Source organism: Sesamum indicum, linkage group LG12, assembly GCF_026168435.1.
Source record: "Sesamum indicum cultivar Baizhima isolate 11 linkage group LG12, ASM2616843v1, whole genome shotgun sequence".
NCBI lineage: Eukaryota > Viridiplantae > Streptophyta > Magnoliopsida > Lamiales > Pedaliaceae > Sesamum > Sesamum indicum.
In genome coordinates this window covers 6,991,672-7,063,760 of record NC_142668.1, presented here as the reverse complement: position 1 = coordinate 7,063,760, position 72,089 = coordinate 6,991,672, and the positions used below count along the sequence as shown (strand labels likewise).

General features: G+C 35.1%; 4 protein-coding genes, 1 non-coding gene and 2 pseudogenes across 5 annotated transcripts; 2 read left to right on the top strand and 5 right to left on the bottom strand.

The window, feature by feature from the left end:
* Window positions 1–11,271: 11,271 nt before the first annotated feature.
* On the top strand, window positions 11,272–11,706 carry LOC105178690 (uncharacterized). Its single transcript, XM_011102221.2, has one exon. The coding sequence runs from the start codon at window positions 11,272–11,274 to the stop codon at window positions 11,704–11,706; it is 435 nt and encodes a 144-aa protein (XP_011100523.2).
* Window positions 11,707–18,706: 7,000 nt separating this feature from the next.
* LOC105178639 (UDP-glycosyltransferase 71E1-like) lies at window positions 18,707–20,350 on the bottom strand. Its single transcript, XM_011102150.3, has one exon. The coding sequence runs from the start codon at window positions 20,191–20,193 to the stop codon at window positions 18,745–18,747; it is 1,449 nt and encodes a 482-aa protein (XP_011100452.2). The 5' UTR covers window positions 20,194–20,350; the 3' UTR covers window positions 18,707–18,744.
* Window positions 20,351–26,300: 5,950 nt separating this feature from the next.
* On the bottom strand, window positions 26,301–27,950 carry LOC105178640 (anthocyanidin 3-O-glucosyltransferase 2). Its single transcript, XM_011102151.3, has one exon. The coding sequence runs from the start codon at window positions 27,829–27,831 to the stop codon at window positions 26,401–26,403; it is 1,431 nt and encodes a 476-aa protein (XP_011100453.2). The 5' UTR covers window positions 27,832–27,950; the 3' UTR covers window positions 26,301–26,400.
* A 13,883-nt stretch (window positions 27,951–41,833) lies between these two features.
* Window positions 41,834–43,641, bottom strand: LOC105178642 (putative UDP-glucose flavonoid 3-O-glucosyltransferase 3). Its single transcript, XM_011102152.3, has one exon. The coding sequence runs from the start codon at window positions 43,438–43,440 to the stop codon at window positions 42,013–42,015; it is 1,428 nt and encodes a 475-aa protein (XP_011100454.2). The 5' UTR covers window positions 43,441–43,641; the 3' UTR covers window positions 41,834–42,012.
* A 6,759-nt stretch (window positions 43,642–50,400) lies between these two features.
* Window positions 50,401–51,881, bottom strand: LOC148784815 (uncharacterized; annotated as a pseudogene).
* LOC148784814 (small nucleolar RNA R71) lies at window positions 51,853–51,957 on the top strand. The gene has a single exon (XR_016063491.1). It is a non-coding gene; the product is annotated as a small nucleolar RNA R71 (small nucleolar RNA).
* An 8,697-nt stretch (window positions 51,958–60,654) lies between these two features.
* On the bottom strand, window positions 60,655–62,516 carry LOC105178643 (berberine bridge enzyme-like 8 pseudogene; annotated as a pseudogene).
* Window positions 62,517–72,089: the final 9,573 nt, after the last annotated feature.

The window sequence follows — 72,089 nt, the reverse complement described above, 5'->3', positions numbered from 1 at the left end:
TTGGTTTGGAAAAGTTAGATTTTGGTATTGATTGAATATATTTGATGGTATAATGACCAAAATATTAATTTTGGTATAGAAATTAAAAAAATCTGCCAAAAAAAAAATTAGAGCTGGGTTACAGACGGAAAATTTGGGGAGTTTAGAGACCGAATCAGAGACGAGAATTTGTAAAGTTTTACAGACGGATTAGAGACAGAACATTTTGTGCGTTTCAGAGACGAAATTAGAGACAGAATTACCAAACAAAACTTTAGCTTCAGAGACGGATTAAAGACGGAAATTAGTTTTTTGATCAACGGAATCAGAGTTGCCGACAGAAATCAGAGACGGATTACTCTAAAACTTTGTTCTTGTTTGTCGACAGAATCAGCGACGAAAATGTTCGGTCTCAGAATTAGAGATGGAATTATTTCCATCGCTAATATTTAGCCACTGGGCTTTTAGCCACAGAGTGCAGAGATGGATTTTTTTTATTGCTGATTCATTTTAGAGACTGAAATCATAGTTTCAGAGGCGAAAATTTCCTTCTCTGATACCCTGTTTTCTTGCAATAAAATTTTTTCAGTTAAACACTAGAACGAATAATATTAATTTCATTTAGTAAAAATACTACTTAAATAATATTTATATCTTAATTAATCAATAATTTTAAATTAACAACTTCGTACCTGTGATGGAACCCGGAGTAAATTAACGATCTCTAAATTAAAATGTGTGCGCGTGAGTCGAAGGATGATCCATTTTCTATGAAACGTCTAACGAAGTCGAAGGATGATCCATTTTCCAGTTTCTTATATGTATTGTAGATATTATTATTATATATATATGCATGTATTGTAATATTCAAATGGTAATGCCATCCATCAAATTAGTGGCAGACAACGTGGTGCTGCCACTTTATAAATATATTTATTTTTCTGTTTTTTCTTCAATAATTTTTAATCAATTTTGTTAATTTATAATTCGACCCCTAAATTGATTTAATTTATATAATTTATCCCAAAATATTTTATAAAACTCTAATTTACTCCTTTCAAGTTTTAATATATTCAAAATTCCAACACATAATTTATTTACTAATTAACTAAATTTCATAAATATTTTATCAATTAATCTCACAATTATATATTATAATCTTTGGGCTGTCACATTGGGTCCCACTGGATGCACTTCCACTTGAACTGGCAGTCTGACTAGGACAATTCTTGGAGATATGTCCTCTACCTCTGCAGTTATAACAGAACTTGGGTATAGTAATTGGTCCCCAATATTGCCCTAAATGTCGTCTCCTGGGTATAGTACATGGTCCCCAATATTGTCCTAAATGTCATCTCCCACAAGTAGAACAACTCGATATGCAGGCTACCCCTCTACTATAACCCTGTCCGGCTGCCTTAGTCCAACAAAAGGCATTGTAGATGAATTGTGCTCAATCGTACCTCTATTGAAGCCCATTGGTCCACTAAACCTTTGTTGGCTACTTCCTCAGAAAGCAAGACCACCACATAAGAGGTTTACACTTCTGGCTTAAGACGAACGACCGGTACCCCTCTTGGTCTACCTACTTAACTCCCCTACTGTATACATTGACTTTCTCTTCTCTTCCCCTTTCTTCTTATCTTCAGCTACTGTCTCTTCCATCCATACAGCTGACTCAACAAGAGTTTCTAAAATTCGTAATTCTAACCGCAAGGTCATCTATAATCTGTGGCCGTAGTCCCTACTTAAAATGATAACATCGATCTTCCAGTGTCGCTACCGCATCTGGTGCATACTTGGCTAATGCAGCAAAACAAATTCTGGAAATACAAAGAAGGGAATTTCTCATGAAAATTCATGACAAATGTTGCAATGACCCCAAGAGGATTGACCCAAAACTTCTCACTCCATAAGAAGAATAAGATTCACTGAGGAATTTTGAAGTTCGACAAATACTACTAGAAAACGCAGTGAAGTGTTTACACTCCACTAAAGTCCATTGTAGAATTTCAGCCAAGAGGAGCGGAACGGGTAAATTCCTACATAATTATAGTTCTAAAAAATAACGATTAAAGGAACTGACTGGAAGAAACTCGAGCCGGATACATCGAAGATTTCCCAAGATCTGAGGGAGTTAGAAAAGATAGTTCAAAGCTATGGACATAGGTTCATTTTTTATATAACTATAAAAATAAAAACCTTGAGTCAGAAGGTGGACAAAGTCCTTAAGATCCTTTTCGATCTACACAAGGTCCTTACAGTTCTGAAGGCAGAAGTTGCAGATCTAATGAGAAACCAAAGGGAGAGTCCTGAGACATCTAAATCCAGACAAGAGCAAATCAGGGACGCTATTGGGACAGTACCTCTTCTACATCAGAAGGGGAAGGCCATGGAGATTCCATAGCCAAACACCAGAGAAGATCTGACCATCGGATCTATTAGATCTATAAAGTGATGGTGGTGACAAAAACAAATCTATCAGATTTACAAGAATTGGCAGAAACCTTTTCCTAACTCGGGATTGTGGATTTAGTCAATATTCAAACCAACAAGATCACTCCAGCACTACCACCAGCGGAGGGAAATAAATGTTCTAATGATCCTCCACAGGATCATCCAATCAGATAGAGTGCGGATTTCCATACCAACGCCACCCCAAAGTTCGTGGGAACCAGGCGAAAAGAAAATCCAGGAAGGAATCTAAGAAGGTGGCTTGAAAATACACCTTAGAAGAGAATCATGCTCTAGCCCTTGCATCCATACGGCGTTATACTTAACCTAGATGTTATCGATTTTCGGAGTACCGAGAAATTGATAGATGATGGGTTGCAGCCATCAAGATAGCTACAAGTACCTTAGAACTCGATGAGAAAAACTTCATAAAACTAGTGGAGTTGAGCTTGGAGGGATCTGTGAAATTGGATGGGATAATACCCCAAAGACACCAAATCCAGCATCCTTATCAAAGACTCAAAGTGCGCGATAGCAGATCCGTTAGGAAGGCTTATTAAAATACAATTCATCGGAGATGGTTATTTCGAAAGAAGTAGAGCAAAAAATGCTAGAGAATACGTACAAGCTCTCTTCGGCCTTGAACTAAGAAATATTTGCACAGACGAATATATCTATTAGTTTCACAAGTATTTCTTCCAGAGTGGAGTAGCAACAGAAGAAGCAGCTCCAATGTTCTTCGCAAAGATATACAGTCCATGGAGGGAAATGGTGATCCAGTCATACAAAGTATCTTAAGGACAACTACATTCAATGGCGAGAAGGATATCTTTCCTAAAAGACAAACTGAAGGATTGGTGTTATCATGCATTCATCCAGAAAAACATGAAAATACTAAGAGGTAAAATCAAACGAACTCCTCTCTGTTGTGATAACAATAATTTTCCATACTCTTGGAGTTCCAAAAGAACCTTTTCTTGACGGAGATCATACAAATCTGGATAGAAAACAGGACCAACAAGGGCTCATCTTAAGGATCTAGACGAACAGATGTAAGATCCGCAGGAAGAACCCTACAAGGAGAACATTCAGACAGGCCCATACTTGTGCCAATGAAAGCTTCAAAGGCTGCAATTGCTGGACTTGCGAAGCAAGAGGACATATCTCTCCCGACTTGCCATAGAAACGTGGTGAATTGAGAAAATTTCAAGCCACGAATAACATTCTAGACGCAGTCTACTATCACGATTTGGTACCTATTTACCAATTCGAAGATCTTCCGTTAGACGAAAGTGTTTATAAGGAGGAAATAGAGACTGATTCGGATGGATTTTCAACCGAGTCAGAATAATTACAACAAGGGAAGAAAGGCTTGAAACCTCTGAAAGCTTGTCAAGATTCTTTTCAAGGATGATAGTCCCAACAAAAACTATGGAAAGGATCATGCGATAAGACTCCAACCTCAGCCCGTACGATGATTTAGGATTGGAGGAATAGGGAAAGTCTTGAACCAAATAAGACTGAATCAAAGGAAGCATCACATAATCTATAATGTAAGTTGAAGTGAGCTTGCTATACCTATGGAACTTACTGCTAATGTGATGGAAATGCAACTGATTCGTAAAGAAGAAATTCTTGAAAAATTAAGTAAGCTAGAGAAGTAGCTGTTACTATGAAATGGATCCACATAGGAACTATTGAAGTAGTAACAAAAAGCAACTTTTAAGGAAGGAATTGATTCAAAAATACATTTATCTATAATGGATAGAAGAATAAAAAACATAAGAGATGGCTATCTGTGAACAATGATAGGTAATTTGTTTGCAGAAAAATTGATGTTTGACGTTCATCCTCGAATTGTATACGACCTAGCATACCAAGATTTCAGTGAGTCTTAACCCTTCACCAAGATTTTAAAAGAAAAGATCTAACGAAAGAAGGAAATAAACCATATTCTATAACTTATAGAATTGCATATGCCTTTTCCAATACGCATCATTCAGATTTGTTTCATAGGAAGGAGTATATTGAGATTCCTAAAATTTTCAAGAAATTTTCCAAGGTAAGACACCGGCTCCAATAAGGATACCTAAAATAGGTGGTGTTGATATCAATATAAAAGATCACCCAATGTTAGATAGAACACTTAGCTTTAGAATTGAGCTAAATAGCAGGATGTCATTTTCGGAGGATAGGATTACAAGCTACAATGGAAAAGAGAAAGAATTATTAAAAATTTTAACTCCTCAAGAGATTAGGATAGATAACCTAAAACATAGATGCCCTGAACGATGGAAAGAAATATAAATTATATTTGACATCACTAAGAAAGAAATTTTTTTCCCTTGTGATGACTTATATCATTTGCAACAACCTGTTGTTGGTAGATATGAAGACATGTCAGAAATAACAGGCCATGAAATTCTAGTTGTAGGTGTTGCATGATGAGAAAATGGGAGTATGACTTTGGTGATAAGTTTCCTTGAAGAAAAGTTAATGGAATGGAATTTAGTCTTTATGGTGTTACCATAAGGATTTTATGACAAGTCCCTTTACTATATACATATCCGTTGGTATGTTGTATGATGAGTATAAGACAAAGTATTTTGCATGTTATATTGATTTAGGATCAGGGATTTACACGGTAAAACTTGGAGTTTTCCCTAAAAAAGCAAGAAAAACCTTACCCATTATTGCAGGAAGGGATTTTTCACTGAAAATCCTAATACTCAACAATGGAATACTTGAAGTCAAGATCATGATTGGAGAAGCATTTGGATCACCATTGTTTACGATAAAAACAACTTCTATTTACTTTCATGATACATGTGCTGATATATTACTTGGTAACAATTTCATTCAAATATTTATAAGATATATGCAAGATAATCAAAGGAATCTGTTAATCTTTACTACTAATTGTGGTAGTGAAATACAGGTTTGGTGAAGAGAAAAATAATGCCTATAAATTTTTGCAGCAAACGTGGTGATTTCGATGCTAGATTAACTCATCCAAAACTACAAGATGAGAGGAAATTTGGTAAGATTCTTTTGTCTTTCAGGCAACAGGGACTCATTAATAGCAATAGCTTCTAAAAGGAATCCTAGTAAGAAATTCGGAACCTTATGGAAGTACTGCAGGAAATGAAATAGCTAGAAATTAGCGAGGAAAGCAAGCTTTTTCTTGAAAACATCAAGAGACTTATCCAGAGGAATTTTAATGAAAACCCTCTGGCCTGGTAGGATAGGAACAAGATCGAGATTACTCTAAAAGTTAAAGAAGAATGCAAGTACGAGTACGTTCAATAAAAACCTATCCAGATGAACATGGAGGATAAGTAGGATATGCAGATGATTATTAAAAAGCATATCAATCTTGGACTCATCAAACCTGGAGTCTCTACATACAGTAGTCCTAGATTTCTGGTAAGAAACCATGGTGACAGATAAAGAGAGATAGACCCAGGTTGATAATTACATTCCTTGTAGAGAACACTTAATTAATTGCATTAAAGGAGTAAAATTATTTTCTAAATTCGATTGCAGATTTGGTTTTTATCATATTAAGATGGAGAGTGAATCAAATAAATTCACTGCATTCTCCACACCACAGGGTCAATATACCTGGAATGTGATTTCAATGGGTCTAGCTAATGCACCCCAGATATTTCAAAGAAAAATGGATAATCTTTTTAAAGAATATTTGGAATTCATGTTTGTCTACATTGACGACAAACTGATTGCATTTAAAAATATGAAAGATCATATTAAACATCTTGAAATATTTTCCGATGCATGCTATAAAGAACGTTTAGTACTTTTTGAGAAGAAGCTGCTATTGTTGTCAATAAAATTGAATTTTTAGGGGTTCTTATTGACAAAATATTAATTGAGTTACAGGATCATGTTATGGAGAAAATTCGCAATTTTCCGAACGTACTCGAAGACAAGAAGCATTTGCAGAACTTTTTAAGAGTTGTTAATTTTGCAGGCATCTTCATTAAGGATCTTGCATGATACAAGAAGGATCTTTGACTACTTTTAAAGGAAACGGAAATTTCAAAGTAGAAATGGGAAGAAATCCACACGAAAAGGGTTCGTGAGCTGAACAGGTTTGCTGTAACCTGCTAAACCTTGCTATACCACAAGACGATGATGAATTGGTAGTCTACACAAATGCCAATGACTATAGATGGACAACAACGCTCATGAAAAAGACAACTAAAGAACCTTGTAGATATACAGGAGGGTTGTTCTCAGAACAACAAGCCAAAGCTTGGCATATTAACGAAAAATAATTCTTTGTTGTTTGGAAGGCTTCTAAGAAATGGCTTTTATTTTTACTTGCTAAAGAATTCACTTTAAAGGTTGATAATACTAATGTCAAGGCTTTTTTAAAAAATAAATTAGAATCAAGGATAGAGAAAGCTCGTATATCGAATGGCAAGTTGAATGCCAATATTATTGTTATAATAATGTCGTTATAAAATCTAATGAAAATGTTCTTGCAGATTTCTTGACGAGAGATGGAGGCATCTGAAGCAAACTCGATCATGTTGAGACTTAGGTACCTTCGGAAAAATCTCAAGGATAATGACAAGAAGTTTGGGCAGCTAGCAGTGAATGCCCAAGTTGCCGGACAAATCAAACGAGCTGATTTAGACACAATGCATGTGGCCATAAGGAGTTCCTTATAAGCATAGACCGCACTACAAAACGATTTACGAGAACCAATTCGAAAGGCATCACCTTTGTCTTAGAATAGGTGACCAAAAAGCCAATTGGATTGGCCTTTATGTAATCTGTTCCGACAATTTCGGTATAATTGTAACATTATTTATGAATAAAGTGAGTATTCATTATCTGACAATTGTATTTGTTGTGCTCACTGATTATGTTTTATAAGCTTAACATCACAACAAAGCCCACAAGCCAATTTGTACAACCTATGTAGTTGGGTTGCACATTGGATGGTGGCCATGAAACCAACTTCTGAAAGTTAGGTTTGAAACGTTCCAAGTCAAGGATCTTGAGACTGGGCATCGAGAGTCCTATTGAAACTTGCACTAAAATAGCATTTATTGGATGAGTGTCGTGTTTCATCGGCGACAAACATTGGACGTCTATGCAATGTTAGTGGGTGGTTGACAAGGTTGTCAAGCCAACTAAACTGACTCGCGGGAAGTCGTCATATGGAAGCCTTGGATGCTTAGTCTGTATGACTAGATCTTCCTATGCGCTTTGAGATGGTTTGTGCTCTTAGAGTCTATGGCCACAACAATTCGTTGAGTAGGGAGTGGTTTCCTACGTCAATCAATAGAGCAAACGCATCTCCAGTTATCGAACATAGTATCTAGTCTAGGATGGGAACCAACGGCCAATTCCATGCCCTGGACTTAGATCGGGAGACGAATGATGGAAGGACCGCACCCGTATGGTACTCGGGAGCCTAAATATTCACGCCAACATTCACCTAGTCTCTAGTGCCATGGTTGTTGGTAGACGGCCACCCATGGTGACGAAAATTTTCGATTAATGGTTAATTGGAAATAAATTAATTAAATTGGATTTAATTAACCATTGTGTTGGACACAAGCCCAAGTCTAGTTGAGAGTGAACCTAAAAAGTCACACACAAATCACTATGGAATTGTTGGAATTAATTTAGAATTCATTGAAGAAGAAATGAATTAATTTAATTGGATAAAATTAATTCAAGGAGAATATATATAAATGATTCAATCATTTATTTAGCAATCCATTTGATGGATGGCTTGATAATTAATTAAGTGGATTAATTAATTTTTAGGGCTTAACATCTTTAAATTAACTGGATTAATTTATTAGGTTCGGCTTAATTAATTGATTGGATCAATTAATTAGTATTTGGGCTTATATTTATTTAATTGGATTAAATGAATCAATGGACTTTGGTTGGACTTGATTTAATTTGATTAAATCGAGCCCGGTGCATATTTGAAGTTCAAGCCCATTTGATGGTGGTTGGACCAAGTTAAGAAGGAGTTGAAACTCCTCACTATGATGAATATGATGTAGGAGTTATTTCATCATGGTTGGAGGTTGTATGAATATGGTTGTATAGGTTGTCTTGCAGGCAAACTTAGTAGTTATTGATTTTTTAATTAAGTTGTATGTTATATACAAAAACTAAACACATATCCATTATAACCAACACAAAAGCCACGAAATTTCTCTCCATTTTCTCTCAAAAATATTCTCCATTTGGTTCTATTTTGAATTGGATTCAAATTAGAACACAAAACAATCCAAAAGCACTAAACAATAGTGTTGTGTTTGGAATTATTTTTTCTTCTTGGTTCTTTGTTCTATCTAGCAACAGAACAAGAACTTTACCTTTTCATTTTGTGGTGTGGACAACTTAGAGGAATTCTAGTTTGAATTCTCAAGTGAACGGAATGGGAGAACATAAAGGGAACAACGCACGTTGCAGGTTCTAAAGAAACAAAAGGTAAAGTTTCATATTATGTTTCTGTACTTCTTGTTTCATCCTCTAGCCACATGTCTAGCATGTTTACTTTGTTATTATTATGATTTTGACAAACACCAAACGCCCGGGAATTTCAAAGGGAACACCCCTTTGAACTGATTTCTAAAATTTTTATTTCACATTTCCGTCGCGTTCCCAGGCCATACCAATTCTTTCAGTGGTATCAGAGCCCGGTTCAGTGTTGTGGCGTTAGGATTAACATGTTATTATGTGTTGAGCATAAACAACGTGTTTAATTCGCTTTCGGAAAGCATGTTTTATGGTTTTAAAGCATGATTATATGTTTAGAAAATATGTTTAATTTTGCTTTTAAATTATGGATATCTATGCATTTTCGAAAATTGGATCTTCTGTAAATGCATGATTTTATTTCAGTTTTGAATTGCACAAATTGAAAAAAAAATTGAAAAATGGAGCACTACAGTCGTTGCTACCCTGCTGGCCGGTCACTCGTCAGTAGGGCGCGCGTGCCCGATGGCGTACGTGCCAGCAAGGCGGCAACGCATGCCCGCAGAGTGCAGTAGGGGCGCGCACCCGTGTGGCCGGCAGCAGACGGTCGTCTGCTGTTTCGAACGGCTAGGCCGTTTTGTGCCCTTTTTTTCGAAAAATTGGATTTTTCTATTTTCTACAATTTTTCTAAAATCATTAATTTTTCCAAATTTTAATTTTAGTTAAATTGAATTTTTCTAAAATTAAATTTTGCCTTAAATTAATTTGGAAATGGTTTCCAAACAAATAAAAGAAAATTTGTACATTGGATGTATGGATGATATTCATTTTTAATTGCATTATTAGTATGTTATTTTTTGAATTTAATTATATTTTATTTGGTATTTGATATTTTATATCAATTGTTAAATATATGGATTGTATTTATTTGTTTAACAAGTTTATATTTGATACAAATGTGTTTATTATTATTTATTGGATAAACAATGGGAATGATCACAAAGCCCATTAGCCGAATGTATGGTTTATTTTATGTTCGGTGAGGCTTGTGTGCCTCTTTGTTTTAATTCCTTCTTTTGTTTTTTAGCCTTGGAATAATAAGGCTTGCTTTCTCCCTCCTTTTGTACTCCCCCAAACTTCTGATTGGGGTTTTCATTTTCAGTTGTAATGAGTATAGTTAGGAATTAATGTGAGGTTTTATTTATTTTGAATAAATGTAAGCTTCCAAGGAGATGAAGGCCTAGGTCCGTTGGACAGAGCTCACGACGGAAGAAGAACAAAGAGGAAGGCCCATTAGAATGATAATGGGTTACTAATTTGTAATAGTTAGGCCACACCCTAATTGACCATAGACTCACTGGGGCTCAGTGGGTTACTTAGGATTGGGCTTGTGATCATCCAACAGGGGCGTGCTAAGCTTATTTTTTGCATGTGTAAATGTTTTGATTTTATACGTATGATGTGTTTGGAATGTATTTATACTCAATCATTAGAACTTTGTCATGCAAAATGTTATAATGATGAGGTCTCGGTCACAACTAACTTGAACTCTCACTTGGATGGTCCAAGTAAATATTAGGCCCAAAATAGAATTAAATCAAATGGTTTGATAATTCCAAGCCTTTCATCCATGATAATGTAGTAAGGATGCTACTTCTACCCTTTTGTACCTTCACGAGTCGTGGCACATTCGGAATAGAAGAAAGCTACACTATTATGGTGAACAAATGGAGTATGCTCCTGTTTTCCTGTCTCACGAGTCGTGGGGTGCGACAGTTGAGATATTCGTTTGGTTGATGGGTTGGGCCTAACACTGAGTAATGTGATTCGCTTGGAGTCTTCGAGATCACATGAAGAGGCGAGGCAAAATATCTTGAGAATCTCATTAGATGAGAATAGTAATGGTTACCTCCCATAAAAATTTTTTCTTGTGAATTTTAAAAACGGGACATGGAGAATTGTGTTTGTGGATCCCAAGCCCATTAAGAATTGATTTCCCGAAACTCCACTTGAGAGTGGTGGGATTTTGAAGAAATAGTGAGAGCAGTTAACGACTAAATACCAAGTCATAACTTGTATTTAATGTTATAATCAATTTGCTAATTCTTGCTTTACATTTTGAATGTAGATGTCTAAGAATCCATTAATCATTATTTTGGAGACAAACAAATTTAATGGAACAAACTACAATGATTGGCTTAGAAATCTGAGGATTGTCCTCGATTTCGAGAACCAGACTTACATTCTGGATAAGTCTTCTTCCTGGGACCTTGCCGGAGGGGTCCACATCTGAAGAACGTGTGACGTTTGAAAGGTGACACGAGGACAACCAGAAGGGTCCGCAGCATCGGACTAGCATCGATGACAAATGATATCCAGAAACAGTACGATAGGCACGATGATGCCGCGTCGATAATACTCCGCATGAAAGAGGTTTATGCGGTTTCGGATAGGCATATTAGATATGCCGCCACAAAAGCATTTTTCGGAATCAAGATGACTAAGGAATCCTCTGTGCAAGAGCATGGGATCAAGATGCTTTCCCTCGTGGAAAAGTTTGAGGATCTTCAAGCTGGGCTTGATAATGACACGTACATTAACGTGATCCTCGAGTCACTTCCTCCCTCTTACGACCCGTTTGTCATAAATTACAATATGAATGGGCTTGAGAAGACCATAAGCGAGTTCATAAACATGTTGGTCCAATACGAGGCAACGACTAAAAAGTCTGCGCCATCGGTGTTGGTCGGGGAGGCTTCGACTTCTAAAGCGAAAGGCAAGGGGTCCAGACACTGAAAAGGGAAGAAGGGTAAGGCGAATGCCGCTGCAAGAGCTTTGAGCGCTCCTGCTGCCCCGATGGGGATGGGCAAAGGTAAAAGAAAGGTGGGTTCCAGGTCAATAAGGGCAAATGATGTCTGTATGCATTATCAGGAAAAGGGCCATTGGAAGAGGGAGTGCCCCAAGCTCCTCTCCAATGCAGGCACATTAGTTATTAAGGTTAACATAATAACTAACTCTGCTTCTTGGGTATTGGATACCGGCTGTGGTTATAACATCCGCAATAATTTGCAGGTGATGGAAAAAAGCAGAAAGCTAAGTAAAGACGAGGTTGCCCTGAAGCTTGGCGATAGCAATGCTATTGCTGCTGAAGCTGTAGGGATAGTCCGCTTAGTTGTTAGTGATTAAGTTAGAATAGAAGTGAAAGATTGGTATTATATACCTAGCATGATCAAGAATATCATTTCTATTTCATTGTTGGACAATGTTGGTTTTGAGTTTATGATCAATAAAAATTATTTTAATTTGATGACGAATGGTTCTTCACATCTGCTAGGCAAACTTCATAATGGTCTTTATATTCTCCAATAGCATGATTTTTTCATGACTGCTCAAAAAAACATAAAATGAAAAATCAAGAAAACGCACAGATCTGGCATGCCAGGCTAGGTCACATCTCTCAAGATAGGATTAAAAGGTTGGTAGACTCAAAAATTCTAGAGATAGATCATTTGGATCACCTATCAGCATGAGATTCTTATCTGAAAAGGAAGATGACCAAGAAGCCTTTTGTAGGACAAAGTACGCTTGTCAGTGGTCTGTTGGATTTGATCCATTCAGACGTCTGTGGGCCACTAAATACACAAGCCAGAGGTGGATTTTCCTACTTCATAACCTTTACTAATGATCACTCACGGAATGGTTATGTTTACCTAATGAGGTACAAGTCTGAGGTCTTTGGAAGGTTTAAAGAGTTTAGACTTGAAGTTGAAAACCAACCTGGTAGCCAAATTAAAACCCTTCGATCGGACCGAGGTGGTGAGTATTTAAGTGGAGAATTCTTAGATTACCTAAAAGAGAATGGAATTCTCTCTCAGTGGACTCCTTCTAGAAAACACAACTCAATGGGGCCTTTGAAAGGAGGAACCGAACCTTGTTGGATATGTTTCGGTCCATGATGAGTTTTACCGAACTGCCCTTATCCTTCTGGTGATATACTCTTGATACGGCAGCCAAGTTGTTGAACATGATACCTATTAAGGCCATGGCCCAGATGCCATATCAAATATGGCACAGCAAGCCTGCATCTTACAAGTACTTGAGAGTGTTGAAGTAGCCCTGCATACGTCAAGAGACTAGTGGTTGACAAACTCGACTTAAGGTCTAGTTTGTGCAGGTTCATGGCTTATCCTAAGGAAACTGCGGGGTATTATTTCTATGATCCGAACAAAAGGTTTATGTCTCGCGAAACGCAGTGTTCTTGGAAAAAGGTTTTCCAGCGGATACCCAATGTGAGAAATTGCTCCTTGAGGAATCCAGTGAGGTAACACCTCAAATGGATGTAGTGACATCATCTGCGCCTATAGTTCCCACTGACGATATTCCTATCCTCCGAAGGTCAACCAGACTGTTCCAACAGCCTGAGAGGTATGGATTTCTGGGTTTGATTGGTCAATTGGATAATAATCCAAAGACCTATGGAGAAGCGATGTCGGACATTGATTTGGGAAAATAGGTTGAGGCCATGAAATTCGAGATGGATTCTATGAGTTCAAATAAGGTTTGAATGTTAGTTTACCCACCCAAGGGTGTTAAACCTGTTGGGTGTAAATGGGTCTACAAACGTAAGCTTCGAGCTGATGGAAAGGTTACTACCTTTAAGGCCAGGCTTGTAGCTAAAGGATATACTCAACGACCTGGGGTCGATTTTGAGAAAACCTATTCGCCTGTAGCCATGTCCAAGTCCATTCAAATTATGCTCGCGAATAGCTGCATGGTATGACTATGAAATATGACAGATGGACGTAAAAATGGCTTTTCTTAATGGGTTCGTTGAGGAAGACATCTATATGGATCAGCCGGAGGGTTTCACATCTGTTGAGAGCAAAAGGTCTGCCACCTTCAGAAGTCCATCTATGGTCTCAAACAAGTTTCCTGAAGCTGGAATATCCATTTTGATGAGGTCATACAGGGTTATAATTTCATCAAGAACGACTTTGACCCTTGTGTATACAAGAAGGTCAATGGGAGCTCAGTTGCGTTCCTAGTGCTCTATGTGGACGACATCTTGCTCATTGGTAATGATGTCAAGATGTTAGGTGACTTTAAAGCATGGTTGTCCACACAATTCTCCATGAAGGATTTGGGTGAGGCTTCTTACATCCTAGGCATCAAGATTATCCGGGACAGATCTAAAAGGATGTTAGGAATGACCCAAACCATGTATGTTGAGAAAGTCTTGAAGAGATTCAAGATGAAAAACTCCAAACGAGGATTTCTTCCTATGAGGCATGGGGTTAAACTGTCCAAGAAGCAGTATTCCAAGACTGATGAGGAGCTTAAAAATGTTTGACATACCCTATGCTCAACCGTAGGCAGCATATAGTATGTTGTGTAGTGCACAAGGCTAGATGTCGCTTTTACTTTGAGCGTATCAAACAGATATCAGGCATGTGCCGGTGAGGCTCACTGGACTGCAGTCAAGACCATACTTAAGTACCTGATAAGGACTAAAGATATGTTCTTAGTTTACGGTGGTGGATAGTTAATTCTGGAAGGCTACAGCGACACTAGCTTCCAGTCTGATGTGGATGATGCCAAGTCTCAATCAGGGTTTGTATTCAGGTTGAATGGTGGTGTAGTGGCTTGAAAAAGTTCCAAGAAGGATACTATAGTGGATTCCATCACTGAAGCTGAGTACATAGCAGCTTCGGAATCAGCTAAGGAAGCAGTTTGGATGAAAAACTATATCTAAGACTTGGGTGTAGTACCTAGCATTATCGAGCCAGTGGTTATCTTCTATGATAACGACGGGGCTTAGCGCAAGCGAAGGAACCGAGATCTCAACTCAGATCTAAGCACATTTTTAGAAGCTACCATCTGTTTAGAGAGATGGTGGGAAGAGGTGACGTTCGGATGGAGCGAGTCACATCAGAAGAATAATGAGTGATTGGCTTCAAGGTCAAGTGGGAGTTTGTTAGAATAGGTGACAAAAAAGCGAATTAGATAGGCCTTTATGTAATCTGTTCCGACAATTTCGGTATATAATTGTAACATTATTTATGAATAAAGTCAGTATTCATTATCTGACAATTGTATTGTTGTTCTCACTGATTATGTTTATAAGCTTAACATCACAACAAAGCCCACAAACCAAATTGTACAACCTATGTAGTTGGGCTGCGCATTGGATGGTGGTCACAAAACCAACTTCTGAAGGTTAGGTTTGAAAAGTTCCAAGTCGAGGATCTCGTGACTGGGCATGGAGAGTCCTACTAAGACTTGCACTAAAATTGCATGCATTGGATGAGTGTCGTCTTTCATCGGCGATAGACGTTGGATGTCTATGCAATGTTAGTGGGTGGTTGACAAGGTTGTCAAGCTAACTGAACTAACTCACGGGAAGTCGACATATGGAAACCTTGGAGGCTTGGTCGATATGACTAGATCTTCCTGTCTCCAATAGTACGGAATTAGTCCTTAGACTTGAGGAACCATGACAGTTGCATGTATGTGATGGTTGTATCTTGGATTTGACGAAAGATGACCATATCTTGGATGTGGTCATTACAAATCATATTCAGTACAATCAGAGTATGTAGTGAGGGTGATTGGTTCCAAGATAGAATCCGTTACCTGTCAGTATGTGACAGTCGAGTCTCCTATGCGCTTTGAGATGGTTGATGCTCTTAGAGTCTGTGGCCACAGCGATTGGTTGGGTAGGGAATGGTTTCCTACGTCAATCAATAGAGCAAATGCATCTCGAGTTATCGACCAGAGTATCTAGTCCAGGATGGGAATCAACACCCAATTTCATGTCCTAGACTTAGATCGAGAGACAGATGATGGAAGGACCGTACCTGTATGGTACTCGAGAGCTTAAATGTTCACGCCAATATTCACCTAGTCTCTAGTGCCATGGACCGTTTTTAGATGGCCACTCATCGTGACAGGCCCATGTTTAATTGAAAATAAATTAATTAAATTGGATTTAATTAATTATTGTGTTGGACACAAGCCCAAGTCTTGCTGAGAGTGAACCTAAAGAGTCACACACAAATCACTATGGAATTGGTGGAATTAATTTGGAATTCATTCAAGAAGAAATGAATTAATTTAATTGGATTAAATTAATTCAAGGAGAATATATATAAATGATTTGATCATTTATTTAGCAATCCATTTGATGAATGACTTAAGAATTAATTAATTGAATTAATAAAAAATTTTGGGCTTAACACCTTTAAATTAATTAGATTAATTTATTGAGTTTGGCTTAATTAATTGATTGGATCAATTAATTAGTATTTGGGCTTAGATTTATTTAATTGGATTAAATGAATCAATGGACTTTGGTTGGGCTTGCTTTCATTTGATTAAATCGAGTCCGATGCATATTTGAAGTCCAAGCCCATTTGAGGATGGTTGGAACAAGTTAAGAAGGAGTTGAAACTTCTCACTACGATTAACATGATGGAGGAGTTCTTTGATCATGGTTGGAGGTTATATGAATATGGTTGTATAGGTTGTCTTGGAGGCAAACTTAGTAGTTATTGAATTTTGAATTCAGTTGTATGTTATATACGAAAACTACACACATATTCAGGATAACCAACACAAAAGCCACGAAATTTCTCTCCATTTTCTCTCAAAAATATTCTCCTTTTGGTTCTATTTTGAATTGGATTCAAATTAGAACACAAAACAATCCAAAAGCACTAAACAATAATGTTGTGTTTGGAATTATTTTTTCTTCTTGGTTCTTTGTTCTATCTAGCAATAAAACAGGAACTTTACCTTTTCCTTTTGTGGTATGCACAACTTAGAGGATTCTAGTTTGAATTCTCAAGTGAACAGAACGGGAGAATATAATGGGAACAACGCACGTTGCAGTTTTCTAAAGAAACAAAAGGTAAAGTTTCATATTATGTTTCTGTACTTTTTGTTTCATCCTCTAACCACATGTCTAGCATGTTTACTTTGTTATTATTATGGTTTTGACAAAGACCAAATGCCCGGGAATTTCAAAAGGAACACCCTTTTGAACTGGTTTTTAAAATTTTTATTTCACGCTTCTGTCGCATTCTCAGGCCATACCGATTTTTTTAGTGGTATCAGAGCCCGGTTCGGTGTTGTGACTTTAGGATTAACATGTTATTATGTGTTGAGCATGAACAACGTGTTTAATTCGCTTTTGTAAAGCATGTTTTATAGCTTTAAACCATGATTATATGTTTAGAAAATGTGTATTAATTTTACTTTTAAATGATAGATATCTATGCATTTTTTAAAATTAGATTTTCTATAAATGCATGATTTTATTTCAGTTTTTAATTGAAAAAATTAAAAAAAAATTGAAAAATGGAGCACTACAGTCGTTGCTGCCCTACCGGCCGATCACTGGCTAACAGGGGGCATGCGTGCTGGCAGGGAGGCAGCGCACAGGCATACGCCCAGCGCACACGCGCGCAGATTGTGGCAGGGGCGCGCGGGCGTGTGGCCGGCAGCAGATGGTCGTCTGCTGTTTCGAACGGTTACGCCGTTTTGTTCTGTTATTTTCAGAAAATTAGATATCTTCTTCATCTTGGCTGGACTATCAACCCATGTGGGAAAAATTAATTTGTCGCAAAGGAGTAAATCCACGCAAGAACATTATCGAAACATTCAAAAAATATAACAGGGTTTGGATGTTAGAAGGGTCCAAAGCGGAGATATCAAAGAATGGTATGACTTTAGAGCTCTTGCTTCAATTTATACTATGTCACTGAATTTCCTAGAAATTTTAAAACTTCTGGACTGTATTAATGGGGCGGTCTTTGATTCGTGGCGATAAAATTCTTATCAGTTGCTCCAGAAAATGCAGGAAAAATGTCTCATCCAGCATTTCATTTTATGAAGTTGCAGAGGCCATACATGGTGGCTTTCAATAAAATTAAAACTACCTGAGGAGAAGCTCTATCAGCTATTAGTTAAGATGATATCTCTACCAGAAAAGCTTGGGGATTATGGATCTGTCTCACTGAGATGTACAAAGTCAAGTATCCATTGAAGATCTTCTCCAACAAAGTGAATGGATCATTCTTGTTAAATTTCATGACGGAAAAAGACATTGAGCTAACAGAGAGCTTATTTGAGAAGAAAAGGATTTTAATCTGAAAAAATAAGCTACCAGCAATCGAAGCTACACGGATGAAAAAACGTGCAACATGTTGCATGTTGGGCAATGGCATAACCATTTATGCCCTTGCTGTGAGAAACAAGAGAAGCCCCTATTCGAAACAAAAGTTCGGGTCGCACAAAATAAATCCAAACCAAACTAGGACAAGAGAAAAAGAAAGAATTTTTACAAAAAGAAGTAAAAATTAAAAAATATAAAAAATTAAGAATAAGACTGTCGGCAGAAAACAACAAAAATCAACAGCCAGCAAAGCATGAAAGATATTATGACCAACAACTGGAAAAAACGAGATAATGACAAATGTAGTGATGTCGTCCGAAAGAGACAAGATGATGACGAACGCAATGATGTCATTAAAAATAAGTTTGGAGCCCGGATTTGAAATCCGCGGACGCCTATAAATAAGGGTGCAATGAAACAAATAGAAATTATCAGAAAATCTTTTCTAACTCTTCAAAGCATAATATTTCTAATGCTAAACCTTTTTATTTTTAATTTTCTTAGTTTATAGGGGTTTTCTTAACAAGTTAAATCCTCGAGAGGTAAACTATCTATTTATGGTGCAAGACACAAATGATTGTGTGACACGCCTGCTCAAAACTAAGGAGTCAACGAAAAAGGTAAGTAACGCACACAAGAAATTAATTGTTATCACGTCGTCATGCCACATTGTTCATTACATTTTCTATGAAACGTCCAACGAAGTCGAAGGATGATCCATTTTCCACCAACGCCATCCTACTTTTCAACTTCATTGCTTCAACATTGACCCAAGTCTCACTCTGGGGCTGCATCAGGCGCCAGATTCCATTCTCTATCTCCTCAGCTGTTACATTCATATTGCTACCACCCATCAAGTTCCTCTTATAGTCCATCTTTATCTCCACTGCCACTCCCAAATCCTTCACCAACTGGAAAGCATTCATTTGCTGCTCAGCCGACAACGGCCACACCGCCATCGGCACTCCGCACCACATGCTTTCCAGGATCGAGTTCCATCCGCAATGTGATACGAAACCTCCGACAGCACGGTGGGACAAAATGGCAATTTGAGGCGCCCACCCGATCACCTTCCCGATGCCCGCATTACGTTCCAGGAACCCTTCTGGTAATACTTCTTCAAGGTTATCGTACTCGCCTGGAGTCCGGAATTTGTGTTCATTGGCAGGCTTTCTCAGGGACCATAAAAATCGGTGTCCACTATTTTCGAGTGCCACCGCAATTTCCTTCACCTGGTTTTTGTCATCGAAACATCCCCTGCTCCCGAAGCAGAGAAAGACCACTGACGAATCAGGCTGCTCATCAAGCCACTTCATGATCTCTTCATACTTGGGGTTGCGATCATTTTCATCGTGTGAATGAAGTATTGGTCCGACCGAGTAGACTGGTGGGATGTTGTCATCCTCCGAAAGGGACTTCATCGCGTGGGATTCTAACTCCAGGAAAGTGTTTAGAACGATTCCCTTAGTTTCTCTGAATCTCTTGGCGTGATCGAGAAACTTCGTGCTGCCACCATCCTTATCAAACATTAAAGCAGGCAATAACTTGGCAGGGACAGGGAGTTTGTACGAGGGAATGCACAGCTCCTCGCTTGAGTTTTCGTACAGAGTCACGTCTTGATTTTGATAATCTCTCAGGCCCTGGAAATGGAACATAAGCCCCAGCGCTGAAGCCCCCGACGTGAAAAACATGTAGGTCGGAACGTCAAACTCATTGGCCACATCAATCATGGCAGTGCAAAACATGTCGATCACAAATCCGGCTAGCCCACAGTTTGGACCAAAATCATGGACTATTTGAGTCACCGAGTTTCTGACGGGATCCTTATGATTCTCGATGAATTGTTCAAGAAAGGTCAAGGGGGAGCTCATCGACATCGACAGGGAGTTGACATTTGTAATGTCTATGAAACGAATCCTGGAATTTGATTCCGGGGAATAGGAATGAGCGCTGCTATTAGGATCGAAAGAGGGCTTGATAACGAGCACAGTTATGGAGAGGCGTTCGTCTCTGTCGATTAGCAGTTTTGCCATCTCCACTGTTGCTAGTAGGTGGCCTCTTCCGGGAGAGGGAATGAACACCAGCTCTGCTTTGGTTTTCCCACTCATTTTCGCTCACTTTGTGAAACGGACGTTTTCTCTACGGGGGTCAATACCAGGACAAGTTGAGGGCCAGTGGTGTGTTGGAAAAGCTAGAAAGGGCAATATAAAATAGTCCCTCATATTTAGAATGGGGGAGTGATGTCATGGATTTGCTGTCATTTTAAATATTTTTTGCGGGATGCCCAATAAAGTGTCTTTCTTGGAGAAGAAGATATTAGAAAAATTCTAATATTTAATTATTATGATTAAAAAATAATTATAATAAATAATTATTAATTACATGGAGTTACATAATCTATATTTAGTAGGAATTTATACGAGAGTGAATAAAACATTTATCATAACTAAAAATTAAAAAATAACTCAATTCTAGTCTTTGCGATAAAAATTCACGAGAAATCCATAGGGGAATTTAAGAATTTATAAAATAAATATTTATAATAAATTTGTTATGTAATGAACGTACATTAGTTGAATTGTTGAGAAAAGATATACTTTTATGTATTTGCTAAATGTAATTATAAATATATATCAGTCATCATCAAACAGATCTTAGTGGTATTAGTTAGGATAGAGATGAATTATTTGCGATCTAAGTCATAAAGCTAAAGCATAATTACACTCTCCAAATAAGTCCTCTTGAGTTGATAAATTCTTACCACTTGGACGTGACAGTGGAATTTGTAATTATTTTGTATCGAGGGAACACGAATCTCAACTTGTTCACGTGTTCATTTAATTAAACACTAGTACGTATTACAAAGCATTTGGTCAATAAATTCGATGAAATTAAATAAATTAGTTATAGTAATGATTAAATTTAATAAATTTAATAATTTAATTAACTAACTGTAATATTCTTACGTCAAATATAATATCTAATTATTCACTAATTTAAATAGTAAAACTCATAAAAAATTCCGATTAAACATTACATTTGAACAATATAAATTACATTTAGTTAAGATACTAATTAAATAATATTAATATATTAATTAATCAATAATTTTAAATTAACAACTTCATAGTTGTTTCAAAAGCCACGGCTAAAAGAATTAAGGATCTCTAAGAGAAAATGTGTGCATGAGTAGATAAAGTTTCTTATATCTATAGTGGATATCATTACTATATATATATATGCACGCGCGCGCGCGTGCACGAGCATTGTACTATTCAAATGGTAATGCCATCCATCAAATTAGTGGCAGCCCACGTAGTGCTGCCACTTTATAAATATATTTATTTATTTTATTTTAAATATCATTGGGCATTGAATTTATTTTAGATAAAATCGGCCACTCATGAGGCTCACTAGCAAAATTGATGGAGAGAAAGTTGACCAAAAAATTGTATTTTTTAAAAGTGTTAGCTTGGTGATAATTAGACTCTTCTCCATTTGGAATGGATTGAAGAGTTGTCTTATAGATAATAGAATGCATCTAGACACATTTTTATTTATCTATTTAAGGTATATAAATATATATTGTGTATAATTATTAAGGTAATAATTCATTACACAATAAACCAAGGGTGAGATTTTTGTCTTGATTCTTTCTAGCAAAGGGATCAAGACCTCGTTTATTCTAGTGTGGTGTGGATTATCTTTGGGGGATTCCTACGTTGGAATTTCGAGTAGACAAATTCGATTATTACTTTATTATTGTTTTTATTTTCATACTACATCGGATGCCCGAAAACTCCAAGGATACACCCCTTAGATTCGTTGCTTATTACGCTTTAATTTTATTAACTTGTTATTTTACGTCTCTCACTTCCACTAGTATGTTCCCGAGCCATACCACGCGATCCTTCAGAAGCAAGTTTAAAGGTATCTAGAATACATTGAACATGCTACACCGTAGTCAAATTTTTCGAACAAAACACCATGGTATCATCTGCAAATAATAAGTGACATATGCGAGGGGCACCTCTACAAACATCCACACCTGGGACAGTCTCCCTCTCCACCGCCACATGAAACAACGAACTAAGAGACTCTATGCAAAGAAGAATAAGGGAATAGGGGGTCGCCTTGATGGGGAGCACCCTTTGGTGGATTATAAAACCAAATTGTGAACAACCTAATACAAATGAGTAAGAGAATTATGTCACACAAAGCATAACAAGGTCAATAAAGGACAAGGAAAACCAAGCTTACCTATCATTCTTTGGGGGTATGGCAATTCCACTCGATCATGTGCTTTGTTGATGTCAAGTTTAAAATTCATGAAGTGTTTCCTCCATGGGAGTTAAGAAAATGATTAGTCTCGAAAGCAAGCAAGACATTATCAATAATATGATGACCTGGAATAAACATCGACTGAAAGGGAGAAATGATACTATCAAGCCAAGGTTTCAGTCCTTTAGCAATGATTTTAGAGACAATCTTAAACACAGCATTTTACAAACTTATGGGGCGGTATTAAGTTAGAGAGTGCAGTTGTTTACACTTAGGGATGAGCATGAAATTCATGTCATTGAATCCAATAGGAACAAAATGATTATTAAGAAATTTAGCACAAAAGAGACGACATCAGCCTTGAGAACATGCTAAAACCTTCAGAAGAAAATGGGAGGCATGTCATCCGGGTTTGGGGATTTCAACGGGAATATATTAAAGAGAGCTTTTATTACCTCAACCTCCATAAACAGTTGTTGCAAGTCCTCTGCCATCGATGAGTCCACCACGACTAGGATATGCTCGTTTCTACATTGAATATCATCGGGAAGAGACCTACTTGAGTTGAACACCATCCCAAAGTAGTTGATTACACATTACTGCACCTCTTTCACTATTTCTGCCCACGAGTCATCCAATTTCTGCAATTTGCAGATTGAGTTGGTTTGATGTCTATATCTTGCTCTAGCATGAAAAAAATTGGAATTCCAATACCCCTCCTTCACCCACAAGTCCTTACTCCCTTGTTCCCAAAAGATCTATTCTTGAGTCATCAACTTAGTAAGTCTAGCTCTGTCCCTTAATTCCCTTTCCTTTGAGTCTTCAGTTGCTATAAATAGCTTCAGTGTCATCAAAAACTCTTTCAATTCCTTAATTCTATCCCTTATTTCCCAACCAACCAAACACCCCCAACAAGACAGCTACCTCCAACTGCTACGATCTTTTCTTTAATCTATTAGCACCCAAAATCGCCCTTAGGGATTCCCAACACTATGCAATAATGTCCCCACAACCAGTTCTTGGAGCATGCCGCTTCAAAGCGAAAACACTCTGATATCCTGATAGCTTCCACTGTACCGGCAGCCGAAACTCAATATGCAATGTGTTATAATCCGAGTATGGGGACACCACATGCTGAACTCACTCCTAGGGAAAAACTTGTGACCATATCTCGTTTGAGCAGGCTCGATTAATCCGCTCACGAATTGTGTAGCTCCTGTTGATTATCACACCATGTCAATGCAAAACCTCGAGATCCCAAATCATGCAACTCAAAATTCCAAAATTCCAAAATTCCACCCTTTTATTCGCATCCGGTTCACCATAAACACCTGAAAACGACCACCAATCCCCAGCCTCTTCCATCGTCAATATGCCGATGAGAAAACATCTGAAATTATACTTTCACACTTTTCTGCCATAACAGAAACAAACCACCAGTTTTTTATTCTAAGTTTACACAAATAGCAAATAGATTCAGCCGTCCTTTTACAACCTCAATCTGGCTAGCTGAACATTTGATCTCCGCCAGAAAAGACCAAAAGGGGGTTATGGACTTTAAAAGTTCCTGGAGCCCTTTGACAGTCCAAGGGTTCCCCAACCTTTGGCAATTCCACATTTGGAGGCTCATAACGCTAGGTGGGGCTGTGAGGAAGCCTCCAACAAAACGTTGGATATATTTGATAGCACACCACCAGTTATGCCAGGTTGTTCAGAGGGAGGTCCGTAGCTTCCACAATCTCATCCACCAGCTTTCTTTTGGAAGCGAAGTTTGGGGTGTGGTTGGGGGTTGACACAAAATTGGGATGTGAACTTTTTATACATTTACGCTTTTGGGTAAGTGCTGACGCATGGCAGTGGATAAGGGGAGGGATATTAGTTAATGGACAAGAACGCACAGGGTTTAGGGTAGGGAGTTGCAAGAGTTCATATGGAGTATCTAGGACGACAAGGGAAATAATGGATGGAATGGGGGTAACGACATCAATTAGAGTATCTCCAGACACAGAGGCAGGGGTGACGCTAGATGAGTTGGGGTTTTGGGCAGGGGCAGGAGAGGAAGGGTAGAGGAGGAAGGGTTCTGGTGAGTGAATATGATTGAGGAAAGTTGGGCAGGGGCGAGGCTGTGATTGTTAAGGTCAAGAACACGGGAGAGCATCTTATGTGTAGGCTCACGAAGGTTCCGAAGATCATCTCCCATAGTAGAGAAGTTGCCAAAGCTGGTTCCACCTCGCTTAACTTCAGCAGCGGGGGTGGACATTGGATCATTTCGGGAGCTGGAAGAGGTCAAGACATCTGGACTTGGGATTAAGTGTTTCTGTTGGGGGAAGCGAGTTCTCATAGCCACTGGGTGCACCGCTCACAAGCAAAGACCAAAGAGTGCATTCTCTCCTGGATTAACAATATCCGCCTGAAATCGAGCTTCACACCACTTCGAAATATGTTTGATTCTGCCTCACAAATAGCAAAAATTGGAAAATCTTTCATATGTGAAGGTTACAAGTTGTTCATCTCCCAACATCGTATGGATTTTCAAGGCTCGAGGTAAGGGCTTCGGAACATCAATGGCAACCCTAATCCTCATGAACCAACCCCACGATTCCGGATCCTTTTGCTGATCAATGTCTTTAAGGCGTACAATCTTATCACCGATGTAGCTAGCGATGTCCTTGGTCATCTTTCTGAGAGGTAGACCATGAATTCAAATGTGAAAGTCACACCAAGTAAGATCCATATTGGCGAGTTTTCATTCTCCGCCACCTTATCTAGCACAATCAAATTCTTCTCGAAATCCTATGGCCTAGTCGCTAATACCCGTTCACGATCAAAGGTGTGAAAGAATTTCATTACGAACCTGTCATTCTCAATGAATGTGATTTCCATGCCCTTTGCTGGATTCAGTTATGATTGAAAAATGGATTTCAAAGCTTCTACATGGTAGGGTTTGTGAGAAAGGATATGCCCAACCACATGAAACCGCGAGTGCCTGGATTAGAGTGCCATACCCCGAACGGCATCACAACTCCCAACTCCTCTTTTTCTGTAAGAACCAATGCTTTACCCAATCGATCAGCGCAACCTGCATAAGATGATATACGACACCAAACGAGAAAACCTAAGTTGTGAGAGACAAGAACAGAGGCTTGCACCAACCACCACAGAAAGATCAAGGTAAACTAGGACACACTTTAATAAAGCAGTAAACAACTGCAGTAATGTAACAGGAAAAGTAAAGTAGGAGAGAAAAGGGCAACAACGCAGATAGAGAACAAAACAAAATGAGCCTAAAAGCAATAAAGGAGTGCTAAAAAATATGAAGAAAACAAAATCAATAAAGAAGGAAAGCAGTAAAGGGGATTATGGAGGGAGCACACAGGAATCGAAAGTCGACACGCAACAAAACTAGTGATAAAATCGTCCAGCCGCCTGAAGAGTGCATGGGCGGCCCTAGGAAAATCCTAATTGAGAAAAAGGGAAGGGAGACCACTCATGTAAGGGAAAAAACTCTCATGCAATAGAAAACTATCTTTCTCCTTGTTATTTGTATGTATACTTATTTTTATGTGTGTAACTATTGTATTAAAGAGAAAAGGTGAGGCAGTGGGTGACTGTCCACCCACCAATTCTCATCTTTCTTTTCTGTTTTATTTAAATTCTTCTAAAAAATTCTCATTACATACTACCTAATTTTATAATTAATATAGTTTACCTTCAAATATTTTATAAAACTCCAATTTACTTCAATATAATTTATCTATAATTAAATTTAAATTTCTTTGATAAACTCATTAATCTTTTAATTATGTATAAAATTTTATGAGCATCGAGATAGAAAGAAAATTCATTCGTGCAAAACAATTCATTTCCTTTTGCCATCATTTCTAATATTCTCAACACGCTCGATGAGTGATAAAGCCAAAATTTAGAATTTAAATTGGTGTAAAATAATTATTCTTATTGGAGGAAAATAAACATGATGGTAAAAGATAGATGTATTGCCCTAGACCTCACCTAAAGCTGACACAAGTACTATTTCAAGAAATGTTATTCACAACATTCTCAACGAAACGTTTCAAGTAATTGTACGAAGACCCTCCTTCCATTAGGGCCATTCTGCTCTTTTCTTTCAATGCTCTCACCTTAACCCGAATTTCATTCTCCGGGTCCATTAGCTGTCTGATTGCTTTCTCTATCGTCTCTGTGCCCACAATGACGTTAGCATTTTTCTTATAATCCATCTTAATCTCAACTGCCATTTCAAACTCCTTCACCAGCAAGAACGCATTGGCCTGCTGCTCTGCAGACAACGGCCATACGGCCATCGGCACCCCACACCACACACTTTCCAACACAGAGTTCCACCCACAGTGCGACACAAATCCTCCCACCGCAGGGTGAGATAACACTGCCATTTGAGGCGCCCATCCGATAACTTTACCCATGTCAGTAGTTCGTCCCAGGAACCCTTCTGGTAATACTTCTTCGGAATTCTCGTACTCACCTGGAAACTCAACCTTTTCTTTCGGAGGCGGCTTCCTCAGGGACCACAAAAACGGATGTCCACTGTTTTCCAGGGCCACAGCAATCTCCTTCACCTGATCCCCTTCCAAACATCCATGCGTACCAAAGCAAAGAAACACGACAGAAGAATCAGGTTGCTTGTCGAGCCACCTCATGATTTCCGCGTGCTTTTCCTTTTCCTGCTCAATTTTGTTCTCATCAGCTTGAAGTATTGGCCCCACAGGATAAACTGGTGGGATTTTCTTGTCATCAGACAATGACCTAATCTGGTGGGTTTCGAATTCGAGGAATGTGTTCACAATAATCCCTTTGGTTTCTCTAAACCTTTTGGCAAAGTCAAGGAAACCACTGTCCTCCTCAAACACCGGGGAAGGCCATACCGCAACAGGAACGGGGTTAACGTAGGTGGGTATTGATATCGCAGCATCTGAATTCTTGTACTCCATCACGTCCACATTATTGTCATCTCTGAGACTCTGGAGATGGAACATGAGCCCGAGCGTTGCTGAACCCGAACTGAAGAACATGTAAGTCGGGACTCCAAGCTCGTTGGCGACATCAATCATGGTTGTGCAGAACATGTCGATTACAAATCCTGCAAGCCTACACGACCTCGAACTCTTCATAATCTCAGCCACAGCGTCCCTGACAGTGCCTTTCTGGCTCTCGATGTATCGAAAGAAGAAGTTCTTGGAAGATTTCATCAGCTTTGTAAAGGTGGGCTCGTCTTCGGGCAGTTGGACTACCTTTACTCGGGCGTCAGGCGAGTTCTTAGTGTAAGAACTGATCAGCGTATCAATTGGTAGCTTCATCACGAGGACTGTGATTGAGAGGCGTTCGTCTCTGTCGGCCAGGAGCTTCGCCGTCTTCACTGCTGTTGCCAGGTGACTCATTATAGGGAAAGGAACGAAGACTAGGCTGGTTAATTTTTGGTCCGCCGACATGTTTTCTGGTGCTGAATTCAGGGAATTGGAAGGGAAAGAGGATATGACACAAGAGTCTTTACTGATTCTTGAGATTATAACGAGGGGACAAACACATACTCAGGCGTGCAATGCTATACATTTGAGATGGTTTAATTGCAATTTGATCCTTTACAAATAAGGAAATGACATTTCTGATCTTGTAAAAGTTGAATGGATAATATTAAAAACAGTAATTAAAAACAATTGAAATGCGAGCTGACGACAAATTTCACCGAAAGCTGGGCCAAAATCAATCTTTGATTGGGAAACTTTAAATTTTCCGACAAAACATGTTGATCAGACCTACGTGCAATCCAATTAAGCAAAACATGAATGATGAAATGCTCACTTTTTATTTTTTAAATCCCAAATCCCAAATCAAAAATCAATTTCCAGCAAATTGTAGAATCTTCACAGAAATTCACTTCAATCTACCAATTTTTATTTTTCTTAAACTGGTGTCTTTAAGTACCATATTTTATTTTCCAAGAATAAAAAACGTCGACGCCTTATAATTATAGAGTGAAAATTGTAATTCAATCTATTGTAGATATCAAAAGATTCTGACATAGTAGGAGTGTTTGAGAAAATTTTAATTTTAGGTAAATAATTTTAATAGAAAAAGTTGAAAGTTGTAGAAAAATTAAAAATAAATAATATTGATAAAAGAAGTGATAAGCAGATAAAAATTAAATTAGATAGTGTTTATGGAAAAATTACTTCTAACTAAATTTAATTGGTTAAAGATTGTTTTCTCCACATGTTTTAAAAAAGATACTATTTTTGCTAAACATTTGCATTTGTCTTTTGATGATGATGATGATAATATAATTTTTTCTTAAAAAATAATAAATTTTATTTTAATTAGTATATCTCATATTAAATTTTACAAGCATTTGCCATTTATAGAATACTGAATCCTAATGGAAAAACTGAATGTAATTCAAACATGTTTTCACTAGGTAATGTATATAATTTTTCATTCATGCACAATAAATAAATTTTGCATGATTGTCAAAAAATATATTTTTTAATTAATCATAGCAATTTAATTTATATTTCTCTATGATATAGGAATAATATCCAATAATATAGTAAATAAAATACAAAAAATTTTAAAATATTAAATATATAAAATTAAAAATTTTATTAATAATAAATTATTCAAATTATCTAAAATTCCAACATCAACTTTAAATTAGCAATTCTATAAAGTCACGCAAATATTTCAATAAAATACATATATATATACGTACATACAAAATGAACGAACATAAATTATATGGGATTTTTTATTTTATTTATTTTAAAGAGTAGATATTAGTAGCTAGTGGAGAGTCATGATCACTTCATTCTAGAAGAATACTTGAAGACAAAAGTAAACCTCATTCCGTGTGCCATTTGCAAAAACTGACGAGGAATTTGCAAAAACCGAAGGCATTCTTGGCTGCCAACCATAGAACTGGCGTCACGCATTACTGTCAATGGCACAAGACTATCTCTTCCCTTCAAGAAATAAAGTTATTAACAACCACACAAATTTTTTATTTATAAAAATAGTAAAATTCATTGTTAGCTGAGTTTTATTTGTTCAATTTGTTTGTTGTTGATTTTACAGATATTTTGATAACGAAAGTTTGTCATATTATATTTGTTTCTAATAGTAATTTTGAAATTTTAATGATGGGGACAACCCTAATTTATCAAAAATACCCTTAATGAAGGGCATTTCCCTCATTCACCAGCTTAGGATCAGCATCCTAGTAAAAGGAGGTCGGAAAGACCCAGCCCGAGAGATGAAGACCCACGTCCGATCTGAAACGTCATTATCCAGATGATGATACGTGGTCCAAACCATCGTACACATTTGGAACTATAAATACCCCGACGCACCATTTGTTGAGGTAACTGCTATTTAATATTTTCAATCTACAACCTTCAGTTTGTACATTTTAACCTCGATCAACTCTAACTTGAGCGTCGGAGGGTCGTTGTCGGAGACGCACGCGACGAGCATCACGTTCTTATTTCAATTCTCAGGATCCAATAACTCAATCTTGGGAGGGTACGTGGCCGAGTACAATAAACAGTCATGGTCGCATACTTCGAGCAAGATCAATTAAGAATTTAAAATTCTTATTTTTTTGTTAAATTTGTTGGTAACTATCAATAAATACTCTCCTAATTTTCCTAACTATTTTTGTAATTTCTTGGGGTGATTTTATATTCACTTTGCACGTTGCAAATAATATCAGTGGCTGCCATTGTTAGATCATCTTATTTATTTTGATAAAAGAATTAAATAAAACAAGCTTGACTGAATTGAAAATAACTGTAAAAAATAAACTAATGGTAGTTCTAGTTGATTTTTTTTTCAAATATATTATATGATTACATTAATATCTCAATATAAATTGAATATTATATTAATTCAATCAATACATCAATATAACTAAAAATAATAAAATAAATTACAATAATTTCACATACAGTGAGACAGATACTCATATATCTGATAGACTCAAAATCCATTACCTCAGACTTGATTATGCAGCCTAAAAAAAGTGTCGAGTAAAAAATAAAATGAATAGTTAGAAATTAATTTGATATATTTTTTTTAAGAGCAATAAATTATATATAATATATATTTAAAAGAAATTCTACAAAGAGATATATTTACAAAAAAAATATTTTTGCAAAATAGAATAAAATAAAATAAAAGAATTGGCATATATATGATATTTTATATAACACATGAGAATATGAAGCATTTGGCAGGTGACGGTCGCAGTCCTTTCTCCACAACATTCCATGTATTTGAAGGTGGATCTGATACGGAATATTTCTTTGTGATATCAGCCCGATTGAGGTCTGCTGGTTCTGAGGTGAGAATTTTCCACAGATTAGGACAGCTTATTTGTTTACTTTACTATGATTTTCTGTTAACAATTTTGGCATTTGAATATTTTGGAAAAATAACAATAAATAATTTAAGAAATTATTTCATGAATATATTTTGCGGATTATAATAAATAATTTATTTATGTTAATATTAAATGTATAATCATATTGATATATAATTGTTGATCGATTAAATCTGTAGTAACGGAAGCATGGCGGGCTACGTATCTTAATGTAGCTCATCTACAAGTTCATGTCTTGATTGGATCACGAACACGTCAATTTTCGTGTTGTCTTAAAGATCATCTCACGAACAACTTCCAGATTCTTTCACGTTGGATCTTGCTCCAAATCTTGTACAGCCCACGAACACGCGTGTTTTGCTCGCCTTGGTGGATTACTACTAGAGTAACTCACTCATTTACACACATCAAATTCTAGGAGTCTATGGTGATGCTCCAAAGGAAGAACGTAGAGAGAAAAGTAGACAGACTATTTGAACAGAGTATCTGTGATCAATTCATTTGTTGTATCGCGCTTGTGTTTATATGTCTTTTGATCACAACCATGTAATCTATTTATGGATGTATTCGCTCACATCCTTAAAAAGAGTCTCAATCTGCCAATGAGGCCTAACTTAGTTGACAAAGTTGAGGCCCCATAATCTTAGAAGTAATGGATTCGAACCTTACCTTATGTGTGGGATATTGTGTATACTAAATAGTAGGCTTGTGTGTGTGTGTTGTGCCTACTGAATGAATAGTAGGTGTTGATTAGATTTCATTTATTTGATATTATTGATCAATATCCAACAAGAATGGTTATAATCAATTTATTTTAATTAATAATAGTTCATCTCTTTTACTGCAAAAAAAGAGTCTCAATCCCAATATATATTTGGAGCACTACAAATTCTATCTCAGATAAATTTATTACAAAGAAGTCTTTGTCCCGATATTAAGTTAGGAAACTTCAAATCCTATATCAAACTTCTTTTCCTATGCCAGTTGAGAAAATCACTTCAACTGTACGTGGTTCATCAACCAATTACCTAACTGTGGACTAATTAGGTTTTGCATTCAATATGGTTGATTATACTAAACTCCCCTGTTAAATATAAAACTTTTGTTATTAATTATACTACAAGAAATTATGCTCATAGCTAGAAAACTTAGAAAAGAAAATAAATCTATTGATTATTAGTGATGAATTTAGTGAGGAATAAAAATTTTAAATTCTTGTGATTTCAAAATTTACATGAAAAACAAAATATTTATCTACTATGATTAGGAAGGAATTTTGATGTTTGCAATTTACCTTTATATATATATATATGTATGTGCTCTTCCAAACTTTAATAATATAAAATTTATAAATTATAAAATAAGTATTTTTTAAAGCAACAAATTAATGACATCAATTTAGTCAATCTTGAAGTTGCTACTGTTTGAAGCATTACACATGGCTAAAACTGAACATAATCTAATAATAATCACCAAACCTTGACAACCCTAATGCTCGAACTTGGAATGTTGTTTTACTGCATAATAGGTGTTTGTTTTTTTTACTGTAATAGTAGATATATTATTTAGATTTAATTTATCTGTTTTTTTACTCAGGTATATTTGTTGTAATATTTTTTGCTAGATATTGATACTTAACAAGAATGATTATAAAAATTTATTTCAATTAATAATTTATTTATATCAATTAAAAAAGAAAAAAAAACCAACCCTAATGCTCAAAAAAACCACATTCAAGCCAACCCAAAAAACTATTCATACGATTGTTTTTGTGATATGGAATTATTCATATATACATACTTACAATCTATTGCAATATATATTGAAATAATCAAACCATGTAAACAACCTAAGAGCCCTTGAAAATTGGGCCAAATTGATCAAAATTAGGTTAAGCACAAAACAAATCACATGCCGTTGATTTGTTTATTTCAAGGCATTGAAGTAAATTAAAATATGAAGGTGTTTGAGGCTCGACGTCCTTATAAAGTGCACCCGCCGCTGCAGCTGTTTCGTTGTCTGATGTATATATTGGTAGTATTTATTTATTTATACTGGTAAAAAATAATTTTTTATATACAAGTTATACAATAAATACATATATTTTACTATATTACATAATTTCTAACACCACTATAAATATTTAAAATGTTATTTTTTTACAAAATGACCTCTCATACATACCGAAAATCCTCTCATAAACTGCGTATTTTCACCTGGTGCACCATTGTGTCGTAGGTAAAAATCAGGTTCATCCTTTCGTTGAAATTACAACCACATCATTGGCACCGTCTGTGAAAAAATTTGCCTCGACACTAAGTATGCAAACTAGGTCTTGGACTCGTGACGTCCACGATTTGGACGTGATCCGCAAAGCTCAAGTGAAGGGAGCAGAACAAAACCCACTTCGCGGAGAGTCGCCACTCCAGTAGGTGACGTCCACGATTTGGTTTGGACGTGCTCCACGAAGCTCAAGTGAACGACGCAGAACAAAACCCACCTCGCGGACAGTCGCCACTCCAGCAGGTGACGTCCAAAAATTGGATGTGATCCGTGAAGCTCAAGTGAGTCGGAAGAAATTCACCCCAAGTATAAAATACCTCTGAGTTAACATTAAAATATTCGACTAAGTGAGTCTAAAGAAATTCATCCAAGTGATAAATGTCAAATTACATACCAAAATTTTCGACCATATGAGTTGAAAAAAAACCACCAAGTGAGGCAACATTCGTATAATTAAAAAAAAAAAAAAAAGGCGCTACCTGACCTTCCTCAAGGTCTTAGGGGGCTTCGTCACCACAAGTAGAGTTATCTACTCTTCGCCCACCTCGAAGCCGAGAAGAGGCGAACCCCTCTAAAAACAAAAAACAAAAAAATTAATTACACTCCAAAGGAGGGATAAAAATAAAAATACCTTTTAACATTATTAGAGAAAGACAATTTGGCGACCGATCACACGTTCCACAACACATGAAAATCGTATAGTTTAACGGGGAGTCTCATCTCTATGACGTTGAAATCCCTCAAAACACATGAAACAATTCTGAATAACCTTTACTAATAAAGAATGAGAGTAAAAATAAATTGAAATATACTTTGTGGTGGAGTGGTGGAGGTTTTCACTTTTTATCCTTTTGACTTGGGTTCAAAATTCAAAGCGCACAACATTGTGTGCCTTACCCCAAACTGCATGGATCGCCAACCGTTCTGATCGAGGCATGTGCCTCGAGCAAACCGGGCGAGTCCGACTCCGTGCTTGGACTCGATCACCAGGCGCGGGCTTGAGCTCGAGCCTACCTCCTCCCTACCACCTGACCCAATAACTTGGGCCACTTTCAATGATTATATTAGGTTTGGGTAACACATCTTGGACCATTAACTGTTAAATATTAACCCAAATATTAAATATTAACCTCATTCCCAATTGTAAATGTAAGTAATTCTTTAGGGTGAGAGGTTAAGTTAAATTTTTTTAAAATAAGCGTGACTCTAAAATTTCGTGCCCGTACTCATTAAAATCCAGCTCGCTTACCATTATTGATAAATTATACTTTATAGGATTTTTCTCTTTTGTAAAAAAAAGAATTAATAAAAAAAAATGATTGGATTTATCTTGTAACTTGTTTAGAGTAAATTGAAATTGAGAGAAGTGAAGAAAAGCAACACATCAACACCTAGTAACACAACTATTATGTGCATGGTCGAGGAAATCCCTAACTACCTATGCAAAAGAGATGGGTAAATTATATTTTTGGTCCTATAAGTGGACTTGTTTTCAATTTTTGTAACACTCCCTTTGCTACAAGGGCTATACCTAACCTAAACGTCATACTTATTGTAATCCCTGTATTTATATATATAAATGCACATAATAATTTAATCCATGTGTATACGTAACCCCAACGTCATAATAGGTATTATCAACCCACAACATTATATATATATATATATATATATCACACACCACAAGGTGATTCGTCACGAGTAATCTGTACGCTTATATTCTCTCTGTACAAACAAAATGTGCTTTGTACTCTAACTGACAAAGAGGAGAAAACTGCATACTGGCACGACCTGCCTGGGTATAGCGCGTGGACCTACTCTTCAATAGTCAGACACCTCAAAGTCTATTCCTGAAAGAAAATGTCAGCAGGGGAATGAGCCTGCCACTCAGTAAGCAAATAACCAGTCCTATCTATATATGCATGTCAACCATAGCCCAAACAAGATAAACAAGCAACACGAATGGAATACAATCAATTTAATTCCAACATAATCAACTTATTACACCACATGACTATCTCATAATAAGACAACTAACCAAACTCCATTTTTCCCTAGTTTGCTTACCAGAAGGTGATATTGTGTTTTTCCCACCAACTCAATCTCACCGTTAAATAAATTTAAGTGAATCCCCTTGACAGCCGGCTCATCAATCTCATTTCGCACATAGCATTTTCATTTCGCATCAAAGCTCTTTCATTGCGCACATAGCATTTTCTTTTCGCACATAGCACTTTCTTTCGCACATAGCACTTTCTTTTCGCACATAGCATTTTCAACACGTCAAGGGGTATTCACACCACAATTATATTCAATTTCCACCACTCCCTCATTTCAACATATCACCATTCTTGTAAGCAACTAGTAACGTAAAATAAAAGATTAACAAATTCTCATTTGCAGACATCCACAACACATCAAACAATAAACATAATATTTCAATGCATTTCCTCATTCTATGTACACAATATCGTCAATCAAATCAATTCATTCACAACTCATATATTTTCAGATAAATCAATATTAGCATGAACCACAAATTCATGTAACACTAATACCACAAATAAATGGAACATATATAGATAATACTAGTTATTTACTTACCTCAATTTTATAACGTTTCTTTCTACTCAACCGCTAATTGTCAGTCCTTTCACCTCACCTCCGTATCCTATAATGAGTTATACCATATACAATTAATATATCGAGAATATCGTAATTTCTTTAAAATATAATATTAAATATTATTCGTACAATCTCTAATAATTCTTCAATTTTCCATTTCTATCGAAGTACAAATCTTCGTTTTTCCTCTTTATTAACATACCATTTATTAAATATAATTTTCAGAATGTTTCTATGAATTTTCTATCAATTTCTCGCTATTATACTCTTTAATTGAACAATAATACATATAATTGTGTATTTGGTTAGCAATTCCGATGGAATTATATAATTTGACTATAGCAACATTCAAATCTAATAAATTTAATAATCTAATTAACCAACGATATCATTTTTATATCCAATTTGATATTTAATTCGACACTATTTGAAATAGCCAAACTCGTAAAATATTCCGATTAAATGGTGTATCGCTTAGTATAAACAACATTTAATAAACGGATTAATTAAATAATATAATTATATAAATTAATAAAGAATAAAATCTAAAATCCGTACCTCTGTTTCCTCCGTAATTGTGCACGTCAGTGTCTGTGTTTTGTTTGTCTAACAATGACTTTCAATTTAACATATATATATATATATTTAGTGGGTGGTGAGGCGGTGGGCCTTTCCTCTAATTCATATATATATATAATATTATATCACTACTAAAATACATATATATATATATATTATATTACTTACTCAAAATTATATTATATATATAGATTATTTACATACATATATAATATTATTATTATTTTATTTATTTAATTAAATTTTCTCAAAAATACCATTTACGTCCTTCCTAATTTTCTTAATTAATATAAATTGTCCCAAAATATTATAACGAACTCCAATTTAATCCATTCAAATGTTATTATATTTTAATTATGGCCCATAATTTATTTATTAATTAATTAAATTTCACAAAAGAATTATCAATTAATCCCCAATTATATATTATAATTTTTGGGGCGTCACAATTTTAATCCCACACTCAGGCCAATTCACACATTTAGTCCCATATGTGGATTTTTTTTTTATTTCAGGACCAAAGGAGGGATTCCATTAAAAAATTGAGGCTGGCGTTAAGTTTTTAAAAATTGAAAAGGGTGCAAAGGGTATTATAATAAGTGAAGAGCGGTGCCTAAAGGAATTCCAATAAGACATCCGTGTATAATGTCGTTACAAAGAGAGTTACAACATGTGATATTTTACTTAATATAAGCGACATCGTATTGGTTGATCGTGTATAAGGCTGTTAAAAAGGATATTCCAAACATAAAATTGACGTCGTTTTGCACCTCTCGCTCGTAAAGTCGTTTCTAAAAGTATTCCAAATAATTAATTATTTTTTATTAAAATGTACAAAAGAAAATCCGTACTAAACAATTTAATATTGTAGAAAAGTATCCATTGTGTGAAATAATGCAATTGAAATACATAAAGACAATTATAGTGGACATTGATATATGTTCACAGTATGCAATAAATTATATTCATGAATATTAGTATTACATTGATGTAACTATTATCTTATATTTTTCAACTGCATGGATTAATCGGGCAATCAAAATTCAAATCAAACCGTTAGATATAATAAAACTTACAGTAGAATAGCCTTATAGGTGTACGGATGTTGAGATATAGTACCCAGAACATAAGAGTAATCATTTAAGACGGTGTATTATTCAATTAGGCCAAGTGATTTCAAATCATACCGTCTGATATGCTAATGGACACAGTCTTATATATATAAATTAAGTATGAATTGGGTGCTCGAATTTTAAGATATTGTAATTATAAACATAGGTTTTTGAAATAAAACAAGGGTGTAACGGCTTTTTAAATAGTTCTACAATTTTAGTGTAGTACCGACTTTTGGTATTGCTTTTGTAACGGCCAACTGAATAAAAAGATTCTCCCCAAATTTTTTTATTTTTTCGCCATTAACATTATGTGGATCGGCTTTTGTAACGGCTGCTTAAATTATGCACGTTACAAAAGTTCATTTTCCTTCACTTTTGCAGATGGCACCAAAAGTTTGCCGCCATAATTTGGAACAACTATTGCAACTATTTGGTTTATATTTGACCGTTCCAAAGTAAATATTTTTTTAAAAATAATTTTTTTAATTCAATATTGCAAAATTAAAATATTTCAAAACAAAATACTAGATTATGTAGCCGCATATTCATCAATTTCATAATCCTCGAAGCTATCTTCATCATCCTCGTCTTCTTCATTATCTGTTTGACCACGTTGCGTCCGTAATGTACTTGCACCCTATTGTTGTGCAACTAAATGATCAACAAAGATTCGTATACCATCGGGATCATTGAAATAGTACATCTGACCGTCCGTAGCAACTTTATGGACTGGTATGACCTCCTCCGACTAATATGCGATATCAGTTCACCGAGACTCATCAACTACTCTCTGAGCCTTGGTTTTGCAAACAACCATCCAATCCACTTTTACTCTTTTCATACTTCGGTACTCTGTGTAGTACACTTGTACTGCTTGTTGTGCCAGTATGAATGATTCGTCCTTTTGGTGTACTTTTTTAAAGTTTACATCCACGAGGTGGTAACGGGCGTGTACCTTCATGCCTCTTACTGGATCGACCCAATGACACTTGAACACGACGTGCAAGTTTAGAATAAGTTGGTATGTCAATTGAATGATCTTTCTGATTATCCAATAAAAGTCATTATCCTCGTCTGTATACGATGAGCTTTTCACAAACACCCCAAAATTCATGGTTGACTTACCGACGTTGTGACGTTTAGTGTGGAAATTGTAACCATTCACAAAGTAGCAAGGGAACATCACCATCTTTGCATTGGGACCCCAATAATGACACTATAGAGCTCGTTATGTGTATAGTTCAACTCAAGATAAACCTGCAAGTTCATATATTACAATTTTGTATATAGCACAAGAATAAGTTTCTACAAAATCAATTATAAAAAAAATGTATAAACTTACACGTCGTTTGAACCAATCCTTGAAATTAGTTGATAGAAGTTGATTAATAATCGGGTTGTCCGAATGGTGGTGCTGGTATATTTCATTCAAGAATGATCTATTTGGAAATTTAGTTAAATTATAAATATATATATTTACACACACTTAACGTGTATGTTAAAATAGCAAAGTAGAAAAATAAAAACTTACGCATAATATGGCCTAATCACCTCACACTTGCACAATATATACGTCTCAATCATGCAGTGTTATGATCTATTGAGCCATCTCTTCTTGAGGCCCTACTAGCTCGGCCAGGGTAGTTGAAAGATAGACCGCCGGATTTTATCTTCGTTGCTCTTGAGATCATCGTTCCTATGGGCCATGCTTCATGGGAAAGAATGTCCAGCTCAAAGTAGTGAGAAGAAAATAAGCCGATTTCTTCGATAACGTATACCTCGACAATGGTTGCCTCGACATGTGCTTTGTTCTTCACCTTTTTCTTCAAGTCAAGTAGGAACCTTTCAAAGGGTATATCCACCTGTATTGTACTAGCCCCCCAACGAGCCTCGTATGGCAGGTGAACAATGAGGTGCTGCATTGAGTCGAAGAAAGCTAGAGGAAATATCTTCTCAAGATGGCACATGATGACAACAACAATGTGTTCCAACTCATGTAGCTTGGTGACATCAAGCATGGTCGAGCATATGCTCTGGAATAATATACTTAACCTCATTAATGCGCTCCATACATGCTCAAGAAATATCTCACAAAATCGAGATTAATTTTTGGATGAATACGTGACAGTCGTGGCTCTTCATGCCGTGCATCATCAGTTTAGTCATGTCGATACAACGGGCAATGTTAGAAGCATATCCATCGAGAAACTTAAGACCATGAACCCATTCACATATCCTTGTCTTCTACTCCTTCATAAGGGTATAGACCGCTTCAGGCATAGAGTTCGGTCTTTGTTCGTCCAACTCAAGCTCCGGCCGATCCCATATGATCTTCAAGTCATTCCAGTTACTCAAATTATCCTTCGATTTTTCCTTTATGTCCATCACGATGTTGAATATATTGTCAAACATATTTTTTTCAATGTGCATGACATCAAGATTATGTCGGATCAGACGCGTTATCTAGTATAGAAGATCCCAAAAGATGCTTTCTTTGTGCAATTATGGTCGCCACCATAGCCGTAAGGGAATGCCGATGGCTGTTCAACTGCAGGACTGATGTCTGCAACACAATTGCGGATCTGCTCTCCTGTCAGCCTTAGACGTGCAATCTTATATTCCACACGATTCTTTGTAAAGACTTTCTCGATCTTTTGGTAGGGATGATCCTCCAGGAAAAACTGTGTATACCAGTCAAAGTAGCACGCCTTCCTACCGTATTGCAGATGGAATACCTGTGTGTCATCCATACAAATTGGACACCCCATAATACATGCGGTACTCCTTCTAGACGTCATCCCATAAGCTGGTAGGTCATTAACAATCCGCCTGGATAGCCACCAAACTAGCAACTGACGCCAATTAAGATTGAAAAAGCTTATAAGCTTAATCAATCACCCTCTAAATATAAGTAAAATTGAAAAAAAGTTGCAAACAACCAAAAGAGTAAACCCTTTGTCGCCTGAGATGAAAAGTATAATTTTGTTTAATAATATACAATCTTGTTGTTTCAGGTCATACTCTCAAAGGCATTCTATCATGTGCCAAGTTCAAGACATGACACGACAACATCACTAAATTTGAACAATTTAGTGATACTAAGTGAATAAACAGACTATCTCAGAATACCCATGACCTTTTTCTTGGAAGCAAAAATACTAAAACCATCATCTGAATAATAGTAGTCAGTGTATCCTCCAATTAAAAAAAATAAAACTAATAAATAAAATCCTTATACATCCAAATCAATAGCACATAATGACTCTAGTAGTAAAAATATATCGAAGAATTAAACTTTAATATAGTTACCAACCCCAGTACTATTCTTCGTCCATCGCTTCCTCTAAGTCATCTGCAAGTTTTATATTATAGAGAATTAGTGACTAATCGTCCAGTAAATAGCTTCCTTTCTATTGGCTTGAGCATGCACAATTATATAATATCATAAAACAAGTAAAATTTATTTATGAAAGGTTTCAAAAAAATGAGTAGAAGAATAGTGGAGACATGAACTTGCTATGCACTTAGTTTGGTTCAGACGTGGCAAAACTATTATAATCTGACTAAACAAGATTTGTTTTATGCTCGAAAATATAAAAATCAACTAGTTTAATTAGTCAGTTCCTTAACTTTTGATCCACTTATCATGAGCAAGATGTCGTTTTAGCCTACGGCTAAGCCCCACTTAACACCAGTAGGTGGGTCAAAACATGTTATCACAGCTATAGCCATGTCATATTTAACACCTATAGACGGGTCAGAAATATTGTTAATACTGTAGTAGTGCCGCACTTAACACCAATAGGCGGGTTAGAAAATTTTAAGACAAGCCCCTAAGTCCCAACATAATCTTAATAAGTTTCAAGTAATAATTTTATTTATAATTCAACTAAACGGTAATAGAAAATTTCTACGATTTCAACAGTATATACATATACTAACAAAATGAAGACATATTTATACACAATGCAAAAACACTCATACGTATATAATAAGCATGCTCGAAACGAAGTATGTATACATATATAAAGAAAAGAGTTATTCGAGGGCAAAATCCTTTGATTTGAATAGGAATTTTAAAACAAAAAAGAATAAAAAGGAAAATCCACTTGCCGATCTTGTTAGTTCGACCAAGTGAACAGTCTAGTCCAAATGAATCATACATGTCCTAAAAATTAAATCTTATTATTATTATTATTATTATTATATCTATCGTGTACATATATATAAAAATTGAATAACTCGTCACATCATCTGATAACTTTATATTTTAGCTATTAGTATTATACCTACGTAAAATATGTACAGCAAACCCTCTCATAATCTAATAACTACAATAATTGCATTAGAGATTAACTTATTAGTAAATAAATTAACAATGCTACTCAGACTCAAAATATCCGATTATTAAAGGTGGTTACTAGCAAACATAACAAACAAAACAAAACAAAGTCAGACGCAAAATTCCACCTATTCATAAGCAAATTTTAGACTTGAATTACAAAAAGTGCAAGTAAATCTCCTGTTACAAACTTTTTTCCATTTTATACTTGATTCAACATATATATATATACACGTGTATGTTGAATGGATTAAAAGATGCAATTGAATTTTTTCAGAGCAAGTTTAAATTCCTAAGCAATGTTTCTGATAACATCTTCAATGAAGACATTCTGAGCATTATAAGAAGATCCACCTTCCATTAAAGCCATCCTGCTTTTGTTCTTCATCTCCTTCACCTTCTGCCTCACCCCACTTCCACTCTCCACCACCATCAGCCCCCTTATCGCTGCCTCTATCTCCTCCGCACGCACAATTTCTGGCGGGTTCTCTCCCCCAAAGTCCTTCTTGTAGTCTATCCTGATCGCCTCGGCCATCCCCAGCTCCTTAACCAACTGAAAAGCATTCAGCTGCTGCTCAGCATACAGTGGAAACGTAGCCATCGGCACGCCAAACGACACGCTCTCCAATGTCGAGTTCCAGCCACAATGCGACACAAAACCCCCCACCGCTTGGTGGGACAGCACTGCCACCTGCGGGGCCCATCCGATCACTTTCCCAACCCCTTCCGTCCTCTCCAAGAACCCTTCTGGTAGCACTTCATTAAAATCTTCATATTCGGTCGGCAATTGCATCACTCCCTTCTGTCCCGGCTTTCTTAAGGACCACAAGAAACGGCTACTACTGTTCTCCAGTGCCAACGCGATTTCTTTCACCTGGGCTTCCTCGAAACTCCCCATAGTCCCAAAGCACAAGAAAACAACCGAGTTTTCGGGCTGATCGTCCAGCCATTTCTTGATATCTTCATCAAACGACTGATCAGAAATCGATTTCATAATCGGGCCTACAGGATAGACTTTTGGTTTCTTACTGTCAGCTAGTAGAGATTCAATCGCATAGGATTCAAGCTCGTAGAACGTGTTCACCATAATCCCTTTCGTTTCTGTCAGTCTCTTGAAGCAGCTCAAGAGGATAGTGGACATGGGACTTCCGTCCAGAGCTCCTGGAGGCAACACTTTTGCTGGAACAGGATTGGAGAAACATGGGACAGACAATTCAACGTCGGAGGATTTGTACTTCGTTAGATCTTCATTCTGCTCGAACACAAGCGAGACAAGATGGTAAGACAGGCCAAGTGCAGCGGCACCAGAAGTGAAGAAAGCGTAAGCGGGGAGGTTTAATTCGTCTGCGACTTCTATTAATTTAGTGCAGAACATATCAAGCACAAGGCCTGCCACCTGAGAACCGGAAAGACATGGCTGTTTGATTAGATTCGAGACTATGTCTCTAATATGTGTAATTTGATTATCGATGAAATCAAACATTTTGGACAAAGAGGTATCGTCTAGAGTTGGGAGGTTTATGAACCGTAAACGCGAATCTGAGGAGATGTTTTTCGTGTAACTGTCGACAGCACGGTCTGTCGGAAGCTTCATGATGAGTACGGTGATGGAGAGGCGGCCGTCGCGGTCAAGGAGGAGCTTGGCCATCTCCACGGTGGAGACGAGGTGGCTCAGCCCCGGAGAGGGGACGAATATCAATTCAGCGTTCTTCGTTCCCATGATCACTAATGGCTGTTTACTTGGAGTTTGTTGATGGGATAAGATAAGGCGAGGGACTTCAGGTTGGCGTTGCCCGGCAGTTACGTTTGTGACTGTCTTTCTTTATACCTTTCTTTAATTTTTGTAAGATATCCAATAAATATTGTTGATTGGACTTAAGTAGCAACTAACTATTACATGTTAACCATCCCACAGAGTGGATTGTATTGGATTGGAATTTTTATTCTAACTTATGCTAATTCTTTCATTTCATGTAATATATGCACACTATGTATATAAAAATCATATTATTTATTTTATTCAATAAAAAAATTTATGCATGTTATATGTATATATATATAAAGATAGAACATAATTCAAAATAAAAAATTCATGAAGAAATTGTAATATTAGTGCTGTGCTGCACAAGATTTTTTAATAATCTTACAAGAAATGAAGTGATTCTATATCAAAAATTAAGGGACTGTAATAATTAATTCTAACAAAGAAAATATATATATATATATATATGCTATTTCTAATTCTTCTAAACTACTTAAACGATGAATAATTAATTCTAACAAAGAAAAAATATATATATGCTATTTCTAATTCCTCTAAACTACTTAAACGATGAATGATATATCTAACTAAAAGATAAATAGACAAATCATATTGAACATGTTTAATTTGCTACAAAAGATCTTAAATATTTATCAAAAAAATTACTAGGGGAGAGTAAAATCTAAAAAGAATAGCATAAGAGTAACATGTAAATACTAATCCAAACTTCAAAAAAATAAATATATAATCTCAAATGAATATCCTTAATTTTATGAAATTAAAAGTGTCGTTGAAAAACTTAAACCAAGTGGCTTTTCGATTAATTGATTTTATTTTTATATTAACATTCAATAATTATTTTTAGATTATAAATTTTTAAATAATATAATGGATGTATTTTATCCCGAAGTAGTTCTTGAGGATGTACTTGTGCAAGTTAATGAATTGATTTTTATGTGCTTGATATGACGGGAGACAATTCTCCCAATTCCACATCCATTTTGCTAGGAAGACCATTCCTTAAAACCTCAAAAACCAAAATATTGATGTCGGAATTCTCTCTATCGAATTTGATAATGAGGTTATGAGTTTTAGCATTGGTGGTGCCATGCAATATAATGATGTGCATTTTGTTTTTCTCATTGAATTTATTGACCCTTGGGTGCAAGAAAATAGTATGTTTGATGGTGAGGGAGCATTTAAGATGGTAATAAAAAAAGCCTCACCTCAAGTCCAAAAACTTACAATAACAAAGTCTTTCATGACAAAATAAGTTTGAGGGGAAGTTATCAATGAACCGCTAAGTTCTCCTAAATCCACACCATCACCGGGTGCATTACATAGAAGAAGGGGATTTAGATTGTCCAACTCATTTAAGTTAAAGCACAACAACGTCTAGCCAAAGACATTAAAGAAATGTGCTTCTTGGAAGTCAACCCATGTTCTTTTCTTTTTGTTAATTATTTTTTCCTCTCATTTAGCTTCTTGTGAGTGTTGTGATATCCAACGTTGATTTTTTCAAGTCATGGTGAACATACATCAACCCTATAGTTAGGTATGAGCAGCCACAAGGGACTCGTCCCTCTCATTCTCGATCTCATAACTCTCGAGCTCCCGCAGTTTCACCACTTACCCCCTTATCACTAAGGGACGGTCTCTTTCTCCTTTTCTCTTATTTTATCGTCCTAAATATGCATGCTTGCCACATTGGGGACAATATGGAATTAAGTGACAGGAGGGTGTTTTAATAGAAAATGAGTCTTAGTGGATTAATTGCTGGACTATTGATGTCTTGGAAAGAATGAACTCCTTTTGCCATCTTGAAAAATGATTTTTTTATTGATGCTTGCTAACCTCTCCATGTTTGTTGAGTGATTATGAGAACTCAATTTCTTTTTGTCCACATGCTATCTTTATGACATCTAATAATTTCTGACAACATACGGTTAAGAAATTGTTTTTGCAAAATGGTGATTTGATTTGAAAATTGAATGTGGAAATTAGTTGACATAACCTACCTAGAGAGGGATTTTGAGCCTATAAACTCATGAAAATCTACAATTTTTCTTGTCTTGAGAGACAATGCTTCATGATTTTGTCTTCCTAAAACTTGCATTGAACCATATCGAGGCCACATCTCGTACATACACTTGAAAATGTTAAAGGCACTAGGATAAAATCCCTTTTGGCTTAAAAAACCATCCACATGTAATTCCCCTTAGTAAGTCCATTTGAGCATTATACGCCTTAGCATGGGCACGCCTAGTCGTTTCTTCAAATCTGTCCAAATTTTCATCTTGGTTCTTTTATTCATTTTTCATTCTATTTTTTTTTAATAGACTAATGTTGTAAAATAATATTTAATTAGCAGTATTTTGATCACAAAATAGATCAAAGTATCACATGAGATAAGAACAAAATGCTATCCTATCAAATATACCCCCACTTAACCCTTTGCTCGCCCTCGATGCAAAGAAATGGAGATAAAAAAGGTTGAATAATATCATTCCAAACTTCATGGATCGCAGACAAAAGTACCGAAGCAAACATCGAGTTAAGTGTTCAAAGAATGGTACACCACATGATAAAAGACAACTCAACAAGTTTCAAACAAGTCTTCACAATCATCAAAACTTAAGCATGGAAAAACAAGTAAACTATGCTCTCATATCTCCCAATCTCTCAAGTATTTGAGTGTTTCGCTCAAATGCTTGCTATGAAAATTGCTTCACCATAGGCTTGATTATACACCAAAATCTCGACCACTTAGAAATATGCACACACTTCGAATCAATAGTTCTTATATTTTGATTGTAATGGGGCTTTGGTTTAGGGGTAGGAAGAATTATGAAAAATGAGGTAAAAATCCAAGGAACTAAATTAGAGCACCAAGTAATAGATGTAAGGAATCCAAGCTTCTCAAAATTGATTTATCTCATGCTCTAATTTCATATCAAACTTTTCTCGTCTTGAGCTATGCCTTTATTTTAAAGAGAGAGTATTCTTTTTCTTCTTTTTTTCATGCCTTTCTCAATTTTTTTCTTTTTTTTCTTGATTTTGATTTTTTTTTCGGAGGCATTTTTGTCTTTCTTTTCTTTTTGCCATGTTTTTCTCTTTTTCTTTGTTTATTTTGCATTAAGGCATAGAATAAAATTGTCACTTGACATGTTAGCTCATAAACCTGTATTACAATAATTGAGATATTCCCACACATAAATGTCAAAACGCATACTTAGAATACATCTTATTTTTCTTGACACTCTACTAGTCCTTGGAAGGGCCAAACAAGTGTAATAAAAAGACGGGTAGAGTTTGTTTATACTTGAGGTTTTATAACAAGGAATTAAGGCTTATAAGGAATTTCATGTGGGTGGTCTTTTAAGCCAAAAGAGTTTTTATCCTAGTGCTTTAACATTTTCAAGTGTATCTATAGAGATGTGGCCTCGATATGGTTCAAAATAAATTCTAGGAAGACAATTTCATGAAGCATTGTCTCTCAAGACAAGAAAATTTGTAGCTTTTCATGAGTATATAAGCTCAAAATTCCTCTCTCGGTAGGTTATGTCCACCAATTTCCACATTTAATTTTCAAATCAAATCACCATTTTGCAAAACAATATCTTAACCATAAGTTGTAAAAAATCATTAGATGTACTCTTATCACACATCACCAAATTATACCTAATTAGCCTAAGTCTTTGATCATAAAGATAACATGAGGACAAAAAGAAATTGGGTTCTCATAATCACTCAACAAACATGGAGAGGGTAGCAAGCATCAATAAAAAAAATTATTTTTCAAGATGTCAAAAGGAGTTCATTCTTTCCAAGACATCAATAGTCCAACAATTAATCAATCAAGACTGATTTTCTGTCAGAATAAACATCAAAACACGTATCATTTTGATAATACTGATAATTGAAACTTATTATTAAATCTAAAAATAGTGAAAATCTCTTGAATTTTTATTTCTTTTATAAGAAAACTTTTATACCCTTATTGGGGTATATTTTTAGATTATACCCTTAAAGGGGTATATTGTTAATTATTTATTAATAAAATTTCTTATAAAAATAATTCAAAACAAGGAGCTTTTGTCTAAATATTTTTATTTTACTATTGACTTTTCTAATGTTATTGTTTTTTTATATTAATTAATTTAATAAAAGATAATGAAATATAATCATTAGTGAGTGTGAATACAAAAATTTAATTTTTGGGAATATTTTTTATTTAATAATACCAATTAAATATAAAAAGTGAATTACAAATACTAGAAGTAAATAGTTTTCTTATCAATTAAAATAATTATTATCAATTTGTTTTCAAAGTATAATTATATAATGCTAATGCTTCAATTAAAAAAATATAAATAATATCATGAACTTAATATTTGAATAACTAACTATAAACAATATATTTACCTCTAAAAATATATTTTTACACGTGCATCGCAAGTCATGTTTCCTAGTATTATAAAAAAGTGTGAATAATTTGGCATGTTTTATGTTTCTTCTTTTTCTTATGATTTCAATAATAACCTTTTTATATAATAATTTATTGCTAAAATATGTATAGATCACTAGCAAGTGTACTAACTATGAACTAGTATGATAAATATCAATTTCACGAGGATTTAAATGAAAAAAGTACCAAAACTACTATAACTAATCTGCAATTATTTGGATGATCGAGAATCAAGTGAAGGATTATAACTATGAAAAATAATTACTAATTAAAATAAAACAAACGAACATGTTGGAGAAGATTAAGGAATGAGAAAGATGCAAAGGCTATAGGTCAACCTAATTGATCCAACGAATACAAAATTTAACAGATTAATCTAAAAGTAAGTGTTTTCATATACTGAGATTTTTTCCAAGATAGTTTCATATACTCTCTTGAATTATACCAAAACTATTATTATCAAGGAAATAGTGGATCTTTCACTAAACTCGTAACAATAATGTATTAAGATCCATGAACAATCTGTTCAACCAGATGAATCATGCCTATGTGTGTCAACATATCATTCAATTCACACTACAAATTACCCTATCCACTATGCCGAATTCCCTTCCAGTTAATCAATATAATTAACTTAATCTAAGAGTTGATCAGACTCTCAAATTATAAGAACAAGCACAATAATTTGCAAACACAAGAAAAGTCTAAATTTGCACAAATAACACAATGAATCGATTGTTTCAACAATCGTTTCGGGATCAAAATGCAAAGTTAACACCTCACTTAAGTTTCGCAATACGCTCAAAGTGTTTATGGGTGATCAACAACTCTTAAGTCATGTCATGGAAAGATTTTACCATATGCTTGCTATTATATCACATCTCCACTGCTCAATAGTAAATTATGTGCAAGAATCAAAGAGTCTTCTTCGGGTTGTAATGGGTCTTCAGGTATGGGTTGGAAGAGAAAAAATATAAAAATGCAAAAGATTTTTTGTTTAATGAACTAGGTGATGGTACTTGCATAGTTTGCCACTGTACGAATTCTCACGGGATTCGACAGAACAAACTCAACATGCAACTCAATAGTTAATAAATCAAACCACATCTTGTCGATCAAGAATATCATGAAAGCATAAAATTCCCCCCCACTCTTAAGAACGACATTGCCTCAATGTCTTATATCCCAAGGATAGGAATGACAAAAAGAAAGGATGGAATACTACCCTAACAAGGTTGAGAGTGAAAGTGGATGTTCACACTGAGGTCGCTGTCAGTCGAGGAAAATAGATGTTGTTTTTGCTGAGAGGACAACGTGAATGAGAAAGCCCTAGGGGGTCCATCTTGAACCTGTTAAAAGCAATAGATGATATCATAAATATGAGATGAAAAACAAATCAAGAAAAAAAAAACGAAGAGTTATGTTTTCAATCTGAGATAAATAAAAAAAAATAAAAATAGATGTATATAATTGGAGAGAAAAAATGAAAAAGATAAAAGAATAGAAAGAGGAGGGAGGTGCGGATCTAGGCACGAGCACGCTGGTGACAGTGAGGTCATGTGGTGGTGAGCAGCGGTGCTTGGCTGCGCGAAGGTGGTCCTAGAAATTTTGAACATGCGAAAACCCCTAATCTTGAAATGCTTTAATTGATTTGGGAATTTTATGATTTTCTTTTCTTTTCTTTTTATTTTTTATTTTTTGAAAAGGAAACTAAGAGGAAAGGAGATAAGTATACTAAGGAAAGAAATATAAAAAAAAACAAAGTGCAAATAATTAGGGACTAAGCATTAGGTCCACCATGCTAGTGGTAAGCCATGGGCACGAACTCAGAGATTTGAGAGACTGCAAGTATCTTCTATATAGTGGGCACGGCTATTACAAATTCACTCGACTGAGCTGAAAAGTGGCTCTAAAGAAAACACCTATGGGTTGCCTCCCACGTAGTGCTTGTTTAATGTTATTAGCTCGATGGTGAAATTCTCAATTGGTGGAAAGTTGAGGAGGGGGCTCAACAAGATGTGGTGGTGTTCGATCGGTATAGTGCTTGATCCTTTGCCAATCCATTTTAATGGGACCTTTGTCTTTATGATGCAACAAGTCATCGTCCTTGAATTTGTTTTTTTTTTCTCATGTAGAGATTCATGCCACGTCTTGGTGCGTTCCTTGTATAATTCAGCATTCTTGTATACCTGGTTCCTCCATCTGTTCATCCTATTATGTTAACGCCATTTGTCCTCACTTGTTTTTTCAAATCAGATTATGCTTCAACTGGTGGTTTTACTTTTGGATTGGAAGTGGATCCATTAAAGAACAACACCTTCTACAATTTTGACTTCTCTTCTTGTCCGATTCTACAAAACTTGTAATCTCCTCATGCTCTTCTTTCATATCCTGCAATTAACCCCATTAAAATTTTTTTATGTAATTTCCTTTGGGATCATCATATTTTACTAAGTGCGCATCATCAGTTCAAAGGATATAAATGCTATCAATTGAAAATATATCAGCTCATTTTTGTGCTGATATTTCATAAGTTTAAATACATTAAAGACTATATGCTCATCATTAATTCTAAGAGTGAGTTGACCCTTTTGCATATCAATCAATGCTCTATTCGTTGCAAGAAAATGTCTTCCTAGAATTAATGGCATAGTCTTATCTTCTTCCATATCTAGCACAATGAAATCAATAGGGGTGATAAATTTGCCTACTTTGACCAACACATCCTTCACTATTCCTTTAGGATACTTAATGCTTCTATCGGCCAATTGCAATGTCACTATAGTTGGAGTAAGCTCATGCATTCGAAGTTTTTTAAAAGTAGAATATGACATCAAATTAACGCTAGCACTTGGATCACATAAAACTTTATCAAAATCGGTTTTTTTGTAGTGCAAGGGATAGGAAAACACCCTAGATCCCTGAGTTTTGGTAGAAGCTTGATTTGTATGATTGTCGAGCATTCCTTATTAAGATTCATCGTTTCACCTCCTTCCCACTTTCTCTTGTTTGAAATAACCTCCTTCAAGAACTTGGCATAGCTCAGCATCTGAAAAGAGCATTAATTAGAGGGATGTTAATATGAATATTGTTTAATATCTCAAAGAATTTTTCAAACTGTTTATCCAAGTTAGATTTAGGATACGGGATATATGGGGAACAACATCCAAATTAAGTTTAAGAGGACTCCCTTTTGTTTCTTTTTTAGGCTCTTCCTCTTTTTCGGACTTGTGTTTCCTTCGCTTGTTCCTTCAGCGACTCTTCTTCAGTGGCACTTTCCTGTCTCACAGTGATGGCATTGACTTGTTCTGTCAAATTTTTCTCTGTAACACTTGGGAGTTGTCCCTCTTTCCTACAGGAGACTATGCTTACTAGTTGTCCCACTTGCACCTCCAAATTCCAAATATCTTGATTTTGAAATCAAGTGCTTGGTGAGGTGATGAAATTGGAGAGTATGTCTTCTCGATTGCTCTTCTTCTCTTGTGGGACTTGCTTGTATGGTTAAAAAAACCCAATGGTCCTTGTTGGTGATTGTTACTCCATGAAAAGATGGGTGACTACACCATTTCAAATTGTAAGTGTTGGAGTATAGGTTGAAATTAAACTTGTCACCATGAGAAACAAAGTTGGCATCTTCATGAATGGAAAATTGACTTTCTACTTTGCAATCTTGACTTAAGTGTCCCATTTGACCGCGTGCACCACAAGGTCCTATTGGTGAACCAATCCACATTGTAGCTCCAAAATTATCCATTCAATGTATCAGTGCAGCCATTTGAGCAAACAATGCGGTTACTGCATCTACGGTGTGAATGCCAGCTACTCTTTTGTCGGTTTTCTCCTGTCCATACAAGTACAGATTGGTTGCTATCTCATCAATGATGTTGAATATTTCTGAGTTAGTTTCTTGATGAGGGCATTTCCTAACCATATTCTTGAAACGTTCCCATGCGTCATACAATTATTCCTTGTCTAACTGCACAAAGGAAGTAATGTTATTTAAAACCTTAGGAATTTTAGCAGGAGGAAAGTATTTAGCAAAGAACTTTTGAGTTAAAGCAGCCTATGCAGTTATACTACTAGCAGGTTAAAATTGAAGCCAATCCTTGGCATTATCGCATAACGAGAATAGAAAAGCCTAAGTCTAACAGCATCATCACTAAAACAATTAAACTTAAAAGTATCACAAATCCCAAGAAAATTAGCAAGATGTTTATTAGGGTCCTCGTCAGACAAACCATGACTTGATTGTCCAAAATCCCAAATAAAAATGTCCAAAATAATAAATATTAGAGAGTTTTGATATTATTACAAATTAAATCTTCGACAACAGAGCCAAAAACTTGATTGCCAAAATATCTACCAAGTGCACTAGCTATCAAGTAGTACAATAGATACCGATCCCTTAGGATTTAAATAAAATAAGTACCAAAACTATGACTAGTCTGCAATTATTTGGATGATCGATAATTAAGTGATGGATTATGACTATGAAAAATAATTACTGATTAAATAAACCAAACGAACGTGTTGGGAAGATTTAGGAAGGAGAAAGATGCTAAAGCTATAGGTCTACCTAATTGATCCAACGAATGAAAGATTTAACAAATTAATTTAACAAGTAAGTATTGTTAGGTGCTGAGGTTCTTCTCGAGTTAGTTCGATACACTCTCTTGAGGTATACCAAATTTATTATTATTAAAGAAATAATGGATCTCTCGAATTTAAAACTCCTGAGAACAATGCGTTAAGATCTGTTAACAACCTGTGCAACCAGATGAATCATGCCTATGTGTGTCAACATATCATTCAATTCACACTACAAATTACTCTATCCACTATGCCGAATTCCCTTTTAGTTCATCAATATAATTAATTCATTCTAAGAGATTATCAGACTCTCAAATTATAAGAACAAGTACAATAATTTGCAGACACTTGAAAACAATGCTGTAGATTAATCTAATAAAAATACTTAGAACATTGTCTCGATTAGGCTTCCCAAAAACTTTAACAAAAATTAAATTAGTTCATCCTATCTAGATCAAACACAAAGGAGAAAAATATAGAAGAACTCATGAGTCGACAGTTGGGCATGAACAGCTTGTCACTCTGGCGTCGGATCATACTCCTCCACTCGTTTTCTTCTTCGTGCTTCAATATTGATTACTGAATTCTCCAACCAAAAGATCTTTCTTCCTTTCTCTCATTCTCCCTTTTATACTAGTTCCTAATTATGGTAGAGGAGGAAAAGAATCTACATACCATCCAAGTCAAAATATAATTCCCATCAGCATCAAATTAGGTAAATCCGCCCATCGCATGTCTGATAACCCATAGGTCATGGGTTATCTTGCCAATGCTGCTACTAGAATATTTCATTTTTCCACATTTTAGCTCTTTCTTGCTACTAGATATATATCAGTACTAGAAAATATAATATTAATAGTAAATATCAATTGATAATTTTAAATCATCATTAAAAAGATAATAAGTGATAATAATTTTTATCTTGTCATTAAATAATTATTGGTGATAAGAATTGAATATAAAATTATTACGGAAAAAGTATTATTTTAGTCCGCTAAGTATGCCTAATTTTAATTTTAGTCCGATAATTATGTCCATTTTTGTTTAGGTCCAGTAACTTACGAAACTGCTTACTTTTAGTCCCCTGGCAGATTTTTGGATACTTTTACCCCTATGAGTGGATATGGACTAAAACTGCCTTTCAAAAGTTGCATAGGGGTAAAATTGTCCGAAAATCTGCCAGAGGACTAAAAGTAAGCAATTTCGTAAGTTACTGGACCTAAACAGAAATGAACATAGTTATCGGACTAAAATTAAAATTAGGCATACTTAGTGGACTAAAATAATACTTTTCCGAATGTTACTATATATATAATTAGTGATACGTGCACTACACAAAAATAAAACATTTAAGAATGGCTAATTACATTGTTAAAAAAAAAATAGGCATATCAAATAGTCATTAACCAAGACCATGCAATGGTTGTTAGCCATGGTATCTGCGAGGGTGGCTAGAACATTTGTCATGGTTTTTTTTTTGTGGAAAATCTATGTTTTTGAAACGCTTTTATTTAACTGTGGTCAACAAAAATTATTTACCACGGTTTTTAGTTCATAGATATTAAAATTATAGCCGATAGTCTTTTTTTTCTAGTGATATATAATGACAACTTAGCAACAACACAATATTGATAGCAATTATTTGTTGTTACTAAGTCGTCAAGTCATTATGTCATTAATTGCATTTAGTGATAATTTTATACATTATTTTTTACCACTAATTTTTGCAAATGATTATGATGAAACAAAAAATTTTTGTTACTGAATATATATAATTAATGATAGTATGGAAATTATCAATCGATACTTCTTTTTTTTTCCCTGATTTTCTCATGTTTTGTAGTGTATGAGATGCTTTGCGGAATGTTGTTTACTGGATAAGCCTCTAAGTTTCTTTCATGAAAGTAGTAAATAACCTACCAAAGTTAATTTGATTATTTCAAATGCCATCGGAAATAAAATATTTAATTATGATTAACTGTTATAGTTAATAATAAATAGCCCTAACAAATAGTTATTTTTTTAGTTAAATGTATATTGCATTAAACAAAAAAAGTACACGAGTATAATACAATCATGAGTCTTTGTGTGGCTTCACCCTGTCAGGCCAAGGGATCCGCCATAAGCGATAAAGACCACATAAACTAACAGAGAATGGCAGTTCATCACTAATAATCCTCTGTCGAACATCATCAAGAATAGTATTAGAAAGAGTACGTGCATCGCAGCGCAGGTTCTCGAACCGACGCCGGTTGCGCTCCATCCAAATGTGATAGACCAGAGAAGCAAGTAATGCTCAGTCGGCCGCATTAATGACGTGCCTCCCTCTCCATCTCGCCGAAACCCATGTAACATTTGTAGACCAAGAACGGTTAGGTCAAGGAACCCACATATGACGTCGAATCTCAGCCAAGCAGTGCCGGGAATAGTGATATTGGAAGAATTGGTGGCTAAATGTCTCCAGAGAATCATCATCACACAAGATATAGGAGGTGCCCAAGTGAGCAATCCACGGCTTATCCAATGTGGACAGCATGTCGATGATAGCCTATCAAAGTACGAAGGTGTGTCTAGGAATTTTGAAGGGCCCTAAGAGTAATGAAGACCATCTTACCTTGAGCCCTGGCGGGGATCAAAGGCGAACCAATGAAGCTACATTCGTTGCGCCTACGCTAGCACGCCACATAATTTGATTGGAGTCACCATGCATGACTGGTAGTTGGTGAAGGATATCTAGGATCTCCACACCCCTCCTGGATGTAGTTGTGAACCGGCCAAAACCGGATATCCACGATAACCGAGTTAAGAGAAGCGCTAGGCAGCGTATTAGTAAGACTAGACCCCCTTGGGAATAAAAGAATAAGTAGACCCAGGCTATGCCATGGATCATGCCACAGGAAAAATGAAGCATAATCACCAATCCATAGAAATGGACGGAGGAGAAGAAGCTTTCGCCAACCCCACGAGCCCCCACGTTCAGCAATTGTCCATATAGAATTCTCACGTAGCCGAACATGACGAATCCACTCCACCCATATTGAAGTCTAATCACATCGAATAAGATCACACAATCGTTTGCATATCAATGCACGGTTAAGAGTGGCAAGATCACAAAGTCCTTGCCTAGAAGCCCAATAAATACTCGACGCCATAAGAACAGATTTAATGATCTGGAGGGGCCCGGCATATGACAGCGCTATGCCCTCCCATCCCTTGATATATTTCTCAATTTTCAGAATCAGAGGGTGACAATCGACAATTGTCAAACGTGACGCTAGAAGCGGAACTCCTAAGTATTTCATCAGTAGATGCCATTCTTGGAATGCAAGCACCTCAAGCAGCTGATCCTGATACCCTTGCGCCGATCGGGAAATAATTAAGGGACTCTTCTGCTCACTAACTCGAACTCGAAACAACGTAGTAAAGCATTCCAATTCCTACTTAAAGACAGCAACAGAGGCCATCCGCTTTACAAAATAATAAAAGGTCATCAACAAAGTCCAACTGAATATATTACCAAGGATTCACATTTCCAATGGAATGTGAATAGCAAGTCCTGCTCAATCTATTGGTTAAGGATCAAATTCAGCACCTCAATGACCAATACAAATAAGTAAGGTGACAGTGGATCACCCTGACACAATCCCCTTGCTCCTGGGAAAAACCTATGCGGTTGATCATTAAGTACCATTGAAAAAGTCGTGCTAGTGAGACACTCATCAACCCAATGGATAAAGAGGGGCGAAAATTCGAACATCTGCAGCACAGCTGATAAAAAATCCCATTCAACAGTGTCGTATGCCTTACGCAAATCCACCTTTAGTGCACACCTTGGTGGAAACCGCTGCTGATTTTAGCCTGTGAAGAGTTCCTGGGCTAGCAGAATATTGTCCCAAATAGAACGACCAAGAACAAAAGCACTCTGAGAGGGGTTAACAAATAGTTAATGATCACGACCATGCAATGATTGTTGTTCTGGATTTTGACTAACACATTTGCCATAGCTAAAAGTTGTAAAAACTCTTTTTACCATGGCTCTTATTTGTAGCAAATTATTTTTTTATAGTGAAAAAATTAATATTTTTTGTATCGATTCTATTTAACGATAGTTAATGATAGTTATTTACCACTGTTTTTAGTCAAAGCCATAAATATTGTAACTAACATTAATTTTTGTTTTTTTTCTAATGGAAGTGGCATAATTTGGGATGAACGTCCAACTTCTGTAGAGAACGTCCAACTTCTGTAGAGAAATTAAACTTGCGATAAAATTAATAACCAAGTCTATGTTTTTTGAAATAAGAGCGATGAACTATTATTAATTGAAATAAATTAATAATAATCAATCCTATCGAATATCAAAATTTAACAAAGACTATTAAACAAAGACCATTACAACAATTATACTCTAATCAATAATATCAAATAAATCTGATCTAACCAACACCTACTATTCAGTCGATACAACATCCCATACATAAAGCGAGGTTCGAACCCATAACTTATAAGATCATAGGGTCTCGACTTAGCCAATTATAGTAGATCTGATTGGCAATAACCAAGTCATTGTGATTACAATATATTTATCCTATCGTATGGTGTCGCTAATTGTATATCTATGTACGTGAATAACATGGTTTTAGAACAAGTCATAGGATTAATAACTGATCATGAGATAAATGCAATATTTTGATACGTAATTTGACTGTCTTTGGAAAAATCTCCCTTTGACCTTAAAAAAGAAAGAAAATAGGTGGCCGTCAGATCTCTCATGAAGTTTAAGGTAAGTTGATATTTTAAAATTGTGTATATGTAGATTGTAGGATAACATTAATAATATAATGGTGGGTTATTATTATGTTATTTAAATGATAAATTTGAAATATATTTTAATTTTAAAATATAAATCTATTTTAAGTAATGTTAGTCCGGATCCAGTATATCTTATTACGTGGCGTTTATTTTGATGTATAAGTTAATTAGGTGATAAGATAAATTGTTCTTAAATATGTGGTTAAAGAAAAAACCAAATTATGAATTAATTATATATAGTTTACTTTATTGAATTGTAGGTGTTGAAATTTAAACAAATCCTATGTTTACTTTATTGAATTGTAGGTTTGAATTTAATAAATCATATCTTTACTTCATTTGATAACATATAGAGTAGCTAGCAAATTACTTTCACTTTTATATGTTTCTAAAATAAGGGGAGACCACAACAAGCTCCCCTCAAGTTAGACATGATTACAGATGATCTCTTATTATTTGAAAAATTATTAATATTCTCTTGATGTCAACGATCATCTAACAAATAACTCAATCTGTTATTAGTTTCTGTTTGATTTTCATTAATTTTTTAAGGAGATTTAATCAAAATGCCCTATTGTGGTCTACGAATTGTAATTCCTTATTTTTAAAAAATTTTTGAAATTTTTTGTGGACTAAGTGAATAATTTCTTTTACAAGTTTTCAAATTTTTCATCCGCTTATTGGAATTTTTTATATTTTTTTCTTTAAACATTAAAAAATTTTATTTAAAATTTGCAAATCATATACTAAATATATAGGTTGAAGTCTTTTGGTAGGTTTCAATCAGCGAAAAATTGTGCATTGCAATGCATATATTTTGTCAAATGGGTTTTGTCAAACTAGGTTTCAATTAGCTCAAATCGTGTATTTATAACCAATATATTTTACTTCATATTTATGGAATCTATATTTTATTTTGGAATGTGTTTATTATTTATTTTGCGATGCACATGATTTTATGGGACCAAAAAGGCTTATTTTTAGGTTTAATAGTACCAAAACACTATGGATTGTTGGAAGATCAATTTTTCCTCCTTTTTTTCAGACTCACGTGACTTTTCCAGCCAAAATGATAGGATTGACGGCGGTTAAAGCCTACATAAGCTCTGCCGTTAAGTTGGTACTAAAAATATTTATATTTTGGTTTAATAGTACCAAAACCCAAACTTGCAAAATTTGTGGTACCAAAAATAAAACTGACCTTTTTTAATGATACCAAAACATGATTTTGACCTTTTTATATGTAATGAGAAAACACCCATATGTATGTAATAAGTATGCTCGAAACGAAGTATGTATACATGTAAAAGAAAATAGTTATTCAAAAGCAAAATCCATGATTTGAATAAGAATTTTAAAGCAAAAAAGAATAGAAAAAAAAAATCCACTTGCCTATCTCGTTGGTTTTACCAAATGGACCGTCTAGTCCAAAAATGACCCTTGTCCTAAAGACAAAATCATATTATTATTATTGTTGTTGTTGTTGTTATTGTTGTTTTTATATCTATCATATACATATAAAAATAGAAGAACTCTTCAAATCTTCTAATAACTTTATACTAGAGCTATTATTATTATACCTACACTATAAAAATAAATTACTTTATCGTAACAGTTTTTGTAGCGATCAGATTATTGATTTGGAATAGTCTTTAAAAATTGTAACAATAACTCATACCGTGATTTTTTTTTTGTGTGTTATAAAATATTTGTAATGACTTAATTTGTGGCCGTTACAATTTATAATGGTATTTTTACAGGCCATGAGAAGCCATTACAAGCGTGGTCCAAATGCAAAATATGAATTTGGACCTATTTTTGGAACGATCAAATCAAATTAAATTTAATCATTATTGAAACGATTTTTGTAATACATATGGATATGATTTTTGTAACACACTCTATACTACCTTTATTTAATTTATTATCCATTTTCCTCTTTCTCTATATTTTTCTCTTCATAATTTACTGAAAAATAATATACATTCATCTGGAGTAAAATATGAAAATTTAAAAATATTTGTAAAACTTCTTAAATATGTAGTTCATTATTAAAATAAAAATAAATAATTTTAATATAAAGATTAAATATTGACAAAATCCTTCAACTTGCCGGGCTCTTAACTTTAGACAAGAAGTTTTAATATATATAATACTCTATATAATTTAAACAAACAATTACAATGAAAATCATTAAAAAAATTATCTAGGCAATTAACTTGTAGTGTAATATAATAAAGACTGTTTAACATCTTAATTATCTATACTAATTATCAATTATCATTAAAAATTTGTTTTCATTCTAGCAACTATCGCACGCGGTATGTAAACGCATATTTTTTTTTTAAGTAATAGTTAAGGTAAGTATAAATTTTTTTCTAATTGCAAATAAAATAAAGTTGTACATTTCATGTTAATAAAGCTGTATAATTCATGTTATTAACAAATAAAAATAATTCTTTGATTAAAAATAAATAAATTTATAAATTATTTGATTTGATTAAAAATAAATAAAGTTTTAGAAACTACTTGATTTGTTTATTCTGTTATTAACATGCTAATTGATTTGTTTAATTTAACCGAGTCCAAAATTAATTGTGTGAACCTGACAGCTCGCAAACCATCTAGACATAAAATTCTATGACATGAAGCCATCTCATAAAGTCATCTCCCTATCAAAGTCTAAGACATAAAATTCTAAAATGATTCCCATCATAGACTTTGATATCCATGAATTCACTTTCTTGTGTGTCTCCTAGATCAACATGGAAAACTCGTGTCTTGTTTGATCAACAAACGTAAACCCAAAACTTCTATTGAGTACACAACCTGGACAACATAGCATATCAGTGTCATCTCATGATGGGTGATAAATCATTTCTTAAAAGAAAACCAACCTCCATGCATGTTCTGTCTACAAGGTACATAGCTTTTGAAATGTATACATGAAACTGTATCAGCCAAGACCAAGATACAACTACCAATACACAAGGCTTATGTGATTTTCATGTCAAAAAACTAATTATAATACTATCACACCCATAAGAGTTCTATTTATACTGATTATATCACGCGGCTTCCATATGATAACTTCTACGAATTTGTTCAATGAACTAGACAACCCATTGTCAAGCACCCAATAAAGTGCATAGACGTCTTAAACATCAGTTGTTGATGAAATGCGATACTCGTTATATGTATGCAAACTTAGTGCAAGTTTTATAGAACCCTCCAATGCTTTTTTTTGAAGATTATCGACTTGAATAGTTTAGATTATTAAAAACAGAGTACACAGGAAAAGATTGTTCAAGACATTACAAGAAACCAACTAACTGAAAAAAATTGTTAAAAACAGATTACAAGGAGCCAACTAATTAGCAAGCCAGTCACCTATTTTAACAATCTATAATGTTTTATTCGCACACAAAGCAGTAAGGAAATGAAAGTAAAGAAAGCATGTAGTAGAAGTCGGCAGAACCGCATCATGTTTCTCATGATGAATATAATCTTATATTTATGTCCTCCTTCCCAGTCGACTGTGGTTGTGGGGGAATGCTTTGTTCTTCTCTGAAGAAATTCTCTGGATCAACTCTAGTTTTCACCTGAACCAATCGATCAAAATTGTTGTGGAAGTACTTTTCACCCCAAACTCTTGCTGTTTCAATACTTATCGGCCCTTCATTGTTATTCACTCCAATGTCAAGATCTCTATAACATAAGAAAGCTCCCCGTGGCTTCTTGGTAACATAAGGAGTCGCGTAATTGTAAAGTCTTCTAATCCAATTTATGTACTTGTCGGCATTATCTGCGTCTTTTGCTTCCCAGTACGCCATATAATGGATCTTGTAAAGATAACCAGCCCTATGAGGAAATGGGGTTGCATTATCAGGAATTTTAGCCATTTTTCCACCATATGGGGTCAACAATAACTGTGCCAACTTGCCTTCTGGTTCATAGAAGCGTTTCCATATGCCTCCAAACCCTTCAAAGGGAATTGGAGTCTGCACATAATCTGATTTTCCTTTGAAGTATCCTACATCATGTTGAACCCTGTCGAGCAAAGGTTCAAGTGAATCTATAGGCAATCCGGTATTGTACAGGATGGATTGGATCCAGCTCATTTCTGTGCAGTCTTCTCTTACTAACCGCAGTTCGGGGAATTTTTCTTTCATCAATGCAAGTAGTCTTTCGGTACGACCAAGGAAAACAGAGTTAAATGTTGCACGAATTGTCCTCATTCCTTCCGAGGTGGTGTTTCTTATAACGATGACTCTCATGAATAAGTCTTCATCGAAGTTAGGTGCGACGTACTGCCAGCGGTGAATGAGTCGAGTGGCTTGTAGCTCCGAATCCCTATGGATTGTGAAAACAGTGACTTTTTCTGGAACATCCACCAATTGTACTTTCCATGCAACAATGACGCCAAAACTGGAACCTCCACCACCCCTAATGGCCCAAAATAAGTCCTCACCCATCGACTTTCTGTCGAGAATCCTGCCATTAACGTCTACTATCCTAGCATCAACAACATTATCTGGAGCTAGGCCGTATTTTCTGAGCAATACGCCCCAACCTCCCCCACTGATGTGCCCGCCAACACCAACAGATGGGGAAAAACCGGCTGGAAACCCCAGTGTTAGGCTTCTAATCCCAATATTATAATATAACATGCCAAGGGTTGCACCACCTCCAACCCATGCAGTTTTCTGCTCAACATCAACTGTTATTTCACTGAGGTTGAGCAAATCAAGGATCACGAATGGGATCGCAGATACATAAGACCGTCCCTCAAAGTCATGGCCGCCACTTCGAGTTTTAATTTGCAAGTGATTTTGTTTGGCACAGTAGATGATAGGGGGGATTTGGTCCTCGTACTCCGGGGTTATTATCACTTGAGGTTTTGGGGTGGTATCTAACATGAATCTTTTGTTTCGGATTGAATAATCTAGGACAGACTGGTAAGAAGAGTTGATTGGGGTGTAAACAAGGTCAGAAATTGAGGAATAGTCCGGGAATTCTTGCTTGAGACATTCAAGAAAACCATAGACGTTGGCGTCGGCACACGACCACGAAAAGACAATAAAAAGAAAGAAAATGAGAGTGGAAATGGTTGGAGTCTTCATGATTGTGAGATGCTGTAGTTTGTGGTTTTGGGAGCAGAAATGTGTGGTATTTATAATGCTAGTGGATTAGAAATGTGGTATTTAAAATACACCATCAATAATTTTAATGTTAGCACACCTCGTGACTTTCATCTCTACATTTAAATACCTCCAAAAAATTTGCATATAATAACAATAAGATTTGATTGCTTATACAGTCCATTTAAATAAGTCCAGAAAACAGTGGCCGAATATTCCATGTGTTTGCGCGCTTAACTGACATATGTGCATGCATGATTCGCGTTTGGTTGTTTTATATACATTAATTACTGTGTTTGGTTAATTGTAATGAAATTAGATGACAATTAGTCTCATCTCCATCTCCTAAGCTGATCCTTGTAATGAAACTATAGATTTTCTAAGTCCATATTGGCAACTTGAAATACTGGATAAATGAAATAATGTTATCTATACTGTTATAAAACCAAAGGTTGTTTTTACCGCTATTTCCAAAAACCCCTATCCGTTTATTAATTCAAATCTCAAAAACTCTATACAATTCAATTCCATTGTCCTAATTTTTTTATTTTAAAATTAGGGTAAATTATAAAATTAAGATTTGGTATAATTATAATTATTCACTCGTTATTTCAAAAATTACAAATACCTCCCTTAAAAATGAAAAATAATTATATAGTCCCTAAACAGTGGACTGTACATTATTATTTCACCCTTGTTGTAATTCAAAAAAAAAATAATAATAAAATATTTGAAAAAATGTAAAAAATTTGAGCATAGGTAAAACAAATAATCAATAGGAATTATTAGTTCATAAAAATATTTTAGAAAAATTATAAAATTTCTATAAAAGTATCTATACTATTATAAAAGAAAACCTTTTGTTGTACTAATATTTGAATACTCAAATGAACCCTTAAATTTATTTCTTCCCCTCAAAACAAATTTGGTTAGAATTGTAATTTTCAAAATTTTTAATAATATCACAATTTTACGAAAATAATTTCTCTCACCCACTACTCCATATTTTTTTCTCTGCAAACTTCTCCGTATTTTTTTTTCTTACAAACTTCTATATTTATAAGGGATAATTAAATTTACAACCCCCTATCTATTATTTTTTACACAAACCACCTCCGTCTTTTTAAAAATTATAAAAACCACCTCTAACAGTCTTTAAAACCCCAAAATGCTCTTGTTGACTAATTCAAACTTTAATTTAATTTTTCAATAATAGAAATGTCCTAAGGGGTGTTTTGTAATTACCAAAAACAAGAGGAGTGTCAAAATAATGTCTATGGGAATGATAATATGACCGTTATATTTTTTTATTATTTATACTAATTTTTAATTTAAATTTTAATTATTTTATTAATTTTTTAATTGAATCTCTAATTATTAATTATAATATATTAATAATATTAATTACTAAATAATAAGTTTAACATAAAAAATTATCATACTTTTATAAATTATTAAAATTTAAAAATTATTTATAATTAGATTTTATTAAACTTAATAAGTTACAATTTAAAATAATTTATGCAATTTATATAAATTATATTAAAATTAGTAAATAAACAATTTATTTATCAAAAAAATATTTTAAATTATTTAATTAATCCTTTTAACAAATTATTCCTTCTTTCCACTCCTATAGCTATGCCCACCTTCAACTATTGCCCTTGCCTTCGTTCCCACCTCCCCATTGCGGCCTTAAGCCTCTCCCACCTTGTACCCAACCTTTCATCTTCCTCCGCCGTTGTTCGCCATAAAAATATGTATATATAAATGTATCAATATATACATATAAATATGTTGAATTATATACATTTTTCTAACTTATTAATTTTAATAAAATTTAGTTGCAAACAAAAATAAAAAATAAATATTTAATTTTAAGAATTTAAAATAATTTATACAAGTGTGATAATTTTTTAATTTGAATTTATAGGCTAGTAAAAACTAATTTTTATTAATATAGTAATTAAATAATTTAATATTTTAGTTATTAAGAGGTGTAATATTATATACAGATTCAATAAAAATAGTTCATAAATAATTTAAATTTAAATTAAAAATTAGTATAAATAATAAAAAAAATATAGGGGCTCAAATTATTTATCGTTGTAAACATTACTTTGATCATGTTTATGTATTCTTTCTAAAAACAGTAACAACAAAACTTTCATGAATCGATCAGACTTTCATCTAATCTGATTGGAAAACATATCCATTTTCAAAATATTATGCCTATGTCAGTATAATAATTTTGTATTGGAGTTTATTTATTAGCCAATAAGTCATGTTCGTCAAAACTTTTCTCCACTACAAAAAGACAGCTTCTAAGTGACAGTTTTCTGATTTTCAGAAAATCTGTCGCAAATTTTATTTAAAAAGGCCTTTGTTACGTATACTTAGAAGTGTCGAAAAAACCCATCACAAAATTTTGTGACAGAGGTTAACATTGATCCGTCACAAAATCCGTTTTGCAAAAGAGGTGGGAAATCCGTTTTGTGCTGAGCAATTTAAAAAAAAATAAATAGAATCAATTTGAAGACGGTTTTTGCAACATATGCAGTTACCTCACATCCGTTGCAATTGTGTGATAATTTGTCACGAATTTTGGACAAGTTTGTGATAATATTTTGAATCCACCCAAACCCATCTCAAATTAGTACAAAAGTGTAGTAAATTTTAGTGACGAAATTGCAATGACTATATAAATTTGATATGATAAAATCTTATGAAACATCTCTTAATTATCTCAAAACTTCAAACCAATATTGTATCTTTTATCCGTGTATACTAGAAAAAAGAATGACTATTGACTATAATTTTAATAATCATGAACTAAAAATTGTGGTAAATAATTTTATTGATTACGGTTAAATAAAGTCGTTACAAAAATATAGATTTTCCACCAAGAAAAAGTTATTTTCCATGACTAAGAGCCATGGTAAAAATATTTATCATGACCAAATATTTTAGCCACCCTAGTAAATATCACAACCAACAATCATTGCATGATCGGGTCAACAACTATTTACTATGACTATTTTATTTTAAATCATTACAATTAACTATGATTAAGTATTGTAATTTTTACAGTGGTACGAGAAGATAAACTAATACAATTAAGAGCTAAAGGGTTGAATAAGTAAGACAAGACTACAGTAAAGGACAAAAAAAGAAAGACAAACGAAAGAACGAAATTTTACTCTTATAATTATTCATTCAACAAATTGGAGTAAATATATATATATATTCTAATCTATATCTACATTATATCATTATATTATATTATCTTTAAAGTACTAATTGGTCCTAAAAAGTTCTTTCATTTTATGATTTACCTAAATCAATCTTATAATGATATTATTCCTAAAGATAATTATGTAAAATAACTTATTTTTACTCCATATGAATTACTTTTTATATTTATTATTTAGTCTTATTAACTACTTTTCATATTATTTATATTTATTCGTATAAATTACTTTTCACAAGTGTATTTATTTGGACAATATATATTTTCAGTCCCATAAAATAAGGGTAGAATTTTTTTGATTAACAAATCAAAATAATAATTTGATTAAAAATAGAAAGAATAGTACAAAAAAATTATTTGATTTGATTAAAAATAAATAAAGCTGCAGAAACTATTCGATTTTTTTATTTATTTATTAACATGCTAATTAGTTTGTTTAATGTAACCAAGTTCAAAACTAACTATGTGAACCTGATAGCGCTGCGGACCATGTAGATATAGCTCTTTTATAAAGCCATCTCTCTATCAAAATATAAGACATAAAATTCTAAACCGATTCCCATCATAGATTTTGATATCCATGAATTCACTTGTGTGTCTCCTATACCAACATAGGAAACTCATGTCCTGTTTGATCAACAAATGTAAACCCAAACTTATATAAAGTACACAATCTAGACAACATACCATATTAGTGTCATCTTATGATGGGTGATAATTCGTTTCTCAAAAACAAACCAACCTTAATGCATGTTCTATCTGCAAGGATACATGAAACTGTATCAGCCAAGATCAAGATACAAGTGCCAATACACAAGGCTATTGTGATTTTTAAGTCAAAAGACTAATTACAGTACTATCACAACCGTAAGAGATCTATTTAATTGATTATATCACGTGGCTTCTATATGACAACTCCTATGAATTTGTTCAATGAACTAGACAATCCATTGTCAAGTACCCGCTAAAGTGCATAGACGTCGTACACGTTTGTTGCTGATGAAATGCGATACCCATAATATGAATATAAAATTTAGTGCAAGTTTTTATAGAAGTCTCCAATGCTTTTTCTTGAAGATTATCGACTTTAACATTTTATATTAATCAAAGATTACACCGAAAAAAATTGTTCAAAATCTTATAAAAATCAACTAATTGAAAAAATTGCTCAAAATAGATTAAAAGGAGCCAACTAATAAACAAGCCGGTCACCAATTTTAACAATCTACAATATTTTATTCGCATGTAGTAGAAGTCTGCAGAAGCACATCATGATGACGACAATCTTATATATATCCTCACGATGAATGCAGCAGACCTCGGGACTTCATTTCAATGACGAGACCATCAGCACATGCATTTTCATTGAAATTAGCTCCGACAGCCAGACACGCTGCACACGCATTTATTTGAAAATTATTCTTTACCCCGTTAACAGAATTAGCAGACAAAATTGGTTCTACATTATCTGTTTACATTAACAATTCCATGTAAGTACGTCCAAAATGCACCCGCGGAATATTCCATCTATTTGCATGCATGATTCGCGTTTGGTTGTTTTATATACATTAATTAATGTTGCTGTGTTTGGTTAATTGTAATGAAATTAGATGACATTTAGTCTCATCTCCTAGGGGGATCCTTGTAGATTTTCTAAGTCATTATTGTCGACTTTAAAAACTGGATAAATGAAATAATGTTACCACTGGCCGACTTCTCAAGCAGGTGAATGCCATATTCTTGGCCCTTATTCCTAAGGTCCATAACCCTATACGTGTGGCAGACTTTAGACCTATTGCATGTTGTAATGTGTTATACAAAATCATTACAAAAATTATTGTGCAGCGGATGAGCACGAGTTTCAAGAAAATTATTAGCCCTTCGCAAACAACCTTTGTGCTAGGTCGCTCCATTAGCGACAATATCCTTCTGGCACAAGAGTTATTTATAGGATATAACCAGCAACAACTACCACCTAGATGTGCACTTAAGGTAGATATCAGGAAGGCATATGACACAGTTGAACGGGACTTTCTGTTAGCTGTTTTATGGTTATTTGATTTTTCAGATAGGTTTATTCGCTAGATCAAGGAGTGTGTTACTACTCCTTTCTTCTCCTTTGGGATTAATAGAAAACCACATGGTTTCTTTGTTGGGGTCCGGGATCTTCGTCAGGGAGATCCTATGTCTCCTTACTTATTTGTCTTGATTATGGAAGGTCTGAACCTTATTTTGTAGCAGCTGATCGATCAAGACATGACTTATCTTTTCATTGGCGGTGTGAGCCTCTGAGATTGGTTCAACTTCGATTTGCTAACTACTTATTGCTATTTTGTCGGGCTAAAGTAGAATCGGTATGCTTGCTTAAGCGAGCCCTTGATTTATTTGGTGACTTGTCTGGCCTTCGCGTTAGTGTACAAAAGAGTCACATGATTCCCTCACGATCAGCTTCTGGGATTCACGACCAGCTGCTTGAGAGCCTGCGATTCAAGGAGGGACACTTACCGTTTAAGTACTTGGGTCTTCCCCTTATATTGTCGCGACTTACACTTTTGGATTGTAAACCCCTGCTTGACAAAATCGATCAGCGCATCAAGGGTTGGGTAGGTACGTCTTTGTCATATGCGGGACGAGTACAAATTATTAAATATGTTCTTACTGTTCTTGGTGTATATTGGGCCTCTGCCTTTATTTTGCCTAAGGGTGTCATTCGGGAGGTAGAAAAGCAACTGAGGGCCTTCCTATAAAAGGGCTCGGCTACTCGTGGATATGCAAAGGTCGCTTGGGATTGCATCTGTCAACGTATTAATGAAGGTGGTCAAGGCATCCAGGACATCACTGCCCTCAATAGTGCTCTTATGGGACTTAAACTGGGGCAAGTTATTCGTGGCAATAGGGCATCTATCTGGGTGGATTGGATCTATCACAAGAGACTGCGAGATGTTTCTCTCTGGATGGTGTCAGATCGAGGGGGTTCCTGGTACTGGCGGAAACTCCTCCATCTTCCTCCCCTTATTCGACCGTTTGTTGAGTATGTTATTGGAGATAGGACTACATTCTATTTATGGTAGGATCCTTGGCATGACTTAGGCCCACTTATTCGAAAGTTTTCAAATGGACCTAGCCTCACGAATGCACGACTAACAGACAGAGTTGATGCTTGCATTGAGGATGGGCAATGGCGTTGGCCCTCTCGCGACCCCACGCATACCCTCTAAGATCGCTCACGGTTCAGCAGAATATGCATTCCCTTCTTTGCATTCACGGTGGTAATGACCGTATTTTATGGTGAACTCAGACAGTGACCCCGACGTCAGCTACAATGCTCCCATCGCTCCGGGCTGAGGGTCTCAAGGTAGGTTGGTCTTCACTACTCTTGGGTCCCTTTACGATCCCTAGACATACCTTTGTCCTTTGGCTAGCCATTCTTGGTAAGCTTTCCATCATGGACAGGCCTTGGTTAACCCCACTTGGATAGCTCCTGTGTTCTTTGTGCGGACCGTGCAATGAAAAATTACAGTCACCTATTCTTTCACTGCCCCTATTCGAGAAGTTGTTTGCGGGTGATACGACTCACACTTTGCTTCCCTTGGCCGAACCGCCCGTGGCCTACTGACGTGCTGTGGGCTAGCAAATGGAGGGACAAGTATGTGATCTTTGCGTCCTATCGTGTCTTACTCAATTTCTTGGTTTATCACATCTGGCGTGAGCTTAATCTTAGACGTTTTGATGGGATTCATCGTGACTCACGGACTTTGGATACACTTATTCTTGAAGATATGCGACAGAGGATTCTTAGTGTTAAACTTTCTTATACTGTTAGGACATGCGCAATGTATCGTTTATGATGGATTTCTTGGCCTGTTGAGGAATCCACCTAGTTGATGATTGTTGTATTGTACTTATGTACCCCGTTTACTTAATGAAATTTACATTTACTGAAGAAAAAAAAAGAAGAAATAATGTTATCTATACTATTATAAAACCAAAGGTTGTTTTTACCCCTATCCGTTTATTAATTCAAATCTCAAAAACCCAATGCAATTTAATTCCTTTGTTGAAATGTTTTGATTTTAAATTGGGGAAAAATATAAGCAACCCCTTTATGATATCGTAAATGAGCAAATTCCCCTCTTATGAAAAAAAAATAGCGATTTACATCCCTATATTTTGGGATTTTAAAACTCATCCTTTCATCTTCCTCCGCCATCGTTCGTCATAAAAATATGTACGCATAAATATATAAATATTTTAACATCTACACATAAATATGTCCAATTATATATGTATTTATATTGTATAAACATATATACATATATGTACAACTTATTAACTTTAATACAATTTAGTTGCAAACAAAAATGAAAAAATAAATATTTAATTCCAAGTACTTAAAATAATTTATACAAGTGTGATAATTTTTTATTTTAAATATATAAGCTAGTAACTAAATTTTATTAATATATCTGATGTGTGCGAGTTTAGCATGAATCCATTGTCATTGGGTCTTTGAGATGTATCTAGGTCACTGGGGAATAAAGAGTCCTGAGAAGAAGGACTTACAAAACAAAGAGTTATCACTCCGATGCTTAAATTTATTCCGGATTTAAGAGCAAATAAAAAATAAAAATGAATAACAATGGGAAATTATGATAAATGAGAATTTAATAGCCAAGAGCACGGTTTTAGAATGATAGGATAGAAGCAAGAGACAAAGTTCTTGAATTTATCAGTCAGGGGGCTTGTTGGAGGGTACCCCCTCTATTTATAGAGGAAGAGTTCCCTGCCAATAGGAGTCCTGCCGAGGGGAATCCCTCCACCTTAGCGAGAAAGGTGGAGTCCTGTAGATAAGAATCCTCCTAATCCGTAGCTTAGGCATCAAGTCTCCGAATTCAGGAGGTTTCTTTCTTCCTGCACTCTACTATCTGGTGAGGAGTCCTTCAGGAGGTAGAGTCCCTTCCTCTGAGGGCACTTCCCTCCCTATCGATTAACTTTGGGGGCCTTTGAATTAGGCTCTTTCTTTGGGTCAACTATGACATGGTTCGGTTCCTTCTTCGACTAGGCTTTGGTGCAGGTAGAGGGCCCTTTGGGCTAAGCTAGATGGACCTCCTCGATGGGCTAGGTGGGATCATAAGAAGTCCCTTTCTTGGGCTGCGCATAATGATTCAAACGGGCTGCCTTCTTCATGGGCTGATGAATCTTCTTCTGGGTTTGATACTTCATTTTGGGCCAATTTCTTTTTGGGCAACGGATGTTTAAACTATATATTAAATAATATAGATTAACAGTGAGAATTTTACTTACTAATTAAGTCGGTGCTAATTTTGGCATAAAATTGTTTTCATAGATATTGAATCATTTTCTTATATTGCAATGTGATTGGTTAAACAACTAACTAATGATGCAATTACTGGTCTCATTCTATTCAAAATCACACATATGACCTAAAGTACACCGTGAAAACTAACTGGATGGTTAGGAACCGGACCGCATTCCTAGTTTTTTGAAATTAAATCTATATTTCTTCTGTAATTTAATTTCAGATTTAGTAAAATTTACCCCTCTGTGATATTGCAAATTAGTAAATATTCCATTTTTTTGTTTTCCACCTTGAACCTCGGGTCTTACTTTTGTAAAGGAGTAGTACTCCTTATTTATGCTTTCTTGATTTATTGTAAGGGAGTAGTACTCCTTGTTTATGCTTTTGAAAAATATTTTGTAAGGTAGTAGTACTCCTTATTTACAGCTTTCTAGGCATGATAGGAAGTTAGAACTCCCGATTGTAAATTTGCTTGTTCTCTCGTATTAATAAAGAAGGGTCGGGGACTCCGAAAATCTACTCCCTATCCCCAGGTGGTTTTATTAAAAAAATGAGCAAATTATCTCCTCATATAAGAAATATATTAATTTATCTTCCTGCAATTTTAAAATAGAGCAATTCACCTCTCTGTATAAGAAATTAAATTAATTTATTTATAAAAATACGAAGGTAAATTAATGTTTAATTTTTATAGGAAATAATTTCGTCATTTATATTAATATCATAGGAAGTTTATTTGTGTAGAGTGGAAACCGCCTCTTTTGTGGTCGCACTTTTCAGAATGGCCTAATCAAACTATTACAGAATATGGAGTATGAAACTCCTTAATAAATACTCGCCAATATTACGGATCACAAAGAATAATTATAAACAAAATAATTAAAAAATCACACGATAAAGTGGAATAGGCTCAGATTTGCCGGACCCAAATCAATAGTAAAGGGAACACGGTCACAAGGCATCGCACCCACAAGTTACCGACCCACGGTTGCACCACCACCAACCAAACTCCACAAAGGTTCCGAT

Coding starts and splice junctions, on each gene's coding strand:
- LOC105178690 (XM_011102221.2), top strand. CDS start 11,272: ATGACAAATGATATCCAGAAACAGTACGATAGGCACGATGATGCCGCG.
- LOC105178642 (XM_011102152.3), bottom strand. CDS start 43,440: ATGGGAACGAAGAACGCTGAATTGATATTCGTCCCCTCTCCGGGGCTG.
- LOC105178639 (XM_011102150.3), bottom strand. CDS start 20,193: ATGAGTGGGAAAACCAAAGCAGAGCTGGTGTTCATTCCCTCTCCCGGA.
- LOC105178640 (XM_011102151.3), bottom strand. CDS start 27,831: ATGTCGGCGGACCAAAAATTAACCAGCCTAGTCTTCGTTCCTTTCCCT.